Consider the following 60,948-nt stretch of genomic DNA (forward strand, 5'->3'; position numbering starts at 1 on the left):
ATAAAACAATATTAAGATGATGATTCAGGAAGGACATGTAGCCGACGTTGGCCAAATCACGAACAGTTTATTTGTTTAGAATTTTGAGAGGCTCTCTTGATTAGATATGTGACATATCTATTCATGGTACCCCTACTTATTTCAATCACTTATAAGAAAGTTTAAACTTATGTGTACCCCTATTCGATTTATGATAATATATATATATATATATTCACCCTTAAACCTTTTCAGCCTTATCGTTGATGTATTGTATTAAAATTCGTCTCGTCAGAATATAGATATAATTTAAAAGAGAGTTATTTGCCAATATTGTAGCAGGTAGAGCGGGATTCACATCTGTCGATAAACGGGTTCGAAATGTTTGAGGATCTTCTAAGTGATACTGTTGATGCTCGCCCCTACTGTCTGAGGCACCAATTAAAAAGTCATTAGCAGTGACAAATTTTCATTCTGTAGACGAAAATAAGTTACTGCTGTTCTCGTTAATAATTTAAAGGAAAATTACTTTTACACTTATATATTTTGATGAAAACGACAATGTTATACTAGGGTATAGAAATGTCCATGAAGACTGGCAGCGTGCAATTAGGAGCCAAAACAGCGGCTTATCTCACTCTGCCAGGCTTACACACTACTACCTTCACGCTGCCGGTATTGAACGGTTATTATTTTAGTATAGTGTACACATAAGCAAACGCTTGGACATACTCTCACAACAATACTCATTTATTAATTTCTAAAGGGCTTTAAATCTTATTAAATGAATAACAAATTCATATCGTTGCAATCAATATCAAAGGTAGGAACGTACGTCATGCGCACCTGCTGATACGGTTCCACGCATATAAGGAAAATGTCAACAAACCAGGTATTTTTTAACGTTTTTCACTATTTCCCGACATAGCTCCATAAAAAGTGACAGAACAACACAAATCTCTTGTTGATTGTATGTACGGCAATGGTTCCTTTCGAAAAGTAACTCTTTGTATGAGTCTGTTTTTTTATATCTATTTACACTGCTGAAATGTTTTCTGAATCTTGTGAAATTGTTGTCGCACTTTTTACATTCAATAGCTGTTCAGAACAGTCCGATTGTCTTAAATGATATGATGACGACGTGTTGCCAAATAGAGTTCCCAATACAAAACAATACCACAGTCTACAACAATGTAAAAAACATTAAACATGCGGAGGAAATAGAAACAAAACAGACACACTATGGAACTGAATTATTGAGTATTGGTGAAGGTTATTTGAAGGTGTTTAAGTGTAGATGTAGTGAATTTTCAGATATAATGAATATTTATGACTGATTTATATGACTGATTGTGATGTTAATATGTATTGGTATCAATTCTAAGATATTACATTTAAACATATTTATTTCAATATTAAGATTTTTTTTTTTTTATAATTTGGTCTACTGTGAATAAATTCTAAGAACCATATGTGTTGGTCTCTTACCTTGTACTTTTCGTTTCACGGAAATATATCCTGTCAGGCAATGCACAATGCTCCACAGTGGTTTAAAACTGAGTTCAGGGCTCTCATACAGAATTACGGATATCTACGAGAGAACATGTTATAAAGTTGCATGTTCGTTTCTTGGTCGTTGGTTTTAAGTTAAAGTTAGATGTGCCAATTTCTACTCAGGTTGTTGCACACATAATACCGATGCACAAACGTTAATGACACTATAATTATTATTTAGCTTCAACCATTGGATTATGTGCGATAATCTTTTACATAAAATGCTCTGAACTTTTTAGCCGCGCAGGCTCTTCTAATAGTATTGTTTAATGATACGCTATTACCAGATATTGCTTTTTTATACTTTTCGAATGATCATTTTTCCAGAATCAGTTTGAATTTGTTGCTTTGGTAAAAAAACAAGATGTAGGTATAGTGTTTTGAGTTTGTTTTGTCTGACGATTACGACTGACCTCGTGCATTATATATCACAAGGTTAATGTATCGGCATTGTACCTTAATTGTAATTCGCACTGTACTTTAACTGCATCTGCATACCGCGAAGAAAAAGAGCCAGCCCTTTATAGTTATTTAACATTTTACCTTATAACTTCTTATTAACATAGTGAAGTGAATGATGACACGCGCCTGCACATAAATTTCAAAATGTATTTTAAAAAGTTTCAAAATAGATTTAAACTGAAGAGGTAGGGGTAATTTGTTTCAAGTAATACGTTTAACCAGTTTTTATTGAACATCCTTTCTTTTAAGGTGGGGAGAAGGGGGAGGGCATTGCGTTGCATTTTATTCTAAACTATAGAAGAAAACGCTCATTACCGCATGATGCATTTTAAAAACTCGAGCATCACAAGCAACCCTGACAAGCACATCAATTCTGGTCTTGCTACGTCCATGTCTGTTAATGCAATGCAATTCTTAATGATTCAACTTTGTACTTAAATCGGAGATAAATATGCGATTACAGCGGCATGAAATGTATATTAAATAAGCATAATTTAAACAAATAGAACAAGATATAAATCTCGTAAATGGAAAAGGTCAATGTCCTAAAGTAATCATGGTAATGATGTTCAATATATTTTTCTCGGTACGGAAATGGACAATGATTATAAGTTGATTTCGCTCAATTGCGTCTCAAATATAAAAAACCTTGTCATTAGGGCCAATCAGGCGAAACGTCCGTCACTCAGGAAAAAAATTATATCTTTCGAGGTTCGAGGATTAAGGAACTTTCTTTTCCGTAATTTCACGATGACATTGTAAAATAGATAGTAAAAACACATGACAGTTCTAGCAGAAACAAAGCATGCTCAAAGACATGACAATGTCAAAATGAAACACAGATTCATAGTTTGAGCATCATTTTAAGCTCACTTCTTGAAACAAAGTGTCATACAAACAGAGACAAAATGAGCAGAATGTGCACCTTTACGAATACAATATTTAATTAATTGTTCTTAAGAAATGTTACATGTTTATGAACTGCATACTCAAAAAGCCTATTGTCCGGGCATAATTATGTTCTCCACAAAAGTGCACGCGCACGCAAACCCGTCAGAAAATGTATCTCTTTGCTTTGTCAACTATGAAACAAATGGCATCTTTACGAACATGTGCTGGTATTGAGTGTTGTGTTTTCGTACTCGAGGATTTTCCAATCCCTTCATCAACAAAAGTACTCAAGAATGTTTTATTTATTAAGTATTTTGTACTTTACTTTGTCGTCTTTTCATCATTCCATTGATACCAGTATTGGAATTGTTAGTAATTGTAGGTTTTCACACTTGTGTGACGCATTCGTAAGAATAAGGTGTTGTGGCATAATCGTACCCCCTTTCTTTACCATATGCTCGTACAAACAAATTTTTCACTCATTTATTAATTTAATCCATTAGCCGCTGTATTTTGAGTGAATATCATTCTGCGAGTGAATCCTAATTTAAATGGTTCTCCTCTATCTAATTTGGAGGGCCACCTCTATATTTAGAAGTACAGTTCTGAAAACATAGGTGCACCTCAATTTTAATCTACATAACAGAGGTCTACACCATATGTTCCTCATTATACTAGTCATCAGTCATTTTTCACATTCACTGAGCAGATATGGTCCCTATACTGTCAAAAATTGACAATATACTCCGTTCATTACATTGAACAGTTCTCCACAAGGCATGATCTTTGCAAACTCTCCTTGTGTGTGTACGCTCATTCACATTCTCCACGAATACATTCGTTGTGGTAACGAAGATTGCAATACCACTATAAGCATGTGTAAAGCAGACACATTTAACTTCGCATATCTTTCGAAAAGGCTAAAACACGCAATAACAGAAATCGGCAACCATACTTGGCATTCTTAGCCCTTTAAAACGTCTGATATCGATAACAAACGACTAACCTTTGCATCTAGATTGTTGTAAATAGCAGAGGGCAGAATTTCTATTTTTAGTTTATCCTTGTTGTTCTTTCTGTACGATACATGTCTGTGTTTCCATTAATGTTAAATGATTGCATACAATTCATAAACGCAGTTAAATGACATAGCGCGGATCCATGTGGATGACTTAAATCCCACGCTATCGTTTCTATGACTTAGATGTCACCCCACACATTATCGATGTTTCGATGTGTTTCGATGGCACTGATATTTACTGGCTGCTTGTGCTGTGTGTTTTGTGGTTGTTTAACTGTTTAACTTTTGGTCTGTGATATTTATAACAGCGACGAACGAACAAGTAAAATTAGCTTTAAACAATTTATTACAGGCGTTCAGAAACACAATTAACCGACGATATCGGAAGTTTGTGCTTCGGTCATCCACATAATAAAGCCAGAAAATGAGCTGTAATTAGCCCCTGATGTTGTCTACATTAAGGTTTCGAAATGAAACATCATCGCCTTTGTTAAGCTCGATAAATGCTGTTTGAGGTATGGATGTATACATTTCAGAACAAGGGTGGTAGAGTGTAAGGTGGACCACTGGAGTGTTGTTTTGGTAAAGGTAGTAGTGTGCAACTTGGTTTGGAAAACTAAGTAGCGTCACGGTAAATACTTAGACGTCGTTAACTGGTGCCACAAATGTGCCGAAATGGGAATTGTATGCGTCTCCAATGTTTGTAATGACACGTTCAAATATCAATGGCTGGTTTGTTCCAGTGTGTTCGTTTCGATTGCCCATCGTTGCTAAGAAACCAACCGCCGTCCCGACTTCTGCTTGACGAGTTTTTGTACGTCTGAAAAAGATATGCAATTAAGTATCATTTACAATAACTTGTACCGGGAAGATAAATTTCATACATATTACATATAATTAACCAGTGTACAAATACTGAAAAATATTCGCATATTTATAACAGTTTAAACTATTAAAATGGATAAAATGTTAACTGCTGAACCTCGTGTAGCAGCCTTCTCGTCAAAATAATAAGCAGACGATCAGCTAGCGTCGACACCATCAACTTTTATGACACTTCTTTGTCGGTGTATTTTTTTCCGTCAAGAGGTCATGAATTTTGTTCTCAAGATTGTCAACACGTTCTTTTTGTTGTATGATTTTACTTTTCTGCTCTCTTATAACACTTTTTGGTGATCGATTTGCTCAGATTGGGATTCCAGAATTTAATTTAGCTTTTCTATTTTCTCTTCGAGTCTATCGATTCTATTGTCCATTTCATGCTAGTGTCTCAGGATGTCACCAACAACTTCTTTCAATGTAGCTTAGTCGTCTGATACTAGCCGGCTTATCCTAGCCGCAACACACCAAAGAAGTATCGACAAATTTAAAAGGAGAATCATCCTTCTATTTAACATGTTGATCAGTTCGTGATTACGGCGATCAATAATTTGAGTTATCTCTATTCATATTGTCTGTGGCAGTAGGTCATTTGAATAGTAATAAGCAGGTACATAGCTTCTTTATTACCGATAAAATTCATCTCAAGAGAAAGAATTTATTACAAGGCCATCAGTGTGGATTTTTCTGTGAACAATATGCATGTTATCGGGAGAGCTTTGGTGCGCTTGCAGCGGCACACTCAATCAAACCGATACTGCCGTTTTTATCACATATATGACTATATATGTTGAATATTAACTTTCTCTTCGTATAAAGTGAGCTTGGGTGTTTTATTACAAGTGTCGATTCTCAAATGTTAATAAATGATGTTTTTATCATTTATTTAATCAATGAATCAGATTTGTTGTACTGAATATTGTCAGTCCTTATAAAATCATAAAATTTGATTAAGTTAGCAGAAAGTATGCACGACTCGCTCACTCTTTTAAAGATGATAAAAATAAACTTCGTTTGTAAGTAGGACACTTATTCAATCTTATTACTCTATGTAAATAAGAAAATAGACGTCAGTCCGTTGCGAAAATATGTCTGCTCGTTTTAAACAAATAAACCATCGTTTTTTTTTATTACTCCACACCGTACTCCCCGAAACAATTCCAAACAGTTCAGTATACATGTACAGTACGTATAAGTATGAGTTTTCATTCACAAACACAAAGTCTAATTAAATAAATAAAGTGCCTAAATATATGAGATTAAGTTATATTGAACTTAAGGTGTTTAGTAACAAGTGCCGTGTCAAAAATAGTTATGAATCCTATTTCAATTACTTTGTTTTTTTCTGAATCAGATTTGTTGTTTTGGGTACATGAAGCCTGTTCTGTGATGGCCTGTTACCGACCCAGCAGGTAGTTAAATCGAGGGGTACCGATTGACTTCCTTCCGCCTGGCATATGGACTAGGGATTGGGGTAGAGATGTTTATAAATGTAGGATTCTCATAAGCCAAACAGGCTGGCTTTTTACTGAAAAGATGACACAATAAAAATAAAACCTTTACATTATATAACTAATAAAAAACAGCCATTCTAGCCATTGTCTATTTATTTAAAACGTGAACATACAACAAATTACAAAGCTATACTGTACCTTATTTAACAAAATAAAGAACTTCATTAACGCATTTTTAAAATAGGAAATACTAGCGTGGTTGCAACATAGAGTACCTAGATGTTAAGACCTGTAAGGCATTGCTTTGTCAAACCTTTTTGACGAGCTTGTCAGAGAGTATTCAAGTTTATATCATTCTAAATGAGTGTGATGCGTGGTTTTCATTTCGTGAACACTGAAAAGTGATATTTTGAATCATTGCTGCGAAATATGACTTTCGGTGCATGCTCACTCGATCAAATTCTGTTAATATCGCACGATATTATCGAGTTATTATCGTTCATGTATGTACTTACGCTGTATAACTTGTAACGTTCAGAAACGTCGAAAGGACTTTATTTCCAATCAATTAGGACAGCTTTTATCTACTTTATATCTCTCAAGTCTGTTTTAAGTACTTAAGCTCATTATGAGAGATAAAATATACATTACACTGGTGGTATTCGAACCCACGATCTTTTTGGTTAGATGCAGACATCGTAACCTCTACAACATTCTCGTACTGTATATCTTTGTTTAAGTGACAATCGAACTTAAATCGATTGTATTTTTTAAGTATTTTACACATTGTACTATTGAAAAAATGTAAGCTTTCGTATTTATTGACTACGGGAAGGCACTGAAATTGATGCTGTCATTCACGAATTACTGTGGATACTTTTTATCTAATACTATTTGAATCACGAATCAGTTGTGAGATGCTATATATGATAAAAATGATATGCCATTTGTATGATGTATGTAAAACTTGGTGTTGAACAGGGGGGAACCTCCTTATTCATTACTGTTTACAGGCAAATGACCTAAAATTGTATTTGTGTTGACAACCTAACAATCCTTGATGAACACACCGAGTTCTTATATAGTATATATGCACTCTGTTGTGTGGGGAATTTTGTACTGTTGTTCAGTGCTTCTTGTTTGTGATTTTTGTTTATGTGTTCTATGTCTGGAGTTTACAATGTGTCATTAAACAGGGTTTGTGTTTAAACTTTTGGCTACTGAACTTGTTTCTGTAGCTTTTTATATGAATATTTTTGTTTTTATTTGCTGACGACATGTAAAGAAGCAATTGGATGTAGCCCAGCAATGTTTTTGGAGCAATCATATGTAAGTTTTCAAAAACATATTGTAATTTAACAGGGTGTGTAACTGAGAAACTCAGTGAAACTGTTGATGGTTCATATAGTTGGATATAACGTTTTATTAAACTGGAATTAAGGCAAGTATTGAATGATTAACTATTTAAGTCATTCACTTATTTGATATCTATCTTTAGTCGTTTAAACTTGAATGTAAAAACCAAACTATCACTATTTGACTCTTTAATAGCCCATTTATTTTGTATGGCTGTGAAATATGGGTTATTTACGTGAATTATTATTAATAGCATATCTAGCTCTATGATATGATCTGCATAAGGTGTATAATACTAAATACTACACAGTTCATGTTCGTGTTTCATCTATATTTAAACTTGTTGGTGTTGTGTATTAATTAAGTTCAGCTGGACCCCTACAATTATTAGAAAACACCAACATTAATAATGAGAATCCTACACGTATTTGCGTGTTATATATAAAAAAATCTGCTTATAAACAAATCCTCATAAAACGTGGGTGGGTGGGCGTTTAAACCATTATGTCTAAAAATGAATATAAGCGCTGCTTCAATAAAAGCCACGATTGGCGATTCACGACTTTGATCGTCTTATATACAACAGCACGGAAACCGCCGCGTGCATTCCCGCAAATGACCTTTCGCTAAACCTGTGGCCAGTTAGTAGACGACAATTCGTCAATTTTGAAAAGAAAATAATTATATTAAGAAAGTCTTAGTTTTGGACACTTGCTATCAAATGATGATTGCCATAAGTTTCCTATATTGATTCAAAGACATAAGGAACAATATATGCAAGAATAGAATGACAAATCCAACCGACCAAATATTGACTATGAATAAATGTTCAACGCCTCTTTTAAGTATGGACAATATAAATATTATTCCACTAAAATAATTATTGAAAGGTCAAATCAAGATCTAGATCATACTGTCTTGAACAATGAATTGGTAAAAGCAATAAAATTGCTAGACCACTTTTAACTACATTGCCCATTATGCAATGACATATGTTAAATTATAGATTTAGGTCAACATGGCCTACTAAACTGTACGTTAAAATGTTATATTAACACGCTCCATCATATATTTAGTTGAAACATTTAATGTATATATGGTGCTTCCTAACAACTTTTGACTTTTTTTTCCTAACTTGATGTATCAATTCTATGTTTTCCACGTAAAGTAATCCCATGAACCAAAATGCTACGACAGCCTTTTCGCTCAATTACGTTTCAAGTATATAACCTTGTCATTAGAACCAATCAGTCGAACCGACCGTCACTCCGAAAAAAGAATTAGGTAGAGAATATATATCATCATGCGACGTTAATGGATTTCGGGTCTTTCTTCATGAAGGTATAATTTATAAAGTAGTTACTGTCGTCATTTAACATTTCCCTTGATACGAATAAAGGAAATTTTAGGAATTGTAGGTTTTCACATATGGTTACGATGCCATTTTTATCCCCTAACCCCCACGTTTAAACGACTGTATGATTTCCTTGCGCTGACAAGTAGGTCGCTTATACTGCGTCGTAAAGTGTCATCTTCCGGAGGAGTGGGGTTACATATGCTCTACAGAACGGAAGCTGAACAGAGAATCTTGAAGTGTCTCAACAAAAATTATTTAAACTCATTTTTTCTTCTGTTTATCCCCAAATCGTTGGTTGCCGAAGGGAAATCTTAATGTTTACGACAGTCAATCTGCTACTCATATAAATATATTTAGGTAGTATTTTTTATTATAAAAAAACTCGATGCTGGAAAGTAAACTAAAGTCACAAGCCCAGTAGGCAAAGTTCAAGCATAAACCATGTTGAGAGGCACACTATGAGAACCAAAAATAGCTTTACCAAGTAAAAACCACAATGGCACATAACATGGTTGTTGAAATTGCACGCTGTCCTACTGTCCCAATAAAAGACTTCACCCAATTGTATTATATCTGGTAATGGTTTATGCATGACCGTCCCACTGTCTGGCATAATTACTCAACATTACAAAATGTACGTAGAAAAGCTTTATAACCATAATTTGACCGTTTTTCAATGCAGCTTCACTTTCGCTAGATATAATATTAGTAAATTTTAACATCCCATGTGAGTCAAAGTGTGAAAGCACTATCGATTTCTAGAACTTTACCATTATATTTCAAATTTTAAGTTTTTTTCCTACGTTAACTTTCATTGTCCCAATATCAACAATACTCCAGTTAGTAAAATATCAAACCTATACTGGTGTTTGAGTAAAATATCATCAACATATAATAACAAACGTATTCATCTCGACAAGATCTATTAAATACAATGAAAAAGGGCAAAGGGTCTAAACATTAAACATATTACATCTAAAACATAATATATTTACTATCTAACATGTTGCCGTAAAATTGTAATATGGGTCCTCAGATCATGTTGAACAGGTAATGTCTACAATTACACTACCACAATTTCATGACAGGGTATGTATGTAGGGATGCAAAAAATCATTTTTCCCTGCAGTGTGCACCTTTCGGCTACAACGCCCCTCTGAGAAAATGACAACACGGATAACAAATTGTTCTTTTTTGAGTCGGTTTAATTTAACTAAGTCGACCGGTAAGCCACCAACATTTTTCTAAGGCTGGCCTTAGAGTTTAAATCGTTAGGATCATGATCAATATCTAAATGGCCAAGCATAATTAAGCACTTACTCGATTGGTATCATGTCATTATGTCAAATGTAAAATGGTTTGAAGAAGCAAACACCTCGGGATTAGTTTTCCAAGAATCATTAGAGATGAAATATTGAAGAAAGGTGTTTGTGCTTAATATGTCAATATAAATGGACACATAGTAATTGGTATTATGGAACTAGACGTAGGTAGTAGGTTTAATGATGGATGGTTCAAAGGGCTACAGGTTTTATCACACTGCTTCATTGTATTCTATGGTGACCTTGGTGTTCTGTTATAAACCCAAGACCTGCCGATATTCAAATTAGAATGAGAACACTTTGAAGGAAATAAATAAACTGTTCTTTAATGTCGTTTCATTTGTTTTGAGTTACACTGCCAGTAACATTACATGATTAACGTCCCTTATTATTTATCCTACCACGTAACGCTTAAATAAAAAAGTATGTACATTACAAGAATGTATCCAAAATCGTTGTTCAAAACTTGCCTGATTAACTGGGAGTTTAAAGTATTTAAACTTTAGTGATAAGATAATTCTATTTGTCAATCTCAATTTATCGTGTTTATACGTCTAACAAAATATCACGTCTAAATACAGGACACTGCAAGCCATGCTTATTCCACAATGTTTTGACCCACGACACTGAATTAAATTGTCGAATACCCACCATGTACGAACAATTCCGTTTCTCCCCTTTCATCCATAATGAGCGGAATATTACACTTACGGATAGTGGCAGTCGTTACTATGGTATCCGACGAGTGGTCTTAGTAGCTGTTTTAGAATGTATAGTGACAAGGCGTACCGAGTTCCATTAAAGCTTGTCAACGAGTTAGATTGTTTAACATTTTACTTCTACATAATTCAATATCAAATATGGCGTATGGCTCCTTTGCAACGCCTTAATTGTTTAACATGTTACAATTATATTATTCAATATATTATATTTGGCGCATGGATCCATATATAACATTGTTTCTTTACGTAACTATTACAATATCAAATATACATTTGGCGCATGGTTCCCAGACAACGACTTTGATTCTTTGACACATGCCATTTACACTTGTCAACATTGAGAACATGGGAGCAACAGCAAGAATATCACAACACACCGGAATGAAATCATTGACAATCGTCATGGGAGACGTTTTACAGGAGCACTCATCTTTTTTACAAGGTCATAAACTCTCGTTGTGTAAAAAACCTTAAAGGTTTCTATATAAGGAGAACATTTGTAAATCTAGCCGTCTGACTGCAAGGCCGAATAATGATGTGATTCCATATACGCGTATAGCGAGTAAATGTGTGGTATGCAGTAATCGCTTGATGGTGTACAATGACTGCAGACATTTGCTAAATAATAGCTTCACTGCACAGTTCTGGCATGTTTGTGGTGTCTATATTTGGCAACATAGTTATACGGTCTTCATTGGTAACAATAAATTGCCTAATGATGCATCTTGATCGAAGCAATGGCGGATTTATGTCTAGCAATGAATTTCTTTTCCCAGACCTGATGGAATTGGAATATATGCTATGACATTACAATTTTAAACATTATTACAACGTGATTTATATAGTTTTGGCAAACAGAGTTATTCGAACACTCTTAATTAAACATGTACGTCAAATTGTTAAAGCCGCAAAAATTACATAGTTATGCATTTTACATTATGAAAATGATTTATTTTAAAATTGGAGAACAAATGGCTTTTTTTACGACTTTTTTATTTTCATTCTTGCTGGGTATGTAAGATGTTATATTTTGTGTCAACTCTTATCAGGATGCATGATATTATTTAGATTTAAACAAAAGCCCTTGGTATTGGTATCCATGTCAATCATAGGTACATGTATAATTGATGTCCCCTTGTAAGTTTGGGTGTAAGAATAATTATATAACTTTTGTATTTTGCTGAGCATTTATAGTTTGTTTTGTGAAACAATTCCTTCTAATTTCCTCATTTAAATTGTCTATAAGCAGTCGCTTTTGCTACTGATTGTAAACATGTTTACAGTCTTAAATGTACACAGAATGTACACAGATGTGTTCTCTAAGGATTCATAATTTTGTTTTTAAATGTATATGTTTGTAAAATACAGTGTTCTTGGCCAACAAACATAATAGATCTTTCCTAGTTTTGGCAATTAATTATGGCGTTGTTAAAATAAACGTTGTTTTTTTGCAATGATGTTTAGACGAACACAATCATACAGGTGAACCGCTTCTTAATACAGTAATTTCTGTTTTCTGTTTATAAATAGTCATACCAGTATCTTCACAGAATACCGAAACATGTATAATTTGTTAGCTCTGTCTGCGCAGTCCACAACCTCATATGCAAAACAAGTCAAGTCAAGAATTTATTTGGTAAATAAAGGTCTCCAGCAAGAAATACATTACAACATACGTAATGTTTATAGTTGTGTCATAGTACAAACATACATGAGATGAAATATCGTACAAAAAGTATATTTTTTTCTTATTTCTCGATACATTTAAAAACGTACGCATACTTTATCTGCGATTTGCTATAAATGTTATTCCTTAGAAAGAGAGACAATTCATTAGTGTACAAAATGTAAATACTCGTACTTGCTACGTTCCCCTCTTACACCATCCTGAACTGGTTTCTTTTTCTTTATGGGCGTCTTTGGGCACTTTTTTCCAGGATAGAATCGATGCGAATCGGAACGTGTAACTCGTGTAAAACGCCCTAACACAAACACCCAGTTGTTAACATTCCCGAAGGGTACCTTCTGCTGCAAACTCGTGATAACGTGCTGTGGCGTATGAGAATCACTCTTCTAGACTCTTAAAGCCCTGCTGAGCATCGTGATATGTGTCGTGATATAGTAGGACCACTCCTCTGGACTCTGACAGCCTTTAAGAAGAATTACGCCCAGAATTATATTTTACTTACATATATAATTACACTAATGAAGTAATAATTCGAATACACCTTAAACATAAACATTTGTTACGTGCGTTGAATTATTACGCGAACGTACAACACTTTGTTCCAAAGAATAATAACAAATGGTTTGTTTCGAGTTGGTATTTAAAGTATACTGTTTCACTTAATTTATAAACATCTCATATAAATGTGTATACATGTTTATGGCATATTTGCGTGTGTCCTTTTATAATGTGCACGTGTGTATATGATATTTGTACGCTTGTGTGACTCGTATCATTAGGTCCCTTACCTTGATCCTCATCAGCGTTTATATTTGAATGCGTGACTACTGGGTTTGTCCCTGTCGTTTTCATTTTAGTATTATATATACAGTTTAAAAAAATCGCCATACAGTCATGTGTTGTTACCGAACAGCAGAAGAAGCAGAACTTCTCAATGAGTCTTCACCCGTACAGTAAGGGATTTCCTGCTATAAATACAGCGGGGCTCCGCACACTATGTTTATACTTATAAATACTGCGGGTTCCGCACACTATATGTATACTTATAAATACAGCGGGGCTCCGCACACTATGTGTATACTTATAAATACAGCGGGGCTCCGCACACTATGTGTATACTTATAAATACAGCGGGGCTCCGCACACTATGTGTATACTTATAAATACAGCGGGGCTCCGCACACTATATGTATACTTATAAATACAGCGAGGCTCCGCACACTATATGTATACTTATAAATATAGCGGGGCTCCGCGCACTATATGTATACTTATAAATACAGCGGGGCTCCGCGCACTATGTGCATACTTATAAATACAGCGGGGCTCCGCGCACTATGTGCACACTTATAAATACAGCGGGGCTCCGCGCACTATGTGCACACTTATAAGTACAGCGGGGCTCCGCGCACTATGTGTATACTTATAAGTACAGCGGGGCTCCGCGCACTATATGTATACCTATAAGTACAGCGGGGCTCCGCGCACTATATGTATACCTATAAGTACAGCGGGGCTCCGCACACTATGTGTATACTTATAAGTACAGCGGGGCTCCGCACACTATATGTATACTTATAAGTACAGCGGGGCTCCGCGCACTATATGTATACTTATAAGTACAGCGGGGCTCCGCGCACTATATGTATACTTATAAGTACAGCGGGGCTCCGCGCACTATATGTATACCTATAAGTACAGCGGGGCTCCGCGCACTATATGTATACCTATAAGTACAGCGGGGCTCCGCGCACTATATGTATACCTATAAGTACAGCGGGGCTCCGCGCACTATATGTATACTTATAAGTACAGCGGGGCTCCGCGCACTATATGTATACCTATAAGTACAGCGGGGCTCCGCGCACTATGTGTATACCTATAAATACAGCGGGGCTCCGCGCACTATGTGTATACTTATAAGTACAGCGGGGCTCCGCACACTATATGTATACTTATAAGTACAGCGGGGCTCCGCACAATACGTTTATACTATAGTAGCTCACACATTGTGAGTGGAGTGAGTAAGACCTTATTCGGACAGACCTGCCGCCGTATTAAGTATACACATAGAGCGACTTGAACATTTTTGAGAAACATCACATTGTGCAAAGTGGTGAACTGTGACTGTTTTATAAGTAATATAAACTTTAGTAAACACAAAGTTTTTTAAAGATAAAATTCACAGACTAATGCAGGTTTCCATCTGGCAGACAATTCAATATCTAATAGATACATAACATTGCAGGTCATTGTATTTTTCTTTAGGTATTCTAAACAACAGCTGCAATAGTGTCTTGCGCACTTTATGTAAAAAAAGTAATATGATATATCATATAGTACCTGTCACGAGTCATCATTTAATAAATGATATATTCAATAAGGAAATATTTTAGAAAGCAAGCATGTATTTTTTTTCGTATTCCTCGGCAAATAGGAAATATCTGTGCATGTTGTAACTGTGCTTGCATGTATATATTCCTATTTTCCAAACTTCATGGTTAATACTCGACTGTACACGATTCCTGACCGAGTTTATGTTCCTTAACCCCCAATTTTGTTTATTGCAAGCACATTACCCACATTTTGGTGAAATGCAAACAAACTTCTGCACAATTGCTTAGCATTGAGAGGATACGTTTTTAGTTCCAGGAACGGACTTGAACTTCACTATGGCCCGCTTAAGAGAGCGAACGAGCCTCACATTATACAGAAAATCACACCAGACTGCAGGGACAAAGAAATCCGTCAATACAAGAACAGAAAATGCTAGCCTGTCGCCTATGAAGAGACGCGCTTGTGTAATGACAACTCCCAATGTAGTTAGATTCTCAAGGCTAAGCAATTGTGCAGAGGTTTGTTTGCATTTCACCAATATGTGGGTTATGTGCTTGCAATAAACAAAATTGGGGGTTAAGGAACAATAAATCGGCCAGGAGACGTGTACAATCGAGTAATAACCATGAAGTTTGTAAAGTAGGAATATATACAATTATACATGCAAGCACGGTTACAACATGCACAGATTTGCATATTTGCCGAGAAAATACGAAAAAATGTGGTTAAAATGAACACGTGTATTTGTAAACATTGCCTCCTAAAGCACAATATGTTCAATAACTTTTTTATCTTTAAAGTTATGATACCAAACTAAGATGTCGATCGAAAAATATGTTTTTCGCCACATAATGGACGCATACATTTTTCAAAATTTAAAGAAAAAGACCACATACCAGGCAAAAGTTGGTACCTGAATCGGTACTTTTCATTCTAAATCTGCCATTTTGTTTGCCTTGAAACATTTTTCTCACTTAATGTTTGCATGAAACAAAATTACGTCCTCCATCTTGCACCTACCTGTTTCAACTAGTGATGAGTAGAACACCAAAAAGCAATACAATCTCCCGCGCTACATGCATAGTAGAAAGAAGTACTCGGAATAATTTGAAACTACAGATACATCCTATCGTTTTATTATGTTTATAAGTAGAATGCATATTAAGATAACATCCAGTAAGAATAAGAACAAAGACACTACACTTTTAACGAACTTTGCTTTCTTTTAAATCGTGACGTCATTTCTCGTTAGATGATGTCATAATTTGTTATATGTTCATTACGTAATTTCCTGTTTAAACACAGTACCGAACGTCTATAAAAATGTTGTTTTTTTACGAAATCAAGACAAGACTACACGCTTTCCTCTTACGATTAAGATAAAAATGTACTTCTATATATATTCAAATAAGTCTTCATTAGCAATACAAAAATATAAATAATCGTATGACTTGTTCGAACATTGCCAGTTAAGTAATGATCATTGCCAATTATCTTTCAAACATGCGAAATGATAAACATGTTCTGACCAATAAAAATAGAGCAATGCTATATAAGACATGTGTTATACAGAAAAATACTTTATGGCTATATTTAACCGGAAAATTGTATAGACCCAGTTGATTAACATAATGATACTAATAAACTACTTTATAACTTATTCATTTACCATTTATTAATTAAGATATATGTTTATTGAATTCTACCGATACGGATGTTAATACTGCGATACGAATATACTTGTTTATAGCTTACATGTTCGCTATTTGTATATAAAAACATATTCTTCTACTTCTTCTATTTTTAAAATGTCTCAGTCTATCACTGAGATTATTGAAACTAGACAAAATCGCATTTTAGAAGCAGCTGTATAAGGCCCTTTAAGTTATATTTGGCTGTTGCCATTCTCGTGATTGGCTTCCATTAGCCGTACAACACCATCCTCGGCACTCATGTATTCATGACATGTATGTATTATATATGTTATGAATACGCTTGGTGCCGATAATCTTCAACATCTGCAATAACATATACCTTAATGATACTACTTCTACTATTTAGTTGTATCAGTTTCTTTTCAGATTCTATTTAATTAACTATATTGCAATGCGTTATTTGTCTAAAATAAATCTTGTTATCATTTAGTGACTTTTTTCTTGCATCAAAATACATTACATACTTATAGTGGAAGGTACTGTTTCATACTCACTTAAAGCGGACGGCTGAGTTTTCATTAAGGACCCGTTAAGGGTCATCCACAGTGCAAAAGTGGGTGCGGAACACCAAAAATTAAAATGTATCAATAATTCATGGTTTATTAATTTTCGAGGTACGGTATATTTCGGGAGTAAAACCTATATGTTGTGACCTCTGCTGGGGTTAAGTAAGGAGTAAAATTAATTTTATAAAAAAAAAAGATTTTAACAGATTTTGGATCAAAAAGCATTTACATTTTGTTTCAGAAATGTCTTTCGCCATTATAACTTTGTTGTTGTTTTTTGTCAAAATGTCCAATGCTAACTAATCAACATTGTCTAGAGGGTTCTTGATGATATATTTTCAAATAAGAAAGACATTCAATCAAATAATGATAGTGGATTAAATTACTTTTCTAGTTACAAAAATGCAAATATCTTTCTTAAACAGAAACTTTCCTATTGACAGAAAGGTTAATAGGTATCAGCAAACAGCTTGTGATAAACTTTCTTACCAATGAACATAATATTGACACTAGTGAAATGCATATTGAGAGGGCACACAGAATGGGGAAAATATTTGACAACAGGAAAAGAGATCCTAAACGGCCAATGGTTATCAGATTCAAGGATTACATAGACACAGAGACAATAATGAAAAATCCATATAAATTAAAAGAGAGCTCATTTGGCGTGGATAGACAATATCTAAAGGAAATCTCGAAAGCAAGATCTGCATTATACAGTTCCCAGGAAGCTCAAGAGGGTCGTAGTAGGAAACAAAAGGTTAAAATTGTGTTTCCAGCTAAGCTTTTTATCAATGGAAAAGTTGTGAATGACTTGTTTCCTGAATGGTTTAAGGTTTTTGGATCTGACAGGCTGACTGGTTCGCATGACAGCAAGAGTCAATCACAACAGAGGGAGAGAGAAAACACTCGAGTTTACTCAACGATACTGTCATTGATGCCGATGTGAGAGTAGATGAATCGTCCGGTGAAAGCGAGCTGAGTGTGGGTGTGGTTTTCTAAGAAGGGGACTTGATGGTAAATGACCGGGGTAACGCCCACAAAAAGGCAAACAAGACATTATCATGTAACCAATCGAAAAACAGCGAATATCGAAATGCACAAGTTAAGGATACTTCAAAGAAAGCCACTCATCACACAACAAAGTCAAACAGTCCACAAAAGGAATTAAAAACAGGCTTGCAGAATACACCAAAACATGTATCACTGCCAGGGAAACGAGGTAAAGAGAAGCAAATCGTGTCAAGCGCTAAAAATAGAACTGTGGTAAACCAAGACCGTGGCAAATTGACGAGATCCCAGGTTACGGAGGTGGACGGAAGAGCGAACCGGCGGGGGTCGAGAAGAACAGCGAGTCGAGAACCAATGGTAGACAAGGTCGATTGGAGAAGTAGGACAGCGGGAGGAGTCACGAGAGGTCAAGTTTTGTGTATTAAACGTTCAAGGACTTGTGGGGAAAACCTATAATAAATTAGAAAGTGCAGAAATTAAAAAAAGTTATTTAATGATAATGAAATTCTTTTGTTTACTGAAACGTGGTTGAATGATAATTTAATTTATGCTGTGGATGGATTTAAATATTTCGTACTTAGTAGAAAAGATAAAATTATTGGATCTAAACGAGCCAGTGGTGGTATAATAGCGTATGTACATGACAGTTTGAGAGGTCAGGTGGAACTAGTGAAAGAAACTGAAGACTGTGTTTTGTGGTTGAAAATAAATGTATAATGTCCCACAGGGTAGTAGTAGGGAAAATATTTGCCGGTACAAATATATTTGATTTATTGATAAATGACATGATTTATTTAGAAAATATGTATGACTATGGTTGTAATTTTGTAATAAGTGGAGATTTCAAAACACGTGTTTGTGAAAAGCCGGATTATGTTGAAAATGAAAATATTCATGTTGTGAATTTATTATCATGTGATTATATTATGGATGATTGTATTCCAAGAGTCAGTAAAGATAAGAATGTAAATGAGTATGGCAAACAGTTGTTGGAATTCTGTAAGGCGACAGGGTTAGGAATTGTGAATGGAAGGTGTGGATTAGATAAGGATATTGGAAAGTTTTCATTTGTAAATTCTCAAGGCTGTAGTTTGATTGATTATGTCTTATGTGAAAGTTATTTTTTTCAATGTATTTTACACTGGTGATGAGCCACAAAAGTCACGTGACCACAAATGCAAACGTCAGTAGTATTTTAGCTCGATTGATCGTCGATTAAGGTAAGTTTCTTATCGATAGTTTTGTTATACGCGAGAGTTCGTTCAAATGACATAGCGCAAAAAAGAATGCATTGTTTTGTCTTTCGATCGGTGTATTATTGGTCACCATTCATGTCTGCATAGTTTCCGAGAACACTTCGATACAAATTGTGTCCATGAATGCAAACGCACGTAGGTAGTGTTTTAATGTCACATATTTTGATAAATTGCCACATTTTATTCAAATGTTTGTTTTTCAATTGTTCAATAATTGTTTTTAATTGTTTTATGAATACTTTGTGCGATGCAATATGTACAAAAATGCATTTTATTTCAAATTTGGCAAACGTACGTAGTCTACCTAAAATGGCAAACGTACGTAGGCATCTTATTATAAGGAGCAAACGAATATTTCGTTTGCCTTTAAAAACTGAAAATGTGTTCAAGATATTGAAGATATTTATCCGCTTTATTATTAAATATCCATCATAATGAAAGTTATATAAATTTATGATACGTAACAAACATTGACACGATATTATGCGGTAGTGTTGCGGGAAATATGAGTTCTCGAACAAACTCTCATCCGGCATTGCCGGTGGTATACAGACTTAACTAACTTAACAATGCTTGTTAAATGTTAAACTCAAACATTTAGAACAGCTGTTGTAATGTCACATTTCAGGAACCACACGTTTGATACAAAGAGTCTGAGTACAGTACAGTACGGGACTGTTTTGATAAACAGAAATGCATTACAGAAGGGAACCATTGGTGTGTGCTGGGAGCGGGCCAGACGCAACGATTCTAAGATGCTTGTAACAGATCGCATGGGAACAAACGTTTCATTTGAACATAATTTAAACATCTTTAATGAACCTTTTATTTAACCATTCTTCATGTTGTGATGATAATACTGTCATGATAATTGTTAATGACAGATATTGTGATAATGATAACCATAAAATGATATTGCGATGATACAATGACAATGTATGCTTTACCCGGAACAATGTTTAAATCACTGAAAATACTCTTTGAACTGTATGTATAAGTGCTGTTTTACAAAAATAAAGACATTAAAATGGAAATGTTCTTCATTTAGTCTATAACTGTATATCTTAGATTAGTTTTATACATTGAATAAAATGATTGACAATAAAAGCGATCACAGATAATCAGATAAAAGCAAAGATAAGTATCAAATAATATAATGATTAATTAATAAACAATACTTTTGTTATGATCTGCCTGAGATTCTACTTTCTTCCACATCAGATAAGTTGACCTAAAAATTTGGCAAGGGCCAAGATAAAACAAGTGCCCGTATGGAATTCATTTTTTTTCAATCGTCATCACACAAGTTCCTCCCTTGTAGACGACTGTCGTCTGAAGCATCATGGAAACATTGTCTCGTGGCAATTTTAAAAATCAAAATTGATTATGTCTCGCTTCAAATGGATCAATAGAAAACTTTTCGCGCTCCATTCAAGAAATAACGCTGTCCTCTTTTTAGAACTATAAATATTTAATCATAACATAAACATAATCTGAATCACTGCACGCATATCCATAACAACCACGAATTATTACAAATCTATACGCGCATTATATTCACTACACACAAAAGAGTTCCAGGTTTTTTTCCAGGATCATCGCCGCTCGTGTAAGATAGGTTCATCCCGACCCTCGCGAAGGGTGTTTTGCGGAAACACGGTAAACCCCGCTTCCGCAATACACTCTATGTTCGGGTTGGGATGAACCTTGCACTCTCGGCCATGAAAGATACTTATTATCCAAAATTTGATGTTTTATTTGGTGTGTTTAATAACATTTGCTTGCCCAATCTACTTCTATGCCGATAACATTTCCCACATTCAGCGCACTGGTATGATTTCTCGCCAGTATGACCGTCCATATGAGCCTTCAGGTCTATTTCTCCTCCATTGGAATCCCACACATGTCGCACGTATAACGTGTCGTGCCATCTTCTCCTCGCCAATGCCTATTCACGTACGTATGTGTGGTCACCTCCTGCATTTCGGGCACAGAAACTGCTTATTGGATCCATGTGTGGTGCACCTGTACAAATTCATTTATGCCTTTAAACGTACGCAATTAAAATACTTGCAATTGCAATATTTTGGTAACCTTTAATAAAAACGCCTGAGCTTGTGACTGGTAGATAATTGCTTTATTATAGAATGATAAATAATAAAACCAGAATAATATAAGCATTTTTTTTAATACTAGAATACACTTACATATGGCGCGTCAAGCTCTCCGTAGTATAACTGTTTCTAACAGCATGTAAATGCTTTTACACCGTCATGGCGGCGCTCATGCAATTTCAGCCCCCATGTCGTTTTCAACGCATTCCCACAAACGTGGCAAACAAATGACATCACTAAAACAGACACTGTCATTCATTAATTAAGCGCCACTTGATTTACTTCGCAAAAAATATTACACAAATTGTAGTTTGTAAAAAGAATATCATCTGTAAAGGCATTTTCATAAAAAAAAATACGTCTCGTGCAAACAAACGCTTATTAAAATCTTAAAATATGGCTTATCTAGCTAAGTAAAACGACATAAAGCGTATCACTTTCCCTTATGCATATGACCGTAAGCATTATGATCATAATAATAATTAAATATAAATTCAAAAATCTTACAGCAATAGTTATGGATATAAAAAGAATAAAAAGTTTTAAAAGCTTTCGACATATACGATAACTCATTATTTTTATTATATAAGATGTCTACGTGCGTTTGTCATTTTAGGTAGACTACGTACGTTTGCCTTCATGGACACAACGTGCGTTTGTCAAATTTAAATACTTCAGAAAATGCATTTGTTGGTACAAATTGCATCGCACAAAATATTCATAAAACAAATAAAAGCCATTATTGAACAACTGAAAGTAAAAACACTTGAAAAAATGTGGCAATTTATCTTAATATGTGACATTAAAACACTACCTACGTGCGTTTGCATTCATGGACACAATTTGTATCGAAGTGTTCTCGGAAACTATGCATACATAAATGGTGACCAATACACCGATCGAAAGACAAAACAATGCATTCTTTTTTTTTGCGCTATGTCATTTGAACGAACTCTTGGTTATAACAAACACATTGAGAAACTTACCTTAATCGACGATCAATCGAGCCAAAATACTACTTACGTTTGCATTTGTGGTTACGTGACTTTTTTTGCTCATCCTCGCTGATTTTATCTTTTGACATTATGGACCCTTATGTACACAGACTAGTATGAATCAAGGTTTTCAAGATGATGTTTTGAATATATCATTTAAATATAAATGGGATGATAAAAAGAGGGATTTGTATTTGCAACCACTTTGTTCTGATAATGTGGTTGAACAAGTAAAGTTATTGTGTGAAATTATAGATTTATCAAGAGGTAATGCTGATTTAGATGTAAATCTTTTGTCTTTTACTGATATAATGGATATTATATGTAAACCTTTATTTAAAAGGAATATTTGTAAAAAAAATGATAACAGTAAAGAAAATGTTTGCAAAGATGCTGAATATTTTGATAGTGACTGTTTTGATTTAAAGAGAAATTATTATAAATGTTTGAATTATTATAGAAATAACCCTTGTGATGTTACAAGAATAGATATGGTGCATGCAAGGAGAGATTATAAAAATGAGGTAAAAAAGAAATTTGTATTTTACAAGTCACAAACATGTAAACTAGAAAATGCTAAAATGAATAATGCAAAATTGTATTGGAAGATGCTTAAAGGATCTATTGGTAACAACTCATGCTCCCTTACATCCGGTGATTTTGTAGAATATTTCAGATCTATAAATGATCCTGAATCAGTGTTTTTCTAACCTGATGAAGACATATTGTATTTCAATGAAAGATATTTAAAAGGAGAATTAAATGTTATGTTTAAGAAGCTTAATGTACCTTTTACTAATGAGGCTATCAGAAAGGCTTGTACTAAATTAAATAATGGTAAATCAGGTGGCCCTGGCGGTTCGATTAATGATTTTTTCAAGTATGGATCAAACAATGATGCATTTAGTACAGCTTTATGTAAATTGTTTAACAAATTATTTGACATTGGTTATTTCCCTGAGAAGTAGTCTGAAGGGTTTATTGTGCCCTTACATAAAAAGGAGATGTTAATGTTGCAAGTAATTATAGAGGTATTACATTATTGAGTACCATTGGAAAGTTATTTACTAAAATTTTGAATGATTGACTTACTGATTGGGCTGAAAATTACCAAGTGTATATTGATGCTCAGGCTGGCTTTAGGCAAAATATGGGAACTATTGATGATGTTTTTGTTCTACATGGCATTATAAACTAATTTTACAAATACAAATAAGAAGTTATTTACTGCATTTGTAGATTTGCCCAAGGCATTCGATTATGTTGTACGGGATATTATATGGTATAAACTTATTAAACTTGGTGTAAGAGGTAAAATGTTAGATATTATACGTTCAAAGTACAGGAATATTAAGTCTAGAGTAAAATATGACAATGTTTTAAGTGATAGTTTTACATGTTTGTTAGGTGTTCGTCAAGGAGAATCTTTATCTCCATTTTTATTTTCCATGTATCTTAATGATATAGAAGAGTATTTCATGACTAATAACCACCAGGGTATAGATTTAGATGTGTTTAAACTTTTTGTATAATTGTATGCTGATGATATTGTTTTGTTGTCAGAATCAGAGGCTGGTTTACAAGAACGTCTTTTATTACTAGAGAGATTATGATAGATGGAAGTTAAGTGTTAACTCCCAAAAGACAAAGGTCATGATATTTAGGAAAGGCGGTAGATTAAGGAGGAATTTAAAATTTTGGTATAAAGGCCAGGAATTAGAAATTGTTGACAAGTTTATATATATCTTGGAATTGTATTTACACCAGGGGGTTCCTTTACTAGTACTTTTGAAACATTGTCAGGACAGGCTATGAAGGGTATATATAAGCTTAGACAGTGCTTATCCAAATTTCCGACGTTGTCTGTGAAGCATAGATTAGATATTTTTGATAAACTTATATATCCAGTTTTAAGTTACAGCTCTGAAGTGTGGGGTCTTTTTAATAGTCAGCAAATAGAAAGAGTACATTTAATTTTTTGTAAAGAAATATTAGGAGCAAGAAAACAAACTCAAAATAATTTTGTTTATGGTGAACTAGGTAGGACTTCATTTTTAGTAAACGTTCTGTAAATGTGATTAGATATTGGCTTAAAATAGTAAATATGCAAACCATAAAATATGTCAGAATTGTATATGATAAATGTTTTTAGAAGTAGATAGATATCCAAATAATAGATCATAGGAGTTGGGGATATATCTTTATTTTTAAATGTTTTTAAGCAAAGAGGTACTGATCTTTGTATACAAAGTTGGAGCTCAGAATTAACAGAGTCTACCAGAGCAAGAACCTATGTACTTTTTGCAGATTTCAACATAACAACGTATTTAAAGGATGTTAACATTGATAAGTATAGAATTGCATTGTCAAGATTAAGGATGTCTGCACACAGAGTACAGGTAGAGGCTGGTAGATTGCATAAACCAGCTGCTATACCTTAATCGGAAAGAAAATGTCATTTATGTGATTCACTGGAAGATGAATATCATTTTGTTCTTGAATGTAAATTGTATACTGATATAAAAAAGCTTACATAGATAAATAGTATTATTCAAGACCTAATAAGCTTAAATTTATAGAATTATTCACCTCTAAAAATACTAATGTAAATAGAAAATAATTTATGTTTGTTTTCAAAGCTTTCGAGTTGAGAAATGCCTACTGCAATAGAAATGCCTACTATAGTTATTACGGATAATATTTGGTTATTCCTCTCGCTGTGTTTATGTTGTTCTAGGGAACTGTGAACATAAACGTATTTTATTGATTGTGTACGCATGGGCGTATTGCCTATTGTATTCTGAAATAAACTTCAACTTAAAAGAGCTGCAGTCACCACAAAGCCAGAAAATGTTGATTAGGTAGTGCTGATATTTTGACACAAAAACATATTCTTTTTGTATTAAATCATTTCCTAAAAATGTAAATGCTTTTTGATTGGATATCTCATAAAACACTTATTTCGTAAAATAGCGTAAATCATTATTACAGCTACGCATGTTGCATCGGATATACTGAAATGGTCATTCTCCACCAAATGGGGCTACTTTACGCTTCCATACATCGAAAAAGAAGAAAAGATCACTGCATATGTTTGTTTTTTGGACAGTTTCTATGTTACACTAGTATAATACTTACTTCATTGCTTGTTCGCAGAAAAGAGCACAATAGATTGTGTGTGAGCAGAAGATAAGCAAATGAATAGAATAATTGTAACCCTGAAGAGTTGGCAACAGAGGGGCTTATAAGTTATCAAAAGAACTGAAACTGTCTATTGTCTCCCTTTATATGGGTTGGGAAGGAATTACATCTTTTCGAGCGAATGCAGGATATGACAACCATTCATATTTTTTTAAAAACAACACCTACCCTACAATTTAAGCAAATAAAAAGGGGACTTATTTCACTCCTACTTTAACATTGTTTTTAACATAGAAATGTATAAGAAACTGTTATGGTAGCGTGTGACCTAAAGCCGTTTACAGTTTCACTTATGATGTATTTCGCTTTATGTCTGTTGTTTAAAGATACGTGTATTAAGGACATCTTAGTAGGAATATGTTACCAGAGATACATTAAATCGGAAAAGACTTTTGTCAAGCCAATATGAATTAATGATATGCAAAAATGTTCCAGACAATACAATAATAACACTGTTTTGTGGCTTCTTAATTAAATCTTTCGAAATAAGATATTTATCTATGATAACAAAAAAGGCAAAGAACATTCTTAAAAGTAGAAGCAGTCACCACAAACAATCATTTTACACTTAAAACTATTCCTATTATTGTAACACGTTTGCGATTTTGTTAAAACAATATTTCAGTAATTTTATGAAGTTGTAAACACGTCTCAACATGTAAGAAAGATTATAAGTATCTTTCATGTGTTTCCGGTACGGATAAAAAAATCCGATCCGAGGGCACGCGCGTAAGCCGGTAAAGAGGCTTGCCGAGTTACCGGTCACGCAGCGTGCCCGAGGGTCGGATTTTTCGATCCGGACCGGAAAAACATGATTGATATTTTTTTGGCATACCTAAAATTATGAATATGTGGAAAAATTGACGTAGAAAACGCACTTTTGTACATTTCATGAGAAAGCGCGTGCGACGTTGTGTACTGACGTCATAAAGCGCAGTAACTTTAAATCACTATCGATGTCAAATAGTTTCTTTAAAAATCGCACCTTTACGATTATTTATTTTCAATTTTAATTAAAAGTATTGTATACTTATCTTTTTGATTCCATTTTATTGAAATTGCATAATATACTTTTCATAAACCATACAATAAAAGAAATTAAAAGTGGCGCGTTGTTGCGCGTGACTCATCTTACATGGGGGGGGGGGTGTAAGATGAGTTTTTCTACCACCTCAGATAAGTAGATCCAATAATTTAACCGTGCTATAATTTTCTTATCTTGCCCACGGGCGGAGATAAAATCCCCGTATGGAACTCCTTTTGAATGGCCGCCACATTGTAATTACCTCCCTTGTTGAAGACTGTCGTCGTAGCATCATGGAAACCTTGTCTTGTTGCAATATTTAGAACCCTTATTAATTATTTCTCTCTTCAAATGTCACCATAAAACAGTTTTCACGCACCTTTCAAGAAACAATGCTTCACTCTTCTCAGAACTATTTAAAGACCGATTTGACTATTAACATAATCTGAATCACTGCGCGCATATCCTTGACAACCACGAATTATCGCATATCCATACGCAATTATTTTTACGAAGCACCAAAGTGTTCCAAAAAAATAAATACATTTTTACTTAATTTTGTTTAACTGAGGTGGGAGAAAAAGCATCTACCATAGCCGCTCGTATAAGATAGGTTCATCCCGACCCTCGCGGAGGGTGTTTTGCGGAAACACGGTAAACCCCGCTTCCGCAATACACTCTATGTTCGGGTTGGGATGAACCTTGCACTCTCGGCCATGAAAGATACTTATATTCCGGCACCGGTCACATGACCGGAAACACACGTCCGGTATGCAATAATATTGCATTATGCTTGTTGAATAGTGTACCTTCAAAAGTCATAAAATATTATGAGTTTTTTTATTATTTTCAAACCCACTTCTACATTGTGGTGATTCTTTAATTATCTAAATGGGTTATATTGCTTGCTCCAGAAAGATGTCTTTGATGTTGATACTCCGTTGTACTTCTCATAAATGAAATCAATTAGAAACAATTCAGATGGGAGCTCGAATCCCAGAGAGGCCTTGATTCAATATGTCCGGTAAGTCCATCATTAATGATGGTCAGCATATCACCTCCCCGTATCTTAATGGAATCTGCATAGTTGTACTCTTAGGTGGTAATTACATTAAATTTATGAAAAGCATTTTACAGAGAAATTTTTGTATTGTAGAGTACGGTATACATCAAAGAGACGCCATATCCTTCTGTGGTCTTGTAAAAACGTATACGAGTGAACGATGAGTGGAGCATAAATGTTAAAACGACAACAACACGGAACATCTTTATCATCTAAATTTCAAAACAATACACACAACATGGTCTTCAGAGAAATAGGTACTTTATTGATAAACCTGACCATTTCTGAGTGACATATACAGGGTGAGGAATCAAGTGACTTTAACGGGGTTTTCACATGGGTAACCACGGGTCATAACCGATGTAGAGAAACAAGAACGTGACGTTCATTCCTAAATTACCTTTTTGAGAGAAAAGATATAATAGTTTTTAGCCTATACAAGATTATGCTTTTTTCTGCTTCTATGCGTGTGAAATATTTCTGATTTGATTGTATTTTAACGATGCAGTCCTTGGGCAAAATTTCAACTCGACGGAATTTGTAGAACGATACAACGCTGTGTACATTTCTTACTTAAGTAATATTTAAAAGTCACATGTGTTAAAAAATATTTAAATTCCTTTCTTTCATAAAACTAATTGTTTGCAAGATGTCTTTCCGCTATTTCAATGAATATCGATATTTTAACTGCCATTTAAATGCCATTTCCTTGCTGACTTTAAAAAAAAATACCTCAACAGACCGTAGAACGTCTATATAATAAATTATCGAAAATTGTTCTTAAGTTGTTTACAAATATTCGATTAATTCCGGATATTTAAGTGCCTTGTTTGGCCTTTGGTAAATACCGGGCTTCCTAAACAAACAGATGCAAAATCCCTGTGGAACGACGATATCGGAGTTGTTACTAAGCGATATTGTTACCTGTAGCGTAGAAACATTTCTGTAAGTGACGCCAACCGGATATGGCGAACTTAAATCTCATGGTTTCTGCTAGTAATTACTGGACATTAATATACGCGGTAGCGGACTTAATGGTGTCGCGCGTAGTAATGAGTGTCATAAAAACTTGCGACATGGCGAAATAAATTTTAATTATTTCGCTTTCAGATAATATCTTATTATTTTTGTACTTATAGATGATAAACCATATATATGTAACTGGTTCATTTTGAGTGAATTGAATTTTTGACTGCATTGTATTTCTGCTATTGTCGCAGATTCCGTTATTTTAAAAGAGTAACGCAATAAAATTAATTGGTGCTGAAGTAATTTGTCCTTTGTGAGAAAATTAAGTTTGACATTAAAATTAAAAGGAGTAACATTTAAAAGGAACATTTTAAGGTATAAATTCTAATAACTCCTCAAGAAGCGAGCTGCGCGTGTTGATTATGGCAAAGTATGCGAAAATGAGATACTGAAATGAAGTAATCCCATAGGACGATGAGTAACCTTGTGAATACGAGCACGTGCCGGAAGCTGGTGTACAGCGGGAACGTGACGTCGGTACACGGGCTTCAGCCGAGCGTGGCGAGCTGGGAGACGTTGCTACTTGTGTTGGGCTTTGGAACGTTCGCCACGTTGGTGGCGCTGCTTTTCGTGTGCATTCGGAAGCGTGTCTATAAGGATAAGGTAAATCGAAGCGGGATAGGGAACGGGGAGAATACAATTTAATGGTATATACAATTATATGTTTATATTCATTTGATTTCTTTGAAATAAGCGGGTAGTTGGTTCGTCGAGTAACATGTTTTAGGAAGTTCGGGTTTGAAATTGCATTTGTGTTCGTTAAAACTGTACATTTTCTTAAAGATTGACACTAACTCTACAAGGAAAGTCCAAAAATGTAGAGTTTGGTTAAGATTTGATAAAGTTATGGATTCTTAAACAGGGTTATGTCGGCAAATATATTGAAATTCAGGGTCAAGTCGTCACCCTTTACAAAGATAATAAAATAAAAATTAAAAGCATTTTTTTGGCCAATTATCACAATTTACAGTTACCACATCATATTCTTACTAAAATTGATAAAAAAATTGACAAAAAAACAAAACACAAAAAACTGACAGGGGCGTGGTGTGTCAAAACAATGCAACCTGCCCCTGTGGGTCATATCTTCAAAAAATAACACAATTTTTTACGTTTTTGTGCAAAGATTACTTTTGATCCTAAAAATGATACTTAAAACATTAAATCAACTGTCAAAATATAGTACAGCTTTTCTTATACTAGGTAGAAGGATTTCAACCACTTTTTGCTCTGCATCCTAAATTAATAAGCAGTTATACAGAAAACAGAGGTTTGAATGGAATGCATATATGCTTTATATTTCGGAATGGTGTACCAAATAATGGTCTTAAGTAGAATGCGTTAAGCTTTTTAAACTTGCCTTAGTTTTGATCGATTGTTGATTAAAATATTTGTCCACTACCGGATGTTGGAGTGTTCTCCCTTTGTCCACCCCCCACCCTAGATAAGTTTATAACATGTATTTTGTACACTGTTTAATATAGCCGTCACGTATGTTTGGAACAATAATTGTTTTATTGGTCATATTCAAGCATGGCATATGCTTATTTCTCTTCTTTTTCATGATGGAGTTTACTTTGACTACAGAAGTACATTTTCCATCTTAATATCAAGAGGAAAGCGTAGTATTTCTTCTTCATTTCGAGATAAAAAAACGTGTTCAAAGACGTTCGGTATTTGCCGGATATGACGTCACGATTTGAAATTAAAAAAATACAATGTTTTTGGTTTTAGTTCTTACTGGATATAATCTAAATATGCATTCTACGTATACAAAGAATTAAAAAGATCGGGGTATACCTGTGATTTTTAATTATAACGGGTACTAAGTTTCTGTAATGCATTCAGCGCAGGCAATAGCAAATTGAGAGCAGGTGAAACAGACAGATCGTTGTTCATTGTTGTCTTTTACTGGAAAATCATATGGTCAAAAAATCTGACACCCGTCATCATTTGATACACTCTTTGATTCAACTCTTCAAGGAAACATGATATTAACTAACATATTTGCTAAACGAGTTGAATAAAATTTTGCATTATATGAAGACTCGTGACAAATCCTATATATTTTTAAAAATGGTCCACTTTCTGTTTCAACACATGTAATTGTAACACCGGTTGAACTCAGTTTAATGTCACCTTAATTTATTTTCCAGTTAAGTTGACAATAGGTTCCTCACTTAAAGTTAAATCAAAGTAAAACTATTATTTGACAAACAACAAAACTAGATGACGAGGTACAAAATTGTGTAACTATTAAAGTTGCACTTTCACTGATTGAACGTTTTGACAACTTCTTGGAACGAGCCAATTTTTGCGAAAATCCATGGAAGTCACTTATTTAAGATTGCTGTCAAAAACTAAATCGCAGATTTTAAGTTCAAAAATTAATGTTTTATGCATTTTTCTTAAACCGTTAGTAACGGTTCAAGCCATAAAACATTAATTTTCGAACGGAAATATGCAAATCAACGATCTTATCTTTTGTCAGCAATCTTTTATCATTGGTTTGCAGATATTTACGAAAAACTTTCCTAAACATAAAAAAAATAAATAAAAAAAGTTGTAAAAATAGTATATCTGTGAGAGTGCAGCTTTAAGTGCATGTGAATTAATATTGACAGAAAAATATTCAAAAAATAGGACATTTTTCAAGTTAAAGTTCAAAATCCTCTATATATCCCAAAAAGCAGTTGATTTTCATCCACATATTTACTAATATATCAGATCTTACGAGATTGCCTAGCTTCTAGACAAAACAGCGCATATATGTTACTATTTGGATGTGAAAACCATGAAACGTATATATTGTATATATCAGAAGGAATACGTACATAATATTGCGTATCTATCTAGTCTACATTTCAGAAGAAATACGTGCGTGTTGCCCGTGAACGTTCGTGCGCGAGAGTTGATTGTTCAATGTCAAATCTCCAATCTTTGGATGATCGACAATATTTTATATTGATTTGCAGCATTCTTTAATGCTCACCCACATGCTTTTCTTCAGCTTAGGAAATTCTCCGTATGATAAATGGCATAATAGCGTGGTGTCAAGTAACTGTGGAAACCTGACCAGAAACCAAACAGTCACATGTAATTTAATCCTATAGTGACGACGAAACGAATGCTATCTAAATAAGAACTTTTATGTTTAAGTACTCGTTAAAGTTTGTATCCAAATGCTTTGCAAATCTGCGTTTGTTGTGTTTGCTTTCAAGAGTACATGTTATTAAAATGACGCTCTTATTCAAAATCAATGCATACACATGTATAACAAACATAATTTTTGAGTGATAAACCATTAACTACTCACTAAATAATGCATTTCTGGAAAATGTTAATCACAGATAACAAGATTGTAACCATGTATTGAATTGCTGAAAACGCAAACATTTTAAATGATTGGTGAGGGCTTAAAGGTTAACTGTGATCTACTATCTTCTCATAAGGTTGAAATATCGTGTTTTCTACACCTTTCTTTTCAAATTAAACTAGGTATCTTTCTTAAAAACCTTTGTTTTCGACATGTATTCTTCCTTTTTAGTATATTAAAACAATTGTATTAATTGTGGTAATTCTTACTTGGGAGTAAGAGTGCGCCTGTAAACAAACCGGAAAGCTACAATAAAATGGCATACATATATTCCTATAATATAATGTTTATACATCTATCAATCTAAATTTTGGCCCTTTAATCGCGTTTTATTACTTGTTAACCTCGAATGATAAATAATACTAAAACAGTCGGCAGATTATTAGAGACGGGTAAGTGGAAGAAGAGGCAATAAGACAATAATTATTTGTATCGTTTTTGATGTTTCAAAAACTGTAGTTGATTGTGATAATTGCAATTACTCGTTAAAAAGAACTGTCATTAAATAGCCAGCAATATGTATTATTTCAAATTCGTCACATTAATTTTTGACTTTAAAATGGCCGTTCCAAATCAGCCTAAAAGTTACATTTCCAAGAGATCTTTTGGCACTAAAAACTGAGCTCATGGCATTCAACTCGCAATGGTTCCAAAGTCACTCGTGGCTTCACTATATATGAAGAGGTAAACTGCGCTAATTTGTTATTTAACATACATTGTGAGACTGCGCAAATATGAATAAATGCTACTAAACGATAATAGTTTTATATCTATTAACTATTTTAACCGAAAAAGGTTTATATAAAAACATGAAAATAAAACCCGAACTCAAATAATACATATTGCTGGCTATTTAACTCACTGGAAATCGAGTTTTTCAAGCTTAAAATTGAAAAATATCTCGTTGATAGGGGACACCCCTCCAGTGCCCACCCCTTCCGCGGCCCCGATGTCAATTTCCTTCCTACGCGCCTGTATAGTTCAACCCAGACCTTAAGACCTCACTTATTGGTTATTGGGAGAATGTAAAAAGTGATAAATTTGGCCCCTCTATGGCCTTTTAACAGGGCCCCCAGTATTGGCTTATCTCGAGTGATTGTCATTTTTAGCTGAATTTTGATAGTCACTACCAAGACACGTTACACGCTACGAATTTCAGTATTTCATTCCCGAAACTTGGTTGGTAAAGACACAATGACCTACAACGGCTTGAAATAATAAACCAACAACAACAACAGCAACGACGACGTCGAAAATGATGATGAATATGATGATGATGTTGACAATGATGATACCAAAATAAGGCCGATTTGGGAAAATTACCGCCTCGTTTCTTCCAATATACGGTGTAGCAAAGCTGCCTTCGCAGTCGCGCATTAACAAATATATATGACTGTGTATGAATGACTTAATGAATGTGTTTCCATTACAGAACACGTTGGACACCGCGTTTGACGCCGGCGGGAAAGTAAACATCGGACTGACGGCGACTACCATCGTCTCCCAGTGGACATGGGCAGCCACACTCCTCTTCTCCTGCACAGTGGCTAGTAAGGTATATATCTCACCGTCTAATGTGGCACCACAACTTGGGTCCAGAACATGCCATGTGACCCCAGCCCTGCAAAACACATTAATCTATCCATACCCATCAAAACATCATGTTTGACCATTATAGAACGGACAGGAAGGGACAAACAGAAAAAAGAAAAGAACAAATAAGCAACAAATGTATTTGTAAATGTTTTCGACTTTTTGGAAAAATAGCATCGAGGACTCCACACAATAAGCTATACCTGCACTCTCTTACACTTGCAACAATTATAGGGATCTCATTCTGTACGTTCCAATAATCATGTCTGCCTGTAGGAAAAAAGGCAATATGCTTGGTAATCGTAAATGCATGACGTTAAAACAATCTCATATAAGTGACTTACAGACAAATACGCCAAGTAATCATATATTCGTGACGTATATAGAATCACAAATAACATACAGCCTTGAACCTAGAACCTACGACTTCGCTCATCATTTTGCGACATGGATATTAAGACTAGACTTCGTGGATCGGATGTGTCACCTGTCGGGAGTGTCCATCATTTGTCTAACCATGGTCAAAGTCAATAGACGTCACCTACTGACCATGACCAATATACGTACATGTACTACGTTTGAAAACACTGCACCTAGTCATATAAACGTGATTTATCGGAAAAGAAAGTGAGGTGTGTCTGCCGTACTACGCAGACGACGCAACAATTAATACAGACAAAAGTTCATTAAATTAAGTTGAAAAGCCAACGATAATATTTAATAAAAGTAACATTGTATTCTGTATCTGGAAAATATTTTTCAGATTGAGATATGATTCTATCAACCATTTTGTGTTTAGAAATAACATTATGATCCTTTCATGTGTCATGATTGTACAATCAATTAAGATATTTTTCTTCAAATTACAGTGTAAAACAGTATGAAACATGTTATTCCAAATAATTTATTGAAGCTAATTGTAAGAAAGTGTTAAGGGTAATGTATGCAGACGTCAAAAAGGTTATATACTCGAGCGAGGGATGAAGATGCTACATTTAACTTCAATTACTAGGAACATAAATCATTAGCTACATCAGCACCTTTTGCGACTTAACATGTATCCATTTCATACTATAATTACATTCATTATCACCCAGTATATAAGCTAACGGACAAATATTTTTTGCAGTACGGCGTGAGCGGGCCTTTCTGGTACGCGGCGGGCGCCACAATCCAGATTCTGCTATTTTCCATGGTGTCCGTGCAGCTCAAGATACGGGCCCCGGGCGCCAAAACTTTCCTTCAAGTTATCCGGGCGCGCTACGGTGCCAACACCCATAAGGTTTTCGTCTGCTACGCTCTCATCACCAACATCATCGTCACATCGAATGCTATGCTAGGTAAACAAGCAGATACTTTTTACTGGTTATAAGTACACTTTAAACGTAATGTATTCATAATATTAAGCATTTTTTCATTGTGGCGTTCTTGTTCTACAGTGTATTGGATTGAATGACATGCATCTTTTCATTGACGTCACGAAATAAAAAAAAAATTCTTAGCCTATTGATTTTTTTTATTTTGTCAAAAAGCGGGATTCATTACCTTTCCAGTAGTATTTTGTAACTCTATGTTTGCATTTCAATTGCTTTACCGTGTGAGAATGGTACATTTTCTAACTGAACGCCAATATCTGACGCGACGTCACTTACATTTTGAAACAATTGAATTACCTATTGGAGTATTGATTGTATTGGTCTTGGTTAAGAATGGCAGTTTCACAGCTTAACAAACATGACGTCTTTTTTGTTCCCGCCTGGTGAAACACGTCATAATCTAAGTCAGATAGATCAGAATGTGTGAAATCTTTATGATGAAGCGAAGCGAATATGTTCTATTGCTTGTTTTCGCTTTTAGTAAAGTGCACGGAGAGGCGAGAAATAACTTTTCATTTTTCATTCCTCATATTGAACTGCTGTTGTACATTCGAACCCCTTTGGCTCGAACTCCCAGGGACCGGCGAAAATACCTCAAGCCTCGAAATAATCGAGCCAAGCGGGATTGCTTACCTTCAGTTTAAAGAAATCGGCCCTGTAAATCCAGTTCGAGCCAAGGAGGAATTCGAGCCAAGCGAGTTCGAGCAAACGGGGTTTGATTGTATATAAGCGAAGCTCCTTTAATTTAAGCTCAATGTTTATAAGAATTACGGCACCATATTTGCACAAATGATATATAGCAGTTTTTTAATTGTTGAACACTGCCCTGGTATGGTGAAAGTGGCGACATATCGATTGGGTTGTATTGGATTGTAAAATGCAGTAATTTACAATCTAACATGTTGTAGCAAATGGCCCGACAACCATTATTTAGCAAATGACAACCAGTATGGCATGTGAAGCCAATCACCACATAATGTTCATCAATTTTAAGTACAGGTGTACAAATCAAACTATCAAAGTGTAGCTTTCCTCACGAGTGTTTTCTGATCGGAAATCATTGAAGAGTCTTCATTAACTTTTATGCAAGAAACGCCATCGGACGCCAACAGAGAAAATGCATGAAACAAAATTAATCCCTGTACGGTAACACTATACAATGGCATGCATGATACGAATTTTTTTGTGAATACAAAACTTACGAAGTGAGATTAAACAGCGAATAAGTAACGCCCGTGTTTGTAGAGTGGATCTGGAAACATCTGGTGGTTCTTGAGTGTCACCAGGTTTGGCTTGACACATTGTTAATGAGCTTTAAAGTGTTCGATACAGATCCCGGTTGATCTTACTGAAAATTGAACGAAAACGCATTATAAATGGAAGAATGTTGGGAAAGAAGGCCGCCGTTTACGCAGTGTGACTGGCGCACAGTTTTCAGCGTGGTGTAGATGGAAATTCAATGAATGTTTATAACACGAGACAGTCTTAAATTACTTTCATTATAACCGTGAAAGTAATTCTATTCCAGAAGAATATATATGAAATGACCTTCAGTTAAGGTGGACAAACTATTTTTAAAAGCATATGTTGACCACATAGCTATATAACTAGTATTGCCTCTTCTTGGTGTCCTTCAAACATCTAGGTGGAGCTCACCTCACGTCCTCAAAACATTGAAACCGTACAAATATTTTTTTAACCTAAAGAATTCGTTTACTTCTAAATTTTCAATGTTAGAATAACTTAACTTTTACACCTCAACATCCATTCCTTAAATGAACGGCCTTTTGGCGATAACGAATATTTTCTGATGAAAGCATCATCTTCGGAGCGCGAATCGAACTTTGTTTATCTTGTAATTGCTTGTATTGTGACAACAGGTCACGAACATCTGCAATCAACATGTTGAAAAGTGTAAAAATAATGTTTGTTTAATGTATTGTTGTCATTTAGGTTTCAAGTTTGAGTTAAAGAAGCCATCTAACGTATCAACTATGAGTGATAATATTTTCCCCGCATTAATATGTCGCAAGAAGATAAGTTGTTTGCGAATACGGTCGAGTCGTTCTATTTACAGAATGGGTGAAAAAAATATAATGTTTTCTTAAAGGAACTTAAATATTTTTAAACATTTATGGAAAATAATGAACGATTGATGTAAATATCAGTAATGAATTGGTCGATTGATGTCATTATCAGGGAAATGAATGCAGTTGGGCTGGGAAAAGTACGTGTCAATTCAACCATCTGGAAAGAAAAATCAGAAAAATCTTGATTCAGAACTATTGATGTAAATAATAAGAAATGAAGTGCGCGATTGATGTATTGTTGTATTTGTCTTTAAATTGTTTACCTTGTATAATGCCTTGTTCATTGTGACCGTATTGATATGCCCCAGCCTTGTTTGAATTTTGCCACCGCCGAGTGAGCAATCATTCCACCGGGATAAAAGTTATTACAAATGCTACACAAAGCTATCTACATTTATTTTATTCAGATTTCATTGCTCACAAACCTGATAAACTTGGGTAAAGACACAGAAAATCAGAAGTGAATATCCACGTGTTCATGTAGAGAAGATTGTTTATTTACTTTTTCAATAGTTCACGATCTAGACGACGCCATCTTGGATTGACTGTCAGCCAATATTTTTGGGTCATTTGACCCAAAAATATGGGTCGTTTTCGGTCGGGTCATTTTCGGTCGGGTCATATGACCATGAGTTTCGGTCATTTGACCATGTGAGTATATAAGGCGGGGTTTTCCAGAATCGAGAGGAGACGTAACTTGGACATAGCTTGAAGCACATCCCGTACGATTCGACCTCGGGCGTTTCGTCCATTTTGGCATTTGGTTTTGACATTTATCTGGAAATAGAAAACGATAACAAATGAAACGATTTTTATTATTTGTCTCCTTGATAAAATTCAAAAATAGTATATAGGAAATTCGCGGAAAATTAATGTTTAAAGGACTTATAAATTTTAACACGATGATATAGCGTTTTCCTGTGTCTACCCAGCGATTGCATACTGTACCTTTTCTTCTTTTGATGTTTAAATGATGATTTATTCCGCTGGTGTACTGTTTTACAACGTTTATTAAACTTGTAAACATCGATTTGAGTTGTCTTCCCGGTGAACTAGTTTTCGACACGCAATGGTTAGACTATATACAATTTAACTGCCATAGAGAGGTTTCGCTACCAGTACCTGAGGGACAGTCACGAGGGGAACACTTCAAATACTTGGTCACCCTAAAAGGGACAGTTGATAGCGTCGACGGACCACGGGGCTAGGTCGTAACAGTATTAATTATTTTCTGATGCTAGTCGTGCATTGTCAAGAAACTGTTTTTATATGTTTACGACATAAGAAAATTCGGTCTGTGTGTATGATGTCGTTATCGGGGTATGAACGCAGTTGGGCTGGTTTAAGACTGTATGGAATCCTCTGCGTTCATACCCCGATAATGGTATCAATCACGCAATTCATAAATTGGTTTACAGTTCTGTTAGATATTTTATCTGATATCTTACAAAAGAAACATGATCTTAAGTGGCAAAGAATAGTAAGTTGGGTTTTTTTCATATTATTTCGCCAAAAGGATACAAAAATCGTCTCTTATTTTCCACATCCAATCAGTTCAATGATTTTCCAAAAACAGAAACAGCTTTGGCTTATCAGTGGTGAAAACGTCTGTTGTGACTAAAATACATCAAGATTGTATACCGATATACAACAATTGCCTTGGTTTAAAAGGTCTTCTGCCAATGTGGAAATGCAGTAAAGCGTTAAGACTCAGAAATAGAGAACATGTTTACAAAGAATGTGTAATTGTGAATTAATTTGAAGAGCTTGCAGCGAAACCAGTTGGCATTTAAGATAAATCTTGGTTTATGACAACGTTAATATTTTTTTGTTCATGATTTAACAACCGCGATTTAAAAAAAATATACATCACTTGGTTTGTCTAAATATAAAATAACACCATATAAGTACTGTCGTCATTATCGTAGAGTTAGAGCAGTGGGAAGTAATACATCATACATGTTACCATTTATGGGTTTAACAGTTACCTTTAGTTGGCTTAATATTATGAAGACGTAGCTCAGGATCATTTTTCATTCGTTTTAGTTCAATATAAAACATGGTTACTTCATTTAACATTTCGCGACATCACTATTTTTACCAGAGCTTATGAATTCTTTATTCGAATATGAAACGGTGGGATATTTTCTACGTGATATTTAGAAATTATTGTTTACAATCTTAAAGATAAAGGGAGGAGCGGACAAAAGGTGCGAGCCCTTGTTCGGCATTTAAAATTAACACAATTTGCATTTACTGGGTTAGATCATAACGTATTTTTAGCAGGCGGAGAACAATATTACGACGTCATGTCTTTGATGTTTCAAAACTGGCATTCTTAGCGATTAAGCGTTACTTATATAAGACTTTTATACGATCTCATTGGCTGTATTTGTATACTTCTAACATACAGTACAGTAACATTTAGCACAGAAACCTCACAGTTCTTTTGTAATTGAAGAACATCATGATTTTCCTAGAAAAATATCTGATGACGACCGACCGTTTGATGTATGGGGAATATTCTTTAATTTAAATTGTAATTAGTTGTATGGCACAAGCTATACAGTACAATGGCCTTAATTTGTCTTAATTGATACCAAGCGTCTGTGGTCTCCAGAGTCAAGGTTTGCATTGAACGCTTGCTGTGATTCCATTTAGGCTTAACAATGGATACGGGATTTTTCAATCTGTAATGGTGTATTAATGACAATAAAACGGGCTTCAGCAGTATTTTATGGTGAACATAGCTATGCACTGTGCTGAATAGTCCATTATATGCTGCCATTTGAATTGATTCATTGCAATGGTTGAGGGAGAGGGGGGATTCGTCAGGGGAGTGCTGTTTTTCGTTCTACACTCATGAAAAAGAGACTAACAACATGCAAAAATATTGCCACTCATAGTAAGACTATAAACGATTATTTACCTATTTTGGTTCAATGTTCGTGACGTGAAAACCCAGCTTATGAAATGTAAACGGAATGATGATACGACATGCGTTTTGCATTTGTGTTTTGTTCTTCAATAACATAAAGATTACATTAACTTATCTTCTATCAGATCGCCATGGCATGTACACACTATCGAACATGCGGGTCCACCGTACTGCTTGCGTTGACATGATACATGGGCGCCAATTATGCGACGGTGCTTTCCATATAAGCGAAGCCTCATACAAAATATTCAAAATAAGACTGCCTTCAAATAGTCAACAAAATGTGAGTCACTCAAAGCTTGTGCAATACAGCCGGTTTAATCGCCCGATCGGGGCTGTCATGTGACGCTCGCGATAAGTACGACGTACATGGTGCTGTATTTATACATGCACTCTAACACATGACCACAACGTTTGACCTGCCACCTCGTGTCATTTTGTTATGCATGTCTGCCGTTCTCTACGTGCTGTCACAGGAAACGCACGTCAAATGAAATACAGGCACGTCCTCTGTACCCTCTAAAACACGGTGACGTACTTTGTTACGTTCATTAGCGACCATAATACCACATTCCATTAATCAACGGTTGATCTATGTTGTCCATTGCAGGCGGGTCCGCCGTCCTCTCGGGGCTGACACAGGACATGAGTGTCGAGTATGCCACAGTGCTCCTGGTAGCGGTGGTCGGTACGTACACGTTCATTGGCGGCCTGGGTGCCACGTTCTACGTTTCCTTTTTCAACTCCGCCCTCATCTGCTCCATGATGCTCGTCTTTGTCGTTCATGTGTACGACGATCCATCGGAAAGCAATCCCCTCGGTAGGTTCGCTACACTGTCGCTTCCAGTCTATGATAGAAACCGGGTGCATTTGAACATATATTATGTATTAAACATATGAAGCTACAGCCTGAGAAGTAAACTGTTGCAAATTCATTTATAAGTTTCAATTATAAATTATGTCGTATGTGTCTGGTTCCATGAAGGCAGCGAGAGCCGCGTGTACGAGTTACTGGCGTGTAGCCGTGGCCCAGAGGAGAATCAGGAATCAAGCTACTTGACCATGCTCTCCTCTTCCGGTTTTGTATTTGGTCTCATCACCATCAGCAGTGAGTGGACATGACATGGACTGTTTTGTTTTCTTATTTGGTAGTATATGGTGCTCATCAACATATAACACTCAATTAATATGATGAATGCCTCTCCAAAGTCTATATACGGTGTTCATTACGACTGGACATGTGTACATAATAAGTCAATAAATATAGTAAATTACATTTGGTAAAACTGCTATAAAATATAAGCTTAAAAGCGCTCACCTTGTTTATCTTTATTTTATGTATGCATCCCTGATAATCAATGTTTTTTTGCAATCCCCACCCAGGTGGATTCGGCACGTCGTTCGTAGATCAGTCTTACTGGCAGAGTTCCGTTGCGGCAAAACCGCGCCAGGGCGTGTTGGGCTTCTTGGCAGGTGGGCTCGTCTGGTTCTCCATTCCGTTTGCCCTCGCATCCACAATGGGTCTGGCGTACACAGCCCTCAGCACTAATCAGGGGACACCACTCCTCTCAGAAGAGGAGGTAAACACAGGTAGGAGCTTCTATGGTTGGGACTGTTGTCTTCAGATATACTCCTGGAATAGGGTATTGAACAAAAAGCTGCAATAATACTGTCACGCTTTCAAGCTAACATGCATGTCCGCCTGCAGAGTGAGAGGTCGTGGGTTCGATTCCCACAAAGTGCACAAAGCCTATTTGTGTAGTTTGTCACAATAAGACGTTTGGGCATTTGTGCGGCAGTTCAAACGTTCATTATGAAACTGTAGCAAACCTATTGTAAGTAGAGTGACTATTTACCACAGTCTTGCATTGAACTTAAAGATCGAAGGATTGATGGGCATTGACTCTGCCGCTGAGAAAGGAGTTCAGTGAAACTTACAAAAACTATACATGACCAGTTGTATAAGCAAATGAACATTTTATAAAAATGGAAAAAGAAATAATACACAAGCAATTAGTTGAATATGATATTGAGCTTGAAAAATGTTAATACATTTTACCATATGTCCGTAGCTTTAGACGTTTCGTTTCGTACCCAGATAGGTTCGAAGCTTGGTACCAATCATACCAATATTTCTTTCCACACTCAATGGGATATTTACCTCGCACATGTCTCTGCATTCAATTCCAATGCAGGGGGACGTTGAGACACTCAAGTTTAAGGTCACGGATAACACCAACCGAATCAGTGACAACGAATCAAAGACCTCAGATAATAAAGACAACATAAACCAGGCAACTTGCAGAGTATTGCAAATTGACTGGAAATCTAGGCAACGAAACATTATTATTTTCAATCTTGACGAAAAAGACAATAAAAATCCCTATGAATCAGTGGAAAATTTTCTAGAGTCCACATTGTCACAAGAGCCTAATAACTTCACCATCACAAATGCAGAAAGATTAGGCAGCAAGGACCCACCTAAACACTTGGTTAACCGTCGTCCCCAGAACAGACCCCACTCAAATTTACAGTTTCATCTGTATATGAAGCGGACGAACTGGTGGGGCGTGGCTTCCTCCTAAAGGGTACAGGAATAGCTATGGACCGCGATTACCCACCGGAAATCTCGAAGAAACGTAAGGAAATTTGGCCCATATATAAGGACATTCGAAAGCGTTATGGTAAGGAAGTCCAATTTAAATTTCCAGCAATGATCGTCCACAACGGCGAGGTCATAGTAAATGGCTTCCCAGGTTGGTCAGACAGCTTTAAACAACTCCCGACGAAACCCACATATTTTTCTAAATATATCACCATGCGTCAATCGAGTCCGGCACCAACTTGGCCAGGGCAGGCAACCTCCAACCCTAATCATGCCCCCACGTCTCCCCAAACTGATGCACAAGCACTTACCAGTACTTCGCCGAGGGGACACCAGGAGTCGTCGCCGGAAACAAGACCACAGCACAGTGCACCAAATTCACCCTCAATCATCAGCGGCACCGTTCCGTTTAGAGAACCACTACCAGTTGCATCAAGTGCAAGTCATCAAAACCAATATGTCATTACCAGTGTCAAACCTTGTTCAAGTCACTCCAAGTATGCCACGAAATATTAATAAATCCAATATTCAAAGTGTAAAATCACAAAGTGTTCAACAAAAAGCTCCTATCTACAGTGCTCAGAGTAAACAACCAGCACGTGGTCGTCCGAGAAGCACGTCAACTGTGCCTACTAAACCCCCGTGGAAGAAGCTCGACAGCCTCGGTATCTCGTGCTACAGCTAAAAATAGCTCCCCAAAAACCCATCTACCTGATGATGACGCTATAAATAGTCAAATAGAGCAGCGATTATAGGACAGGTGTGGAAAAGAGAGTGTGAATAGTTGTGATTTTATAAATATTGGCTATCTTAATGTATGTGGAGTGAAAAGGAAATCAGAATACCCAGAATTTATCGAATTAGTTAATAATTATGACATTCTTTGTTTAGGTGAAACCAAATTGGATCAAAATGATACTATATTTGTTAATAACTATACTTTTATATCGTTTGCAAGAAAGCAAAAAGTAAGACGCAAAAGTGGTGGTATTGCGATTTTGATTAAAGATTCTATAGCACAATATGTAACAATCATTGAATCAGATCTGAATACATATTTTGGTTTAATATTGATAAATCTGTACTAGGTTCTCGATTTGAGGAACATGTATTTGTGGGAGCCATGTACATTCCACCTGAATGCTCGCCTTATTTTTCACATGAAATTTTCGACCTTATGGAAAATCGAATTAGTAACTTTTCATTGAATAAGAAATACATCTTACTAATTGGAGATACTAATGGTAGGACAGCGTGCCTAGACGATTATTTAATGGTTGAAATAGCAAACTATTTTCATTTTGATTACGAGACATTGAATTTTTTCAACGCATTTTCTCAATATAAACATAAAAGTTTAACACAAAAAAGAAAATCAAAAGATACGAGAACGAACAATATAGGACATAGACTATTAAACATATGTAAAAACAATAATATAATCATACTAAACGGAAGGTTCTCAACAGATAAAAACGTTGATGAATACACCCTTAAAAGCTTGTCTGTGATTGACTACTGTATTTCAAGCATTTTGTTGCTAGACAAATTTTCTAACTTTGAAATTAAATACCCTGACAACTTATTGTCAGATGGCCACTCACTTTTAAGTGTCTCTTTAGCAGTAAGCTCACGTCTAAAAACTAATAGTACGATAAACGAACCTGAGTCAGAGCACAGCTTTAAAACATGCCCTAAATGGCAAACTGATAAAAAGGAGATGTTTTGTAACCAAATTAATCAAGAACACTTAGCTGTTCTTATACAAATGGTTGAATCAATGAACTTTCAAACAGGAAAAAATGAATTAAATGCAGTAGTTGACGAAATCAGTAGCTTATTCATTAATAGTTCTAAAAGGGTGTTTGCAAAATGCAAAACCCACTATAACGTCAATAATTATACTAATAAACCTTGGTTTGGTCCAGAATGTCATAAAACAAGATGTACATACAATTTGGCTAAATCGAAATATAAAGGAAGCCGGTCTTTGCGCAATAAACTTTCCTTAAGAAATGCTAGTCACGCTTATAAAAGTACGCATAAAGAAATAACAGCGCGTGAACTTCGTAATTTAAAAACTCACAAACCCAAAGAGTACTGGTCGTATCTTAACAGAGTGAATAAAAAAACTCGCAGTGCTCTACCCCCCCCCCCCCCCCCCCCCCCCTTATAAGATATGTATAACCATTTTAAAAATCTGAATGATAGTAGCAATCAAGAAGTTTTCGAGTTGCCTCCTAACCGCACAAGAAATAATGTCATACTAAATCGGCCGTTCTCCCGTTATGAACTTGAAAAGTGTATTAACAATTTGAATAACGGAAAATGCCCGTCTCATTTTGATTGTATCCTTAACGAACACATTAAAGCTACGTGCTCATCACTTATGCCAATTTATGTAAAATTATTTAATATTATCTTGGAGACCGGTCATATACCCGAAGTTTGGTAAGCGGGTATTATTCGGCCCATTTTTTAAAAATAAAGGAAGCCCGCAAGATTGTAAAAATTACAGACCAATAACAATTTTAAGTCATCTTGGAAAATTATTCACATCGCTGTTAAATAATACATTAAACAAATATTTGGAAGAACATTATATACTAGAAGAAAATCAAGCCGGTTTTAGAGCAAAATATGCAACGACTGATCATATTTTTGTTTTGTATAAACTTATAGATCTACTACGTGCTAGAAAGAAAAAAATATACTGCTGTTATGTCGATTTTTCCTCTGCATTTGACAATATTAACAGAGTTTATTTGTGGAGAAAACTACTCCTGTATGGCATATCAGGCAAATTCATTCGTATGATATACAACTTGTACAGCGATATCAAATCCTGTGTTTCCGTTGATAATAACATACTATCACCATTCTTTGAAAGTAAAAAGGGGGTCCGACAAGGAGAAAATTTGTCACCGGTTATGTTCGCAATTTTTCTGAATGATTTGGCATCCTACCTTCTTAATCTGAACAATACAGGAGTCGAAATAAGCATACGCAACGAACAAAATTTGGTTACCTATTTAAAAATACTCGCCCTACTTTACGCTGACGATACATCGCTACTTAGCGAAACTGAAACAGATTTGCAAAAAATGATTGATGATTTTGATAACTATTGCAGTACTTTTGATTTAAAGGTCAATATCGATAAAACAAAGGTAGTTGTTTTAGGCACTAATAGGCCGACTCGCTATAATTTCAAAATAGGAGAAAATATAATAGAAACGCTTACTAAATATAAATACCTAGGAGTATTCTTCTCAAGCTCTGGAAGTTTTCTTAACGCAAAAAAAACATTTAGTTGAACAGGCCAAAAAGGCAATGCACTTACTATATAAACGTATTTACAATCTAGATATACCGACAGACTTACAATTACAATTATTTGACCATACAATATTGCCAATACTAGTATACTCTGCTGAGGTATGGGGCTATGAAAACCTAAAAATTATTGAGCAAGTTCATCTTAGTTTTCTCAGAAAAATAACAAAAACTAAAATGAGCACGCCTGCTTATATGCTGTATGGTGAAACTGGACGATACCCATTAGAAATTACCATAAAATGTAAAATGATAAAATTTTGGATATCCATTCTTCGAGGTAAACAAACTAAATTATCACATATTTGCTATAAGTCTATGCAAAATGATAATTCCAGATCTTTTAAATGGACAGATCACATCAAATCAATTTTAGATAATACTGGGTTTTCCAATGTATGGTTAGAACAATCTACAAATACAAACCTTAATTTACATAAATGTGTTAAACAAGTCCTTATCGACCAGTTTAAACAAGATTGGCACTCTGTAATGAATAATTCTTCTATAGGCAAAAACTACTCACTGTTCAAGGAAACCCTCGAATTAGAAAAATACTTTTTAAATCTTGCTCCTAATTTGAAACTCTTTATGAGTAAATTCCGTATGGCGAACCACAAATTCCCGATAGAAATAGGAAGGTATAATAATGTTTACTACGCAGAAAGATACTGTCATATTTGTAGGTCAGACCTTGGTGATGAATACCACTTCTTACTAGTCTGCCCATCCTTTTCGAATGTCAGAAGAAAATACCTACCAACCTATTATTTCATTAGGCCAAATACAATCAAATACAAGGAACTGTTAACTTGCACAAATGTTAAACTATTGACAAGAGTAGCCTTATTTGTGAAACATTTAATACGCAACGCATGTCAGCCAGTGTAATTTCTCTAGGTTTTTTGTTAAATTAAATTAATTATACTGAGTTCCCTAATAACGTTTGTAATTTATTTATACGATATGCTTGTCCAAGACACAGACTTTGAAATCTGGCACTATATTGAATATCCCTTTTATCCCTCATATTTTGTAAAGATATTTAAAATAACTGTCTCCCTCTTTTCCATGATAAGATATAAATTCGATACATGTATGACCATGAAAAAAATACAAAACCATTTTATTCCCGCCACTCGAGACAAAGCCTCCCTTCTTCGTATTAGTATAATTAAGCTTCTATTGAAACTGCTGACTAAACTTATTTGTCCTAATGTTGTCATGTATGTATGACCTGAGTGTAATAAAGATATTTGTTGTTGTTGTTGTTGTTGTTGTTGTTGTTGATATACATGTACACTCATTCGGTGTGTTGAATGTAAGCGCTTCATGTTTCGTGTAATTTGTCTATATATTACAAAAACACAACATGTCAGATTAGTCATTGAGCTTAGTCAAGTGATCATTTGTAAGAAGAACACATAGCAATCTAACGGATTTCAAGCGTGATTTAATGTAGGCAATTTTTCAATGATATTTATTCTAAAGGCGTCCAATCACAGCCGCGGATCCGTGGTTTGTGGTAATACACTTGAATGTCAATCCAGAGGTTCGATTTCCGGCCGCACAACGAAACAAATATAAAAGTCTTCCGGTAGGGGCGTTTAATAGAGTGCTGTAAACTGGTGCTCGTTACAGAAACAAGGTAGCTCTAACTATTTTAACTGTATGTCTGTGCACTATGCTCCAAAAAATGTAATATGATTAACAATCTGACCGCAGCACTCGCCGAATGGGCCTTGCCCGAGAGCGAATATAAATAAACTTTCACACCCAAATAAACACAGGAATAAGCCCGAGAAGAAACATAAAATTTGATCAATTGTACTCTTGCCATATTGCCATCTGACATACAAACATACATCCTCATAAATAGGTCTTGAGGTAAATAACAAGATTTACCACCGTTCAAAACAACACGAGCTATATAGGGGATATTACGATAGGACGCTTATATACGAATACATTATTAGCAAATGTCACAGCACAAAATAACAAACTTCAACGGTACTTTTTTTTACGAGTATGCACTAAGGCCAAAAAAAATACCTGTGTTTCCGGTGACATGGCGAAAAAATAGGGTCGGTAGGTCTGGATTTTTTTTTACACTTTTAATACCATATTATGCAAATTTCTGTCTTATTTACAAAAAGTCTGATTAAACAGCATTATTAAATGTCTGAAATCATTTCCTTACCTTCGACTTCCGTATTTTCCCGCCAATTTTGCCCATGAAATCTGGTGTGTGTTTTTTTATACAATACTCGTTTATTCGCTTGAGGAAAATCGCCGATTTTTCTGTCAACTGTGAGCTCCTTAAACTGGGCATTCAAGGGGATGTATGTTAAAATAAGAACAAGTAAACGCGGATATGGATTTATTTTACGTATCTTATTTTTCGTACATTAATACAATCAAGTTTCATTCATATTTATGGTGAATTCAAACATTTCGGTCATTGTTTTAAGATTCCCAGACGACGATTATTGATTATTATTATTTTGATCGTATGGTATTTTCGTACCAGCCTAGGCAAAATCCAGGCAATCAAATGGGATCATACGGTATCCCACTGACCGAATTAGATACAAACCATAGCCACACGCCTTTGATCTTATCACCGCTCGTGCTCTGACGTCACAAATTGTACCGTTTGATCTGCAGCCGACACATTTCAATAAATGAGTTATCAACTTTCGCAGGTTTTTGTTTGGATTTCACTTAAATAACTTAAATAAGGCGAAATAAATAACCATTGATAATTGCGAATAAATTAATATAACGATTAATGAAATGTGTATTGGAACCTGGCAGTTAGCCTGCATGAATTCGCAAAGCCTAATCGTAAGAAGCTTGCATGATATACGCAAAGTCTTATCGTAAAAAAGTAAGTTTTAATTTGGACATGGATATGGATAAATAACACCGCGAAAAAAATATTTTCATTAAAAAGAGAGCAAAATATATCTCCGGTGATCAATCACGTGTTTTGACCGTAAACATGCGTTTGCCAATTTTAAAATATCGGACAGGGTTCGCCGCCCTCCGCCATTTTGTTTTTCCGTCTCGATAATACATAATCAGGAATGAAAGTACATCCTCCGGGGACATTAACAACGAAAATAATAACGATATATTTGAAGAAATATATTTTTTTACGAAAGAATTTAAAAAAAAATAATTTTACTTTTAGGCCACTCCTTTTTTATTTTTTGGTTTACAAGAATTTTTGGAAAAAATGTCCACCGGGTGGTCGAAAAAAAAGGGGGGGGGGAAGTCACAAAACATACTCTTAAAGGGTGAAATTCAGAGAACAACATAAAAACATTGAAAATATATAGCATTTACTTGACATGTTAATTTTTTAAACTGCTATTAAAGCATGTTTTATTACATTCAAAGTTTCAAAGTTCTAATAAAACACACAGTTTAAATCTTACATTCTGTGCATATAAAACATCAATGAAATTGACTATAAAACATGTTTACATGTATAAACTACACTTTTTATTTACATTGAATATTACTCAGCAAGACATTTGTTTAGCTTTAAGGGTATGCTAAAGCAAAAGTGAATGCAGAACACTTAAAAACTGACCAATATTAAATTGGAAAAAAGGGAAGGCGAATTTTATGCATTAAAATACACAAAAATTGCACTGTATTAAGACAATACATTACATTTTCTAAACATTGTTTCAGTTATTTCAATATTGGAAAATGTCAATAAAGTGAAATAATTTCCAATTTTGTAAATAAGGAAGTAACATTTGATGAAGACATTTGAGCTTTAATATTGTGAAAACGATTCCTGAAAAACTAAAAACCAAACTAGATCTAGATTTGAGTTTTAATAACCTTTACAATGCGTGGTCCTAGTTGTGTGTAACCCAATCCATGCTAAGTCCGGATATTTTCGGACCGGGACATTTACCATGGGATGTTCACCAAATCCATTTCAAATTCAAATCTTGCAGCAAATTACCACATCAGTACATGAAAAACACATAGCAAGATAATAAATCTAGCATGTGACTTAACTTTATGTACCAATGATAGTAACAGAGAAATCCATAATTATGTATCGGATATTTTCATCTTCTTCCAACTCAGCCATTTTGTGTATCATGCGTTCAGAAGGCATCTATACTTCATGATTGTTTATTTTCCATTTTAAATAGTATTCTTTGGTTACAACAACAAATCTCATTTATAGTGAAATATCATGTTCATTGCAAATTTAAATGGACTTATTCAAAATAGTTTTCCGTGTTGTTTTATCTAAATGTTTTGCACACAACTTCTGGCATTAGTAAATGTCATTGACACATGTGTTCAACTCTTTCATTGTTTTTACTCTTAATATTAACCCAAACATGAATAAACATGTAATCTAGAATAAACACAAACTTTACATGGACTCAATGACAAGTATTTCCAAACCATTTTGTGATTTAAAATCCATAAACCCAACCGACCGAACTTGTGAAACTAGGTCTCCGGTGTCAACTTAGAAATTTTACTTTCGATTTCCCTGTTCACACTAAATGCACTGTTATTTGATATTTAACCATAAAATGTTATAAAATGTTTTTCTCACATATAATTTACAGATATTTGTGTCTACTTATTCGATGGCAGCCGCTGACACTTTTATTTTTCATCTATAAACAACAATATTTTCATGACCTAAATTGGCGGGGTAAAACAACAATCACGTGACAGTTATTGTTTGTGTCGGCTGTTAAATTTGCCAATGTATTTTGCTCTTTTTATTTAACAACTCCTGCATATTTTAATTAATTATTTCATACAAAGAATGACTGCTATCGTCAATTCCGCCATTGCCAACGGCGCTGCCATAACAGTTGACTGGCTCACATGCCATCACTATAAATTGGCGAATACGGCTACGAAACAACAAACCAGTCGAGATATACTGCATTCGTAATCTTACCTGTTCGTTTTTCTTTCGTTTCGCACCAAAATCAATACGGTCGGGAAAATAATTTTGAAAAAAAAAGTCAAATTCATTTTTTTTTTTTTTTTTTTTTTTTTTTTTTTTTGTACTTTTCGGAAAATTAGACCCGCCGGTTTCGTAAACCAATTTAAATAAAAGTAGTGGCCTTATGTCTAAAAAATTATTAGAGTCGGCGAGAAAAAAATAGAATCGGTCGGGTCACCGGAAACACAGGTATTTTTTCTGGCCTGATCGTCATTTCCTGAAGACGTAACGCGGCCATTTTAACAAAGTGAATGTCCGTGGGATTTTTTGACGATCATCATGAAGTTCGTGAGTCAATCGCTATTACTATCGATGACGCGAATTCGCCTTCTTCTTTGTATTATCGAGCTGCTCACGTTTATGATGAACTTCAAATTGGCAACAACTAGTTATCTAGTTTGATTGGAAGTGTTCTCTGCTTCGTGCTTATCTTCATGTTTCTTTGAAGAACCATGTGCCTGCATGTTTGCATGCTTCTGGTGGCTTGAGTAAAATTAGGTAATGTTATGTATCTATAATTTGACAGGTTTTATCAGTTATTTTTGTCACGCTATTTTAAGCGACGCAGTAGTTCCTAGACTACACACGGTATTAGCATGATACAGAATCAGAAAACGACAGTATGGTGATAACAGCATGCTATATTTTAACTGTTGGGATATGGAAAAAGAAATTGACAGGCGTATAATAAAACTGAATATTAACCATCCTTACAGAACAGAATTAAGGTAAAGCCACAGGATAAACCAATATACAGTACAGTACAGTACAGTACATATATCACAGAATGTAATCAAGTAAGGTGCGAGACCGAATTAAAATACGCAAAGTAATTCTGATAAGCTATGAGGAGCGAATATATTAATGACTGGAATACCATAAGAGAATTGCATCGCGTGTACTAAATTAACTTGGAAAAAGGTAGTTGAACACCATTATGAGATTTGTAATAGCTTATGCATCAATCTTGCCTTGCCATACAATTCATTTAAATCACATTTATTTGAATGGCGTGCATCTATATTCGTGTTCGTTCGTATCAATAAGTAATCGATCTAGCCAACGGCCAACAATTCAGATAGATCATTCCGAGTTTGGATAAAGTTTGATTATAGCCGTTAAAAGCTTAGTGTAAATGATAATTAGAAACCATGTTCAAGAATCGCAAAAAGAGTTATTCTTGAACAAAGATGAATGTTTCTCTTCACCCCATCCCAGTACGTACTTCCGTTTTTCAGTTATTTGTTTACCTTTATTTATAAAAATCATCAAAATTCGAATGGAATCAATATTCCCTTTTGATGGCATTCATGAAATTAATTATATGATTCTTTATAGCATTGTAAGGGTGAAACTGGTGTGATGTCAGTGTCCGCCTCGCACCTGAGGTTGCGGGTTCGCTCCCTTCCAGGGACAATGTCATTTTACCACCTAGAATGGACATCAGTACGGGGTTTACGAAAAGAAGATGAAAGTATATGATCTACAGCCAATAGTGCCTTGAATAAGATCGGAAGAATTGCTCTAGAAATAATACGTTCTACTTTGTTAACGGGGCTGTGTAGTTTTCTGCAGAGGCACGTGTAAAAATGTTTTAGTCGTTGAATTTATCATAGTGCCATTGTTCTGATAATTTGCTATAAATGTGTAAATTAGGTCAATATTACTGAGACTGAAGTAAAAGTCCTCGATAACGTTGGTATTAATAAGGAAAGTGGTCCTGATGGAATAATAAACTTCATCCACTATTAGAATTCCAACGGGCATTATATTTAATAGATCTAGTCGAGAAATAATATATAACACAAATGGAAACTTGGAAATGTAATGCCTCTTTATAACAATTGTGACCGCACTTCTGTGTACTTCTATAGGCCTTTGTATTTTATTAGTTGTGCTGGAAAGGTGATGGAATGATTTTTTAAAACAAGTATACTATCGTATGCACCAAAACATTCTTATTTACAAGCACAAGTTGGGTTTTATTCCTGGCCACTAGACTGTTTATCATCTTTATCAAACTTGTACATGTAATTTCTTTGTTATTCCACAGCGTTTGGCAGAGTTTGGCACCGTGGTCTCATATATAAACTCCATGAATACGAAATTTCAGGAAACGTAATAAGATGTTTATGTCATTATCTTCTAAACATATCTCCAAGGGGTTTTGTAGTTAGTTCTTTCTTTAATCCTAAGCATTACAGCTGGAGTCCCACAAGGTTCGGTTTAAGGTTCACTTCTCTTTCTTAGTCACGTATATTGCTGATACGGTTGCATCTTCAACAAGAAGGCTGCAATAATTCTTATTTTCAGAAAATAACGAAATGATGGCTTTATTTTTACTCATGAATAACCAACCATATTTGTTTGTTTTGTACTTTTATTCATGCAATAAAATATTATTAAATTGAAATAAAGCTTTATAGAAGTTTCTTAGCGCTCTTTAGATAGTTTATTATCGAGACCGTCTGCTTAACACTTTGAATCTCCTGCAGGTTTGGTGCTTCCGGTGGTGGCTCAGCGGCTGTTCGGGCGGAGCGGCGAGATGATATTGATCGTGATGGTGGTTATGGCGGCCGTTTCCACCGGGTCGGCGGAAGTGGTGGCCGTCACCTCCATTCTCGTCTATGACATATACATGCTCTACCTTAAGGTAAGCGACAACTCCGCTCGGATAAAACGTTATAGTTGTACATATTTATAGAGACTGGAACATATATGGCTTAATGTAGTTTATTGTGTCCCAATACATTTATACTGCAAGGATAAGTATACAGCTTATATAAGGGTTAGTATTTCCTAGTAATGTGATGGTAAATGAATACGATTGACTCGGACTGGGTGTACTTTAATACACATATGACCATAAATGTGTGGACAAACCGACCATAGCAAATGCCTTCAGAAATGATCTTAAAGTTTAACAAATAGGTCGTTACTTTTTGTATTAAACTTTCGTGGCCACCACTCAGTCGAACAAAGTTCTACCACTTCAAAGGTACATTTGTATATGCTTTTAGACGTGGATAAAACAATACTTCTCTGAATGTGTGTGGTTGAAACGCAAGCAGACTCGTCTGATGGTTGTCATTGGCAGTTTTAGTGATAAATGATTGTATATGCATCTATATATAGTCCGATGATGTGTATAGAAATTTATATCATAATTATAATCTAAAATGAAAACAAGAGATGTGAAAAAGGTTTATTGGCGAAACGAAGAAAGCACAGTATTCTTGATTATACATTGAGTTTATTACTATGGACAACATCAATTCCACGGTGTAATTACCACAAGTGTAAGGTTGGTTCTACGTAAACTTTGTAAAGCTCATCGCGGAGCTTGTGTTCAATGAAGTAATTATACGTAGATATTAGATATTTTCGTAATAAAGTAGCTTATTCTACAAAAACATGATATACTTCATTTATGAAATTGCGCTGAAAGTTAAAAGACAAAGCCGTAACAAACTAGATTTATAGATTTTTGTATGTAGGACAGACGACTTAAGGCTCTAAGTTGATGTCCCCTGGGCTTTGCCCTGATTATAATGCACTGATTAGGGATATATTGTAAACGTGAAAGATGCCTTGTCATTTACGATGTATTGTCTAACATAAATAATAAATTATGTAAGTTAAAATGTTGACGAAGCTCGTACAATTTTTGCTCAATGCTTACAATTCTAGATATTTCTTTTTTAAAGTATAATTGTTGTCTAATAAGAAGGTATCAGTTTAGTTAGAGCACAATAAGCAATGTCTGAACTTCTATTAGATAATTATTGTTCTATTATTTTCTATAGCCATACCGACTGGTGCATGATGCTAACTCTTGCATTCTGTGTGGGCGGAGCCGGGGTCGTCTAGCCAGCGTTCGAGACAAATGCACGTGCGAGAGTATGACCGTCTGTGAGGACTGTAACCATGACGACAGGTATTGCATGTGGCAGAATACTTTTGTTGTGTTATACTAAAAGAAAATTCATTTTGCGGTGTCGGTTTAGGTGATGGTGTTTGTTTTCACAGATCTTTATATAATATCATACATGTGTATGGCCAATTTACGTTTTAATGCTATGCATGGAATGATAAATATTCGAAGAAAACTGTACCCATCGTCTGAGCATCCACCAGTATATTCTCGATGTAGTTTTTGTTGGTTCTTCGTTAGAACATCTGAATGTTCATTATCAATTGTTTTATTAGCTCAAATTCTTTGACTGCTTAAATATAAATAGGACCGGGTTAATAATTCATTTCCATTTGTTTTCTCAGGCACCGGGCGATGTGCAAGCGGGCTCTAAAGCCACCCTACCAGTGTCGCGTGCACGGTCACTTCCGGGAGTACACGGACCTGCTAGGCCACCATAAAAACTGGTGTCTGCTCTGGGTCACCATGGCAATCATCCCTCTCACCATTCTACTTTACACACTCAAGGTGGGTTTCGGTCATAATATTACGAGCATTTTACGACACCTGTGCAAACTAAATAAAACGTTAAATAACTTATATTAATGTCGAAACTCCCCCATTTACGTCGCACACTTATGAGGGTATGTACACGTGTAGGTACATTTACCCTTGACTGCAAGTAAACGCAACTATAAACGTGGTTTACAAAATCAGCTTGTGTATAGGCTAGGGACCCTTTTCCTCCCGGATTTTTGAAACAAGTAACAACTCTAGAAATACTGACTGTTTTTTAATATTATTTCAGAAGAAACAAGGTTATGCCTTTAATTTTAAAATCAGTTTGGTAAAATTCAAAAGTTCAGTTTATTGTTAGGATAATTTACGTGCCATACATACTCAGTCAAATTCACTGAAATGGCAGAACATTTGCAGAAGCAATGGTTCACCCACTTTAGAAACTTACATAAAATTATTCACGCTGTTCCGTCTAGAAGAAAATGTAACTTAGGGTAAAATATTTGCAATTTTGTATAGTTCATGATATCTGATTTTGCAAAGGGTGTAGTCTTACTTTTCTCGGCTAATTACGAATTGCTTTAAAATACTACTTTAGGAATATTTTATGAATGCAGTAACTTAAGTATGATTATTTTTATTCATACTAACAATTAAGTACAAAATATGAGAAATATCAGAATTGTTATAATCCATATCTGAGAACGCTTGTTTAGTACCAGCGTTGTTATATCGAAACACGTAACTAGAGAATAGTACTTGTTAAACCAGGAAAAGTTATATTCAGTGAATCGATGCTTTCCATCGTTGATGATTAAGAACCAAAAGGTCGCTTCGAAAAAAAAAATAAGATCTTCTTGTAACTCAGTCTGTTTTTCAACTCCGCTAGAATCTAAATGTGACTGGGAATTGTAAACGTTTCTGTCGAGTGTCATTTATGGCATTTAAAAGTCGTCAAGGCGCCATAACGGGACCAAGGCATAATGCAGCCAATCAAGGAGGCGAGAAGACCTTCATAAACTCTATGAAATTAATCACCTCTGTATGAAATATGGCGCAACCATGCACACTATCAATATCGCTGATAAATTGGTAAAAACATGCCTGTTTCCTTGTAATGAAGCAGCATATCAACATAAAATGTCAGTTGTGTGATGGAAAATCATCACGAAATTGCTAACACTGGTTTCACAGGATGGGTGAACAATTGGTTTGAACGAACATTAGGTACCTTGCAAGTACGTGTACTTACAGACACATATTCCATCCATTACTATTCACGCTTGTACTTCACGAATACGTCCACGAATGAACCTCGCTTAAACTGACGATCAACAAGTATGTCCAACTGACATGGGCGATAACCAAGCTAATTAATACATTCACATTTGAACTTATGCCTAACGATTAACGCTTCCATGGCTATTTCCATAAGGCAACTGACTTAAAATATACGTATGTCAAGGAGTACTTTAACATCTGAAACTGGCGATTAGCAAGCTTATGGGTGCATTCACATCAAAATAGACCCCTTACGCCTTGTCCATCGATAAGCAAGTTCATGAACACATTTGCATGTAAGCAAATTTTAATCATAAGCATGTGAATACAAATGACTTAAGATCAGCTGACGCCTTAATGCCATAATTTTATTCATAAATGCGTTTACAGCTGAACCTTACGATGGTCCATTTGTTCATGGGTGTGATCATCAACTCGGCTGTGGCTCCCATCGTGTTGTCCATGTTCTGGGAGCGCCTTACCGCCCTGGCCATGGTCACCGGAAGTATCGGCGGCTCCGTCCTCGCCGTTATCGCCTGGATCAGTGTCACTGCCACGTATGCCGGCGGCCTCGAACAGTTCGGACAAAATGCTAGTGAGTATTGCAAAGTAACGTACTATACCAAATGTAAATTAAGTAAAGTAGACGTAAATTTTAATTTGTTTTAATCGGACTCTTACTACATTATATATATACTCACTAAGAAATACGAACAATAAGTACATTTAATTTCAAAAATCGTTTATAACCATTTACTTTTAAAACTTTTCCCTTTTTGTGTGTATTTTGCGTGAAATTTGTAGAACCTACTTGTATGCAGATAATAACCCAAATGTGCGTAGATACTAACCCAAATGTGCGTAGATACTAGCCCAAATGTGCGTAGATACTAACCCAAATGTGCGTAGATACTAGCCCAAATGTGCGTAGATACTAGCCCAAATGTGCGTAGATACTAGCCCAAATGTGCGTAGATACTAACCCAAATGTGCGTAGATACTAACCCAAATGTGCGTAGATACTAGCCCAAATGCGCGTAGATACTAGCCCAAATGTGCGTAGATACTAGCCCAAATGTGCGTAGATACTAGCCCAAATGTGCGTAGATACTAACCCAAATGTGCGTAGATACTAACGTGAGTATTGATACTTACTTAGCTGTGTGTAGATACTGACCTTTATGTATATATTTATGTTTATTGATTCTGACCTGTTTGTTTATAGTAATATACATGTAGATTCTAAGATTGTTGTGTGTAGATACTTTCCTGTGTGTATATAATAACCTAAATATGTGTTGATACTAGCATGTTTGTCGACAGTCACCTAATTGTGTGTTGATACCAACATGTTTGTATATGATAACCTTAATGTGCATAAAATAAAAATACTAATCTGTCTAGACAATAACCACAGTTTGTGTATATACTAACCTAGCTGTGCGTGAATATTAACCTGTATGTAGATACTAATCTTGCTGTGTGTAGATACTAACGTGTGTGTAGATATTGACCAGTGTGTAGATACTAACCTGTGTGTAGATATTGACCAGTGTGTAGATACAAACCTGTGTGTAGATATTGACCAGTGTGTAGTTACTAACGTGTGTGTGGGTACGACGTAGTGTGTAGACACTTACCTGTGTGTAGGTATTTACCAATTGGTAGATAATCTAAAAAAAACTAAATGTGTAGATACTTACCTGTGTGTATAGTATAATCTGTGTATAGAAAAAACCTTACTGTGTGTAGATATTGTGCTAATTGTGTTCAGATGCCTATTTCACTTTATGTTAAACTGAACAAAAACAGTGGATGTGAAAACCTTAGTGTTTACAAACGATAGCCTAAATATGTGGAAACAGTGGAAATGATAGAAAAGATGTTTAAAAGTAACCTAACATGTAGATATTAGCCGATATATAATAACCTCGTATTTCAGCTCGCGAGGTGCCTAGTCTGACGGGCAATCTAGTGTCCCTGTTGGCGGGCGCGCTTATCGCGGTGCTGGTCAGTCTGTTTTCCGGTGCCAACAAGGATGGCGAGGAAGTCTGGGAGAAAACTAGAGATATAGACAACCCACTCAGTCCCTGGACGGAACTGTATGCAAAGTAAGTAAATATATGTATTGAGGATAACATGTATTAGTAAAGTAGGTTTCCGGTGACGGACTATGTCTGATTGCCTTATTAGGGTAAGGTGTACATACAATCCCCATGTGTGACTCATACACGTAAATGTTAGCCCTGCTGCGAATAAAGAGAATTGTATCGTTAGTGTATTGACATAAGTGTTTAGAAATTATTAGTCGTACTTAAATGAATACATACATATGAATTGATATGCTAACTTAAACATTTCTTTTGCTAGGGACTTGAAGTTAGAGGGTGCCTATCGGCTGGACAACAGGCCGCCCCTTGCCTGCGTGCAGGCGGCCTTCCGGGGCGCGCGGTTGGTGTCCATCTTCGCATCTATTGGTCTCAGCATCTTCCTTGTGTTAGTGTGGCCCGCCATCATGGTAGCGGTGGGCGTCATGTCTGAACAGGCCTTCTTCAACTGGGTATGGTTTGGTATATTTGTATCATACCGTTTTGATGTGGTATACATAAGCATATTACTACAAATACAACTACTGGTGATGGGTTCGGTTCTATATAGTTGTAAACAGGAAGTTGGGCACAAGAGCACATGGTTACATAGGTTCTCAGGTCGTGCAGTAATTTTTATTCCAACTTTTTAACTTTACAAAAAAACGAAGAATAACAGCGTTGTACTCTATAGTTAGTACTCGAAACGATCTTGGTAAAACCACGCAATCGTATTGGTAATCAGGAATTTTGTTTAACGTTATATGCTCTGATTTGCTTCGTTAGGAGGGTATGTGGGTTTGCTATACACCACACAAGTAAATAGAGCACGCTTGAACCATTAACTTAGAAATATGTCGGTTATGTTTATTGCCTTATAGCTTGGAGATTTTGTTTTGTTTTTCTTAGCCCACAACGTATATACACGTGTGTAAAATAGTAAGCTTTTTTCAGGTCAATCTGTCCAAAGTTTGGGCGTTTCTAGCAACAATCTTCATCATAATAGTTCCGTTTGCCAGCGAAGTTTGGGACATATACAAAGCATACTCCCACAATATACATGTACGAACCTACCCGGAAAATGCTAGAACAAAACAGGACGGCTTACAAGACCCCGGCACACACAGACGTACGAACACTGGACCGACAAATGGCAATGGAAATTCCATCCATCTGTCCGCGTACACTCAATTTAAAGCGCGAGAGAGCACTTCCGGGCTGGAAAAAGTTGAGACCGCTGAACGGTAGCTTACGTTGAAATTTTCTTAAAATGACTCAGATACATTTGAGTAGCTGGTAGTTTGTGTTTGTAGTGAACTGATAATAATTATATTGGTAAGAGAACTCTAAAACGAAAGGTTATGACTTTCTGCAATCTAATAGCAGACGAACAGAAAAAGGAGTTTGGTCGGCGATCGGTTAACCGCTAATAAATAGGATATGCTATTGACAAAAAAGCCGTGTCCGACTTACAATACGTTGTGTTTGGCATTTGTGAACATTGATGAAACTCATGCATTTGTGAAGTCAGATTAATTGGTAGCTTGTGCTGGTCTTTGGTCAAATTTGGGCATGTGACATAAACCATTTTCATGTTTAAAGATCGTAAAAAACGTCTCACGTTTTGTCTGATAGAATTATGTTGCAGTAATAAACATCAATGAACCGGTAGCTTTTATTTTTACTTTAGTTCAAAATCAGTTTTTAGCAAACACGGCATGAAGTGCCAATGGCTATTTAAACATAGTCATGTCTACATACATACTAAAATCATTTACAAATGCACTACCAGCCACGCGTTGTGTTGCAAGAAAACGCGTAGCAACCGCGGAAGAAATTGCGTGATCGCGGGAAATCGCGGCGATATATTCCGCGGAAACAAACGCGGTGG

The 60,948-nt window shown here is 35.4% G+C and overlaps 2 protein-coding genes across 2 annotated transcripts; both read left to right on the plus strand.

The window, feature by feature from the left end:
* The first annotated feature begins 18,256 nt into the window (after window positions 1–18,256).
* On the plus strand, window positions 18,257–23,328 carry LOC128208423 (uncharacterized). The gene is made up of 3 exons (XM_052911983.1): window positions 18,257–18,632; window positions 19,052–19,369; window positions 22,874–23,328. Exons 1-3 carry the CDS (start codon window positions 18,257–18,259, stop codon window positions 23,326–23,328), a joined length of 1,149 nt encoding a protein of 382 aa, XP_052767943.1.
* Window positions 23,329–29,349: 6,021 nt separating this feature from the next.
* On the plus strand, window positions 29,350–60,305 carry LOC128208424 (uncharacterized). Its single transcript, XM_052911984.1, has 13 exons — window positions 29,350–29,538; window positions 33,744–33,866; window positions 35,034–35,244; window positions 40,919–41,128; window positions 41,294–41,416; window positions 41,692–41,898; window positions 53,753–53,910; window positions 55,064–55,194; window positions 55,536–55,698; window positions 57,361–57,565; window positions 58,913–59,081; window positions 59,341–59,530; window positions 60,012–60,305. Exons 1-13 carry the CDS (start codon window positions 29,350–29,352, stop codon window positions 60,303–60,305), a joined length of 2,373 nt encoding a protein of 790 aa, XP_052767944.1.
* Window positions 60,306–60,948: the final 643 nt, after the last annotated feature.

Source organism: Mya arenaria, chromosome 11 (genome assembly GCF_026914265.1).
Source record: "Mya arenaria isolate MELC-2E11 chromosome 11, ASM2691426v1".
Taxonomy (NCBI): Eukaryota; Metazoa; Mollusca; class Bivalvia; order Myida; family Myidae; genus Mya; species Mya arenaria.

What these genes read in the sequence shown, in the direction of transcription:
- LOC128208424 (XM_052911984.1), top strand. Translation starts at nt 29,350, where the DNA reads ATGAGTAACCTTGTGAATACGAGCACGTGCCGGAAGCTGGTGTACAGC. An exon ending in TGGTCTCATCACCATCAGCA is followed by an intron (nt 41,417 to 41,691) that starts GTGAGTGGACAT and finishes ATCCCCACCCAG; the next exon opens with GTGGATTCGGCACGTCGTTC. An exon ending in TATACATGCTCTACCTTAAG is followed by an intron (nt 53,911 to 55,063) that starts GTAAGCGACAAC and finishes TATTTTCTATAG; the next exon opens with CCATACCGACTGGTGCATGA.
- LOC128208423 (XM_052911983.1), top strand. Translation starts at nt 18,257, where the DNA reads ATGGTAAATGACCGGGGTAACGCCCACAAAAAGGCAAACAAGACATTA. An exon ending in AGACAAGGTCGATTGGAGAA is followed by an intron (nt 18,633 to 19,051) that starts GTAGGACAGCGG and finishes TGATTTATTTAG; the next exon opens with AAAATATGTATGACTATGGT. An exon ending in TGATTATGTCTTATGTGAAA is followed by an intron (nt 19,370 to 22,873) that starts GTTATTTTTTTC and finishes GTGAAATTATAG; the next exon opens with ATTTATCAAGAGGTAATGCT.